The 60,948-nt window shown below is 41.6% G+C and overlaps 2 protein-coding genes across 4 annotated transcripts; one reads left to right on the forward strand and one right to left on the reverse strand.

The window, feature by feature from the left end:
- Positions 1–23,602: 23,602 nt before the first annotated feature.
- On the reverse strand, positions 23,603–51,340 carry RBMX2 (RNA binding motif protein X-linked 2). Of its 3 annotated transcripts, none has more exons than XR_011144179.1 (11): positions 51,272–51,340; positions 50,959–51,074; positions 49,784–49,835; positions 44,384–44,513; positions 42,485–42,662; positions 41,839–42,029; positions 34,602–34,719; positions 32,139–32,248; positions 30,667–30,757; positions 29,137–29,329; positions 23,603–24,316 (listed from the first exon to the last, which is right to left on the reverse strand). XR_011144179.1 is itself a non-coding variant. In XM_068962105.1 (6 exons), the coding sequence occupies exons 1-6, from the start codon at positions 51,334–51,336 to the stop codon at positions 41,494–41,496; spliced, it is 1,077 nt and encodes a 358-aa protein (XP_068818206.1). In that variant the 5' UTR covers positions 51,337–51,340; the 3' UTR covers positions 40,987–41,493. The 3 variants fall into 3 exon arrangements, 1 of the variants encoding a protein (XP_068818206.1); XR_011144178.1 differs by having other exon boundaries at positions 41,809–42,029; XM_068962105.1 differs by lacking the exons at positions 23,603–24,316; positions 29,137–29,329; positions 30,667–30,757; positions 32,139–32,248; positions 34,602–34,719 and having other exon boundaries at positions 40,987–42,029.
- An 8,367-nt stretch (positions 51,341–59,707) lies between these two features.
- On the forward strand, positions 59,708–60,712 carry GPR119 (G protein-coupled receptor 119). The gene has a single exon (XM_068961971.1). It carries the CDS (start codon positions 59,708–59,710, stop codon positions 60,710–60,712), a length of 1,005 nt encoding a protein of 334 aa, XP_068818072.1.
- Positions 60,713–60,948: the final 236 nt, after the last annotated feature.

Genomic DNA, 60,948 nt, shown 5'->3' on the forward strand with positions numbered 1-60,948 from the left:
GGTGATGACCCAGAGAGATGTTATGGGGAGGGAGGTGGGAGGGGGGTTCATGTTTGGGAACGCATGTACACCCGTGGTGGATTCATGTCAATGTATGGCAAAACCAATACAGTACTGTAAAGAAAAATAAAGTAAAAATAAAAATTAAAAAAAAAAAGAAAAAAAAAAGAAAAGCCAGGTCTATCTTACTCAATCAATCCTAACCACAATACCACACTGCCCCTTATTACAATTAAGAGGCTATTATAATAGTCAAAGCTAGAAATGAGTCCTGAACAAAGTCAGTGGCAGTAAAGATGAAGAGCTGGGCACAGATTTGACTCAAAGAAAGGCAAATGGATGAGATCTGGCTACTGATTGAATATGGGAGAAGAATGAATTGAAGACAAAGCCCATATTTCTAGTACAGGCAACTTAATGGATCGTGGTGCCATTCAATAGATAGGCAATACAGAAAGATGAACAAGTTTGGAAGACAGATATTTAGTTCAGCTTTGACTATACTGAGTTTGAGGTGCCTGAGGGCATCCAAGTGGGACATCTAAGTGGAGCAGTCAAGGGGGGCAGTTATAGATATTGGTCTGGGATGCATAGGAGAAGAAATGAAAGGAACACCTTATGTCAAAACCTATGGGAAATAATAAAAGCTGTTCCCATAGGTTTGATATAAGTGTTCCTTTTAAGGTAAGTTATACTTTCTCCTCTTTATTCCATCTTTGATCTAAGAGTTATCCTTAAGTATGTTTCTTAATTATCAAGAAATTCATATTTTCAGTCACATTTTTAAAGTTAGATTCAGAGAATGTAGCCTGTAAATATTCAACACGTTGAAGTTGTTGACATTTCCTTTGTGGCCAAATATGTGACTGATATTTTGAAAGTGTTCCATAGACATACAAAAAATATATATTCTCTATTTAAAGGCTGTAAGGCTCTAAATGAATTTTAAATTCTATTTATTGATTATATTATTCAACCGTTACATGTCTTTACTGATTTTCTGGTCTACTATTTGCTGAATAACAAATCACCCTAAAACCTGGCAGCTTAAAGAAACATTATCTCACAGTTTCTGTGGTTAGGAATACAGAAACAACTTAGCTGGGTGGTTCTGATTCAGGGGCTCTCATGAGGTTACAGTCAAGATGTCACCCAGGGCTGCTTCAGTCATCTAAAGTCTTGACTGGGACTGAAGAAGTCACTTCCAAGGTGGCTTACTCACATGGCTGTTGGCAGGAGGTCTCAGTTCCTCACCATGTGGGCATCTGCATACATCTCTCAGTATCCTCATGATATGGCATCTGGCTTCTCCCAGAGTGGGTGGTCCAAGAGAGAGGGGCTGAAGCCACACTATATTTTATAGCCTAGTCCCAGCACACTCTCTCTTCCACTCTATTCATTGGAAGCAAGTCTCTAAGTACAACCCACACTCAAGGGGGAAAAGAATTAACCCCCACCACTTGGAGAGAGTATTATCAAAGAATTTGTAGACGTATTTTAAAAACACCACAACAGTATTATCTTCACACTTATTTTTTCAGGTATGTGCACTATTCATTCCAGCTCCTTCCTTTCAAAACTGTACACACTCAAACATACACTCACAAAGAAACTTAAGAAAGTACACAGAATTGAAGTTAACTTTTATGCAGATCATTGGAATTCATTGATTATTCAAAATACATGTTATATTTATTGGGAGAACAATAGCTATTCACCTTGATTTTGAACTGACTTTTAATTGGCAACATTACTTTTTATTATTCAAAGTATTCTGTTTGTCTAAGACTGTTTAGTCATGTATGTGCATGACTGATGGCCTTCCTCAATGGCTCAGAGGTAAAGAATCAGCCTGCAATGCAGGGGACACAGGTTCAATTCTTGAATTGGGAAGATCCCCTGGAGAAGGGCATGGCAACCCACTCCAGTATTCTTGCCTGGAGAATCCCATGGACAGAGGAGCCTGGTGGGCTACAGTCCATAGGGTTGCACAGAGTTGGACACGACCGAAGCGACTTTACACACACACACATGCATAACTGACATACACCATCCCAGTATTCCTATGGACATATTCTGCATGAAGACTTGCTTTAGTATCATTATCCAGAAATAGTTACTAAAATCCACTTATGGAACTTTGCTAGATGGCATACAAAGCATGTTAGTATTTAAGTGGGAAGAGATTAATGACAGGAATACTAATGAACAAACATTGAGCCAACACATATGTTAAAGAATTAATTGAACAAATAAATGTTCTTGAGTGCTTACTGTATGCCAGGCACTGTAAACTAGTACAATACAGCATAGTAAGTCCTATAACAGAGGGATGTATAGGGCACTTCAGGAGCTTGACAGAGAATGCCTGTCTGTCTGGGCGGATATAAAGGAAGGCTCTCTGAAGGAGGTGACACAAGCTGAATGAGTCCTAAAGGATGAGAAGTTTTAAAAAGGGACACGAGTTACAGGGGAAATAGTGAAGGCAGAGGAACTGTGTGTTGTTCAGTACTTCTGGAGCAGAGAATATAATATAATGGTGACCATAGATGAGGCTGATGAGGTAGGCAGTCACCCCAAATCTTAAGGTATTTGATGCCTGTCTGGTAGTCCTTGGAGGATTTAAAAAGAGTGTTGACAGCAGGGATGAAAGACCTATTAAGGGATTTCCCTGGTGGTCCAGTGGGTAAGACTCCGAGCTCCTAATGCAGGAGGTCAAGGTTCAATCCCTGATTAGGGAATGAGATCCCACATGCTGTAACAAAAATTCCCATATGCCACAACAAAGATGGAAGATCCTGAGGCTGCAACTAAGACCCAGCACAGCCAAAAAATAAATAAAAGTATTTTTTTAAAAGAAGACCTATTAAGATATGTTAATGACAATTTTACAAGTAGCCTGTGAAGGATACCAACAAATAGTAATTTTCTTTTTCTCTCTGAAAATTCATCTGCAGCTCCTGGAGTCTCCTTTATTCACGACTCACCAATTAGGTAAGTATCTAAGAAAGCTAATAAAGGAATGTTATTTTAAATTAATATTTAAATAGTTACACAAGAGTGCTGCTTGAATCCTCTACTCTTGTAGTTTTACTTGTCTCTAGTAAAACTCTCACCTTTTGCAACCTCTCAGGACTAAGCTAAATTGTAAAGTAGGCAAAGTTAATCATTCATGCTCTTCCAGTTCCTTCTCTGATCTCACTTTAGCCCTGGGATCTCCTCATAGGCAATACTTTGACTCCCCTTTCACATAGCACTACTATTTCTAGGATCTGGATCTATTCTTTTCTCCTGTCCCCACTCAAAAATGCATTACTTGTACCATTTGAGGTTATTGGTTTTCAAATGATGCTAAATTAGTTTACCATATAGTATTAATGACGTAATCTGTTACTCCCTAAGGATATTTGCATTTTCATCCAAAGTAAATCAATCTCTCATGATCTAAAATAAAGGCCAGTGGAGAAGTTTTCTTTCGGCCTGGGGCCTTTCAGCTCTCAAACATCGGTGGCCACCCATTCTGCTGTTGTCCTGTTCCCCTCAAACTTGAATAATAGTTCATGCATATAAAATACCTCCTGATGGAACATACATACCTAATATTATCATCTTTTATAAACCCTCAACAAACCAAATTAGGTTCAGGATAATTTTTATAAATCCCAAACTCGGATGAATTGGTTAGGTAAAGGGAAGTAGTGTATGGTGGTAAATGGTGTTGATGTTCATACCAGACTTCTTAGAAAAGGATTTTGAGGTAGGAGTAATTGCAGTCAGTTTGATTTCTGGAGGGCTCATGGGGTACAAGGATGCTGAAGGGAGGAAACTGACTAGCTCAGTATCAAGGTAGTTTCAAGAAATAAAGGTGAGAGAATGTGTGCATTATAGAGTGTTAATTCCTGCCTGCCTCTTCTTCCTGTCCGTACTATCATCCTAGACTACAGAATCACTTGAGTCTTTTCAACAGCAAATGTTCTGGATACCCCTTTATTATAAAAATCAGCTAAGATGAAGAGCTATGCACATGACCCAGAGCTGCTCTCTCATTCCTCACAAATACACAAGTTAAGATACCTTTAGCTGAGCCTAGGACAGTTCCAAGCCAGAACACAAGAAAACACAGCTAGAATACCATCTGGTATGGCTCTGCCCACTGCACCCATGCCACACCTCTTTACCTTACAGGAAAGAACACAGGTTCAAGGCCTTTGGCTTAGTCCTCTTGATCTGATGCAGCTCCTTGCTCCCTGAGACTCAAGTGTGGGTGCATTATGTCTATTCCATCACCTACCTCCTCTCTCTTCTCTTCCTCCACCTCCTTAGTTCTCTGTTTCTTCTAATGCTAGCATAAAAGACATACACAGTAAACTTCAGTTCAGTTCAGTCACTCAGTCGTGTCCGACTCTGCAACCCCATGAACCGCAGAACACCAGGCCTCCTTGTCCACCACCAACTCCGGGACTCCACCCAAACCCACACGTCCATCGAGTTGGTCATGCCATACAACCATCTCATCCTCTGTCGTCCCCTTCTCCTCCTGCCCTCAATCTTTCCCAGCATCAGGGTCTTTCCAAATGAATCAGCTCTTCACATGAGGTGGCCAAAGAATTGGAGTTTCAGCTTCAGCATCATTCCTTCCAATGAACACCCAGGACTCATCTCCTTTAGGATGGACTGGCTGGACCTCCTTTCAGTCCAAGGAACTCTCAAGAGTCTTCTCCAACACCACAGTTCAAAAGCATCAATTCTTCGGCACTCAGCTTTCTTTATAGTACAACTCTCACATCCATACATGACCACTGGAAAAACCATAGCCTTGACTAGATGGACCTTTGTTGACAAAGTAATGTCTCTGCTTTTTAATATGCTGTCTAGGTTGGTCATAACTTTCCTTCCAAGGAGTAAGTGTCTTTTAATTTCATGGCTGCAATCACCATCTGCAGTGATTTTGGAGCCCAGAAAAATAAAGTCAGCCACTGTTTCCACTGTTTCCCCGTCTATTTCCCATGAAGTGATGGGACCGGATGCCATGATCTTCATTTTCTTAATGTTGAGCTTTAAGCCAACTTTTTCACTCTCCTCTTTCACTTTCATCAAGAGGCTTTTTAGTTCCTCTTCACTTTCTGCCATAAGGGTGGTGTCATCTGCATATCTGAGTTTACTGATATTTCTCTCAGCAATCTTGATTCCAGCTTGTGCTTCATCCAGCCCGGCATTTTGCATGATGAACTCTGCATATAAGTTAAATAAGCAGGATGACAATATACAGCCTTGACGTACTCCTTTTCCTATTTGGAACCAGTCTGTTGTTCCGTGTCCAGTTCTAACTGTTGCTTCCTGACCTGCATAAAGGTTTCTCAAGAGGCAGGTCAGGTGAGCTTAATAAAATAGAAGTAGGAACCAAAAAAATCAGGACAAGAGGATGCTAATGTGATAAGATAGTGATGGGGTAAACAGTAGTAATAATTAAACAGGTTTGGTGATAGAATGGACCACACGTATGTATGATCAGGAGGTATCAGGCATCACCCCAAGCTAGGGGCCTGAGGTACCAATAGAGGATCACCAATTAAATTAAAACTTAGATATTCAGAAGGATTAGGCAGACGGACTAAAATGTAGTCTTGTTACATTAATCTTCAAGGGGTGGTTGGCCAGTTATTTTCTGGACTAAAGTAAGGTTGTATGGAGGAAAAGGTTAGGAACAGAAAGGTTAGGTTTATAGTTTTATGACATGGAAATTAAACTGTGAAAAACTGGGCCTTATCTTTGGGGCTTCTAAACTAATTGTCATTAATATCACTGCCCTCTTTAAGAAGTAAAGAGTTGGCAGTACAAACGACCTAAACCTTTGACACTTTAGTAGTATCAACCTATCAGGGAAAACCACTGAAGACTAGAGAAAAGTGGATGTAATATCATGGCACTCCTAGACTTGTGGTGGAACTTTCCCACCTAACAATGAGTTTATTTGCATGTTTCTGCTCAGTTGACTCCAATGAGAAACTGATAATTTGGGGCAAACTGCAGATTTGTATCCAATATTACAACTAGTGTCTAGTGGTCTTATTTAAGGTTTTTATCTATATGGTTAGTTTTTTTTCTTAGGTCTGTGCTGTTTCCTTTTATCTTAAAGTATGCCTTTGGGACAGAAAGTCTGGAGACAGGTAGAAACATACATAGGACTCCACTTGCTGCCTATGGTATGAGGTTAGGGAGAGCAGAAAAAAAAAAAAAAGAATCCAGGTGTGTTAGATTACAGAGGATCTACAAAAAGGAAATTGTGCTGGAGATGCCTAAGAAACTGGGTCTCAGAAAAATTAATGAAGCCAAAGGATAGGAACTATGTCACTGATGGTGAGCATTCGTGTTCTAGGTTCCATACTGCAAAAAGGTATTAATCCTAGGATGCGCTATTGCTGCCTAACCCTAGCTGAGACCTTTTCTTACTAGTGTTAAAGTTGTCATTTCACAGTCTGACTGTATGTCTCAAAATTGGATTGTTAGGCCTTGGTAGAAAAAAAGTAAATTTGATAACATAAGGACAGGGCAAGTAAAAATGAAAATAGAGCACCACGTTTCCTTTAAGAGGGTCAAGAGGTTATGGCAAGGGGTCCATGGAGGCAGTAAAATATGAAAGTAAATCAGACTTAGGCTTTGGGTTTTTTTTTAACTTTTTGTTGTTATCCTATAATCTACATAATTTTGTTGTTCTCTTGCTACAATTTAATAAAATATTTTAGTTCCATGTAGTAGATTAGAATAAATAATCCTGATTAGAACATAGAAGAGAATATTGTGATACCTAGAAAGGGGCTCCATCTAATTTGGCTTTGCATGTCATCTGAAACCCATTATTTTAATGTCATTGTCAGTAATCATACATAGATCTTCTACTGTGGGGTGAGGAGAGAAGATTAGGAATTTTGAGGGGGTGAATAGAAAGTGAATTATCAGAAAGCTCTGATCAAGCAGGGCAAGTGGAAAGAACTTGCCCATCCCCTGTCTTTCCAACCCCATGCTCTTCTCAACTCACTAGGAACAAGCATGGCTAAGGTGGATCAAGAGTGGCAATATCAAGTGTTAGTTTATACAGCACCTATTATTCTACTGTTTATGCCACAATTATTCTGCATAATAATTCTTCTGGGTAATAGACCATGTCCTATGCCCAGGGGCCAATATCTAAATAAGAGGATGAATTGGGGGATTAGATAAAAAAATAAAGCTTATTCTTCTTTGTGAATTGCTGGGGAGAAAACAAAACTCCCAAGCACGAAACAGGTAATCTGATTCAGTGATTAGGAATTTGGAGGAAACTTACATGAATGATTAACCATAAGTAATAAAATCAATCTCTTTTTACTTTTTCAGACAAGACTACCGTCCAAATCGCTGTCAAGAGAAAGTATGTATGATGAAATTCACTATAGAGCAATTAAAGATATTTTCTGATATGTTATTAGAGAAAAATCTGTGAATCAGACTACCAGCAAAATCATCTGTTAATTTTAGTCTGTTTTCCTCTTTACCTTTTTCTCTTCCTTGACTTTCACTCTCTGTTAATCTTGAATTTTGCCAAGGTCCGAAATTATTGTTCAAAGAGTTATTGTCATGGGGGGGTACAAAGTTACTGTTATCGCCATTTTGCCCAGGGTCCTCAGGAGGGTAGATTGGGGGAGCTTTGGGAGGTTTAATCATCACAAAGAAAACATCCAATACCACACACTCACTCCAAAATGGGAAGGCATTACAGGAAATGCCTTTGCAGACCCTTTGCAGATCTGGCTGAAGGGCTGAGCACCTTTCCCCTCAGATAAGTGAACCAAGATCCCTAGATCTATCTCGTAATTCTCCTGGGAGTAAGAAGAATCTTAGGATGGCTACTCCATCAAAAGAAGGGGGTCTCAAGAGAGCTGCAACTTGGACCAGGCGAAGAGCTTAAGGTAAGTCTGATAAGCCCCAATGTGGGGGCTAGACAGAGGAAACATGAGCTAGAAAGGGGTTCAGGGGAGTAGCACATTCACATACTTTTTCACACGTACATGAGAGTTTCAGAGACCGTCCAACAAACACAAAGGCTGAGACATACTGGCACCAGGAAGATACTTCTTGGTTTAATAGTATAGTGAAAATGAGCTAAAAAACAGATTCTACTTATCACATTTCACTTCATTAAAAACTTGACAAATGTCTCAATTTTGTTGGACGTGCTTCTTCTCAGCTACCCTAAGAGTAATAATGTAGATCTACTTACTGTACGTTATCTCTGGTAATAAGAAAATAATATGTATTGAAATGCTCAGCGCACGTGTATTGGAACAGATTTCAATCAATTTAGACCAACAAGGTGAGTAACTTATTTATTAATGTTTAAATATGATCCTTAGAAGTGTCTGATTTAGGTCATGTTTATGTAAAACAAGTGTTTTTCAACCGTATGCTGTCATTTCAAATTATTAATATGTTCTTCAAACTCAGTAGCCATTTTCTGGTCTGCACGGTAGATGAAAAAAATGCATTACAAGAACTAGATAGTAGTAATGTTTGCATAACACTGTGAATGTACTTAATGCTGCTCAACTGTATAATTTAAAATGGTCAATTGTATGTTATGTGCATTTTATCACAATAAAACATACATTCAGAGATTTAGGAAATGGATTCTAATAACACGACTTTTCCTGGAGGTGTCCTTCAAACCTTCTCTATCTGGTCAGGAGAGAATATGCTACATTCAGCAAGGTGTTAACTTTTCTCTGAATGTTGGCCTAACCTTGAACAATCTGAGGCTAATTTCAGAGATAACTGTGAATGAACAACCACATGATAGGGAATCCGGTGCCCAAATGCCAGGATATCAAACAATGCACAGCTAAAATGCCAGGCATCCAGCCTTTGCTGCCACTGGCTTGTAGCCATAGCGTTGAGAAACAGTTCCTGTGGAAGGTACACATGCTTGGTCTGGCTGTCTTAAGGATAATAACAACTTTAAAAAGAATGCTATTTTATTATAGGCAAAAGGATTTTTATGACCCCCAAATATATCTGCAATAAGTAAACGTACACAAACAGTTATAGAGTCTGGCAGGTGCACTTGTCATCTGACCCTGGTCCCCTGTCTAAGCTGTAACAATAAACACAATTAACCGTGAGGAAATGGCTGTTCAAGTCCAGACCCTGGGTTTCTACTTCAGCACTTACTGAAAGAGACCCCAACTTCCCTCAAGTGCTCCATCTTCTGGCTGTTTGAGCCAAGTTTGGGCTCACCCTTTTTTCCTTCTGAAATTAATGTATTTGTTTCTTGAGCTGACCTCTGCCTCCCAATCTAAGACAGTTTGCACTGATAATCTTTTATTGGACCTAGGCCTGTTCATTTCCCTTAAATCATCAGTTCTAATTGTTGCCCATTGATTAAACTTAAACAAGTAGCTGTAGTGATTTGCATATGCAAATCAACACAGTCAGTTGACCGAGAAAGGCAGCAACAGGCCAGCCAGGGAGCCCACAGGCTGACCTCTCCACAGTGAAGCTTTATTTTTCACCCTCAACTCCTAGCTAAACAGATGCCTAAGTAAAAGGAGATTCTGTCCACAAAGGCACATACATGTTTGAACTGCAAATTTGTTTCATGAAATAGTTTGTTAGAGGCAATCTGGTTTTTTTTAAGTATCGCTTGGATCATAAAATAGTCTTACCTCTTGCTAGAGCATTTGTTTTCTATAAGCTTGGCTATTTTTTTCTAACCAAGAACCCATTTACCCTCAGTAATAAACTATCATATTGTTCCAAGGGATTTTTTTTTGTTTTTTTCTGCTTTATTTTTCAATGGGTGTACTATTTTATTAACATTTAAATTTCACCAACAGTGAGCTCAAGTATATGCTAGGCATATGTTCAGATTTTTGAAATAAAGATAAAATTGACAGTTTTAAGGGTGCTACACTGCACAATAAATATTCAACAATTAGACAATCTAGGGGATGATATAAGTATACATTTAGGAGCATAAGTATAGCATCCAAGAGATTTTGAATCAAAGGAAATCTTATTCAAAAAATAGATCACAGCCATAGAGAATAAACCAACTTGAAATTAATCTGGTGTTCTAAATAGAGTTCCTATGTTCTCTTTATACACCATGGCTGGATTCTAACTATGCATTGTTTGATATAAGGAATTAAAAGTTAGTTGCTGTCCCTAAAATGAGTAATTTATACATGATTTCCCTTCTATCCCCACTCACCTCCTTTCCAGGTAACTTCTGAAGAACTGAACAGTATAATTCAAAATGTAATGACCTGGATCGTGGCTGCGGTGACCAGTGTATTATACCCAGCCATCACAAAATATGAAGAAAGATTACAAAATATTACATGCCCAATGCCTGATAACTCCACCCTCTCTTCTGATAGTGAGAGTTGCTGTGGCACATGCTGTGAGACATTTCTATATGAAACAAGTAAGATGGTTCAGGCAGAGCCCTGTACAGAGGCAGCTGACAGGTCAATAGAGCAACCAATGGCACCATCAAAATCATCTTTTGCCCATAAAGAAAGTGTATGGCAAAACCAATACAGTATTATAAAGTAAAAATAATATATATAAATAAATAAATAAATAAATAAAGAACAGATGTAGAAACAACATATCACAGGAAAGAACACTTGGAAAACAAACCTAAAGCCCCCAAACCTAAAAATAATGAGATATCTGAATCCCCCAATCTTAAAACCTGTAAATCCGACAGTCACCTTGTTGTACGGATTGAAACAGGCACTAGGAAATGTAAAGATGCTACCACTGAAACAGATGGCCTAGAATGCCCACTGTCTTCGGATGAAAAAGCCAAAGCTATCAATGAGATGCAGGAGTTAAATAATGTTTTTGTTAACTTTAAACATCATTTAAAAGAGGAAGCTGAGTTGATTTTAAGAAACATTTTTCAGGAAATGGCGTCTGAACTAACCCAGACCATCCCCACCCTTTCCTCTGTTACGACCGAACCTTTGCCTGCCCATACTGACACTGACAAAGGAGACTTGCTCTCCAATGTTGATACTTCCTCAGTAGCTGCTGAAATTATGGAAAATGTGCTTGAGAAGTTACAGTCTGCAGTTAAGAAAACATGTACTCTTTTGGACTCTGTGGGAGAGGGAGAGGGTGCCATTTAGGAGAATTGCATTGAAACATATATAATATAATATATGAAACGAAATTGCCAGTCCAGGTTTGATGCATGATACTGGATGCTTGGGGCTGGTGCACTGGGATAACCCAGAGGGATGGTGTCAGGGGGGAGGAGAGAGGGGGGTTCAGGATGGGGAACATGTGTATACCTGTGGTGGATTCATGTTGATGTATGGCAAAACCAATTCAATACTGTAAAGTAATTAACCTCCAATTAAAATAAATAAATTTATATTTATAAAAAGAAAAAGAAAACACGTACTGAGGAATTTTCACCAGAAAATATATCAGTTCACTTTAAATCACATTTAGTCAGTGGAGAACATTTTATTTCTCCAAAAGAAAAAACTGCAGAAGTCTCACTGCCTTATGCTTTGGAGAACATGAATGATGTTGCAGAGGACATGGTTTGTGTGATTTTAGCAAAGCTGGTGGTCCTTGCATCTTCTAAGTAAAGTGAATTGGCTCATCTTAAAATCACCACTGACCCAGCTTCTCAGCAACACAGAGAAGATCCAACGTATATGTTCCTTCAAAGAGCCACCAAACGGAAATCCAGTGCTAAGACTGATGCTGCCAGTTTGACTGGCAAAGAAGAAATACAAAATTTAGTGTCAACTATTTGTTCCCAGTCCTCTCTGGTTGGTTATATAAAGGAAGCAATCAGCACTGTACTAGGTTATATACAAGTTGGACTTCATAATGAAAGGCTAGTTGCAACTGAAGAAACAGTGATCATCCTACAGCTACTTGATGCTCTCGTGGCTCAGCTACATCAGAAACCGGTGAAAACAGATGTCTGAAAGAGCAGACACTCCAGAACGAGCAGTCCCTCTGGCACTGAAGAAGGGAACAGACTTACCAGGACTGAGTAGCTGGTGCTCCTAGGTGTCGGAGCCTGTTTCCACCTATTAATGTTCCTGGTCCTTTATTCTGAAGACAAAAATGAAGAATTGTAGAAAATGTATTGATTTCATCTATCAAAGACAAAAAAGCAAAATTACAAGAACAGGTTCCTGACTACTGGTTAACCGGGGAAAATGCTGATTTTAAACACAAAAGAAATATGAACTTACCTACAAAGCCTGCTTATTGATGCAAAGTAGCATTTCATGATCAGGGATTAAATACTGACCTTCCAGCTTTTAATAAGGACCCTTTAAAGGACAGGCCAGGTTTGAATAAAGACATTTTGCTTTTCAGTCAAGATGAAACATATCAAATACAAAAAACCTCCAAAGATATAATGAGGAGTATTTTAGCAGAGATGCTCAAAGATCTATCTTCTGGGCCGTCTGATCACTCAGATTATGAAGATGGTAGAGAGCCTTCACTTCTTACCTCAAGAAAACCATAAGATCCATCACATCAAGAATGGATGGACCAGATGTTCTCTGTGTCAGAAATCCATACGGTATCTCAAGATATTGTAGATGCTATATTAAAAATACTTCACATAACTTCTCGTCATACTATCAGACATTCTTCATCAGTACATCAAACTTCTCTAGATAACGCTGACGTACAAAACAAAGTCATTACAAGTGGCTCAACATCAGACTCTGTAGATAACCTTAATGATAAAATCATTAACATAATTTTTAATAAGTTGAACTAATTTATTTGTCCAAAATTATAAACCTGCTTCAAACCAGAAAGCCATGCTGCCCATTCAAAGCCTGCTCCTGACAAGAAATATTTGTTTTGATTTCACCTAGTACTTCACAACTAAAGTGGTAAAAATTGTTTTGGATGCTATCCAGAAAGAACTACGACACAATAAGAAAAATCTAAATGTTAGCAAGAATAGCCCTCCCAAGAACTTTAGAGATACAGGATTTTTTGCTGACACTGAAAATGAATTAGACTCTGTTGTCACAAAGCTAAATAATGACATTATGACAAGTTCATTAGCTACTTGCATTTGTGAGGTGTCAAGTGGAAACACAGATAAAAGTAATATTTTACTCCCTTCAGATAAGCTAAGGTCTAAAATCTCACATGGGACTGATGGCATTGATCAACAAAAACTTTTACCTTCTCATTGCCCTCGCATGCAGGAGGAAGTTCACCGATGTACTAGATTTCAAGTGTTAGATAGAATTGGAGATGCCTTGTATGATATGTTATGCAAGCTCACTGGAGACCACCCACATTCTCCCCTATCTGATGAGCAAAATACAGAGGGGATCAATAAGAATTTGAGAACAACCAGTACACTGCAGTTCAGTATTAAGCTCATTTCTCATACAATTCTAGAAGGTATTGTTTTAAAACTATGTGGTGTTGAGACAGATGGCATTTTCAAAAACTCAGAATTTAAAGCTATCTCAGAGCATATTGACACTGACAGCCTGTCATTTGCTTTGCTTCTTGAGGAAATGAGCAGATGCTATGACATAATCTCCAGCATAGCATCCAGTGTGACCTGGCCAGCTAGCCAAGAGGTAACTAACAAGGGGAAAACTACTGCCCCCAAAATAGGAACCACAAAAGAAAAGCATCTGAATAAACTGAAAACCTTGGCCTCGGACATCTTTGAAATGGTTTTTGCTAAGTTGGAAGAGCTTGCCAATAGAAATTTAGAAAATCTTGGTGCTATAATCTGTGGAAATAAAAAGAACAAGACATACTGTGAAAGTGAAAATACCAACATTTGTGGTAACACACATGGAAAACTATTGCAGGCGACTTTATACAGGCATGCAAAGAAAGTTGTCAAGTACTATTTTGAAAGCTCTTCAAACTGAATTAAACATGAACTTGCCAGATTTGGAAACATGTATAAGTAAGCCACTACAAGAGAAACAAATACTTAAGAGTTTAGTCAATTTCATTTTAGATGCAATTTCTCCAGATATGTTTAATGAACCTGAACCAGAAGAGAGAGGCATTGAAAATTACAGATACAGGCCAATCTATGGAAATTTTCTTCCTGGAGGAGCTGACCCAGATTCATATCTAGAAGATCCTGCAGATACAGAGAAAGAAAGTGCTGGGGAGGAAAGACCAGCAGAAGATGAAACTAAATCAGATTCTCTTAAACAACAGGAACTAGAAAAAACACTAAAAACTTTTGAAGTAGAACTCAAAGAGCCAAAAATGTCCCCAGTTGTGCCCGTTGTAAGAAATATTTTGAATGGAATTTTTCGGAATGATTTAATTGGTCAGTTAAAGGTGTTTACTCTTCCCCAGTCCCATTTATGTGACATTCCTCATGCTGATGATGAACCATTTGCTCAAACATCTGTTCAGTCCCTGGATGAAACAGTGGGCCCTTTAGTGTCTGAAGCAGATGTAACCATTGTTGCCCGATGATGTCGTTAGAACCATATTTCAAAAACTTTATTCTGCTGCCATGACAGATAGAAATGAAAGTGAAAATAGGTATAATACTATCACCTTCCCAGCAGACATCTCTTTTCCTAAACCTACCTGTGGAGGAAAGTCCCCTGTTTATTCTACCATACTGGACAGAAATCCATGCACACTTCAGTCCACTTTCAATATTGGTAAACTGACCAAAATAAATGTCGTTGAAGATATTATACAGTCAATATTAACAAATTTAGAAGCATTTGCTACTTCTAAAGTAAAGGCTCTCTTTTGTCCTCACATCAGTTTCACAGTTCCTGTGGCTTTACCTTCACAGCAGGATAAGATTGCTTTACAACAACCATGGTTATCCACCAAAGATTCACATCCTGAAGACCAATTTTCTTGTTGCTCAATGGATCACAGTAAATCAGGAAAGACCGCCTCGATATGTCAACTGAGTGCCTCTAAATTAAATATGTATGCAACAGAAGTGGCTAGACAAATTTTACAAGGAATCAAACATAAATTAGATCAAGACATAAGAAGTCCATTCTTAACTCAAAGTGTTGTGGCTTTTGAAAGTATTCCAAGTCAGGTTGTTAGCAGTGTTAGATATTGTGTCTACTAAAGGCAAATATGAAAAAAAATGTATTTGACAGAGAGACTGATCCAGTTGCGCCAGAAGATGTTATTGAAAAGCTATTCAATAAAAGTGATTATTGTAAAAAACTTCAATTTCAAATACTAGATACCATTGAAGGTATCTTAATTGATATCTGTGAGGAAACAATAGATGAGAATAATCTCCCACTTGCTGTATCCACTCTTAAATGTAATGTAAGTGGGAGACATTTAGAAACAAACCCTGAAAGGGACCCTAGGTATGCAAATAAGGCTATTCTCACACTTTTAGTTCCTAAGGAGTGTGTTGCTATGATTTCCAACGATATGGTGGATATTGTTCTTCAAAATCTCACTTCTGCTATCATGGTTCACATCAGTGCAGATGATTCCATTTCTCCAAAATTGCTACAGCATTTTCTGATGCATTTTCCAAAGCAGAGCATCAACAATCCCCTAATAAAGACTCAGTGAATGGAAGGGCAGAGTGTCAACAACCTCTTGTTACAGACTCAGTGAATGAAAGGGCAAAGCGTAAGCAACCTCCTGTTATAGATTCAGTGAATGAAAGGACAAGGGAGAGATTTCCTTTTGCAAGAAAAGGAAGAGATATTCAGCTGAAATCAGCTGCTTCTGATGATAATCAGACAACTGTACTTAAGAAACAAGATGCCAAGAAATCTACTCCTGATCCATGTGAGGAAAATGCTTACTGTTACTTTATTACTAAAACTATTTTGAATAGATTAAAATCTTTTTCCACAGAAAGAATAGATTTGCTACTTATTCTTGATCCTGAGACTAGAGAAAAACCAGATGTTGGTTCAGAATTTACAAATTGTAAACAAAATGACAGTGTGTTTCTTGAATCAAACCAAATGCCATTAGGTGTGACTGTCCCGAAACTATCAACAGCTGGAACCATTCTCAATCAAGAAGTCACAAATTACACATTAGCTAATTACAGAGAAAACCGTAGACCTGCAATTCATATATCGCAAGCTAGTCTTAAGGAATATGCTGACCTAATCACCAATATCATTTTGACGCTTATAAAAAATGACATAGACCTAGAAATCCAAAAGATGTATACATATCAAAACAATACTTCATTTCAAGAAAACATTGCAAGTGAAACTGTCAACGACATCTTAAAGAGTTTATGTAATAAAATATCTTTGAAGGCAAGTGGCTTTTACTCAAAGCAGGACCCTGATCTTGTTACCCAACTAGCTGTACAAAATGAAATAGTGCCAGGTCAAAGAAAAATGGAAGACAACACCAAACTGTCTCTTTTCAAAATACTCAGCTGAAAACCAAAAAACACCAGAAGTGGAAAACCAGAGAAGGACATTGGAAGAAATATTTAGAAATGGAGAATCTGGACAGGAAGAAACAAATTCTTTGTTAAGTGTAGTTAAGGAAATTTTAAAGAAGGCATATCAAAGGGTATTGGAAAACACAGAACATTGTTCTCCATTTAATGAACTCCCCCACTTTACATCTGATTCTAAAATTAAAACATCAGCACGAAAAAAAGCCTTACAGTCACATATGAGCAGTGTTGCAAATGACATAGTTGAAAGTGTTTACACAAAAATGTTCTCAGTAATTATGACCTCATTATATGAAAACAGTGAGACCAGAGGAGAAATGGAAGCTTCTGGCAGTGATGGATTACTGATGAATCCATCATGCTTTAGAGAACTGAAAAAAGCAGTGTTCCCCCTAAACCTGTGATACCATAAGTTTATCCTTACACAGGCATTGGAAGTGCCAGTTCATTGGAAAATACCTTATTGCAATTTTCTCCATCGCAACTGGGTGAAAACTTGGTTCAAAAGGTTCTCAAAAAGATCACAGATTTTGCTTTGCTGAATCTAGAAGAGAATTCATCCCCTAAAGGTCAATCTGATGAAATTCTGAGGCCATGCAATTCTAAAGCTAGCCCCAAGGGCAGCCCTAGGGCAAGTGTTAAGACAAATTTTAAAACAAAATCAAAAGTTACCTCTGTCTAAATTTGGAACAAAACCACAGCTCGGACCTAGTGGAGCTAAAGCCCAAAGCAAAACCAAGTTAGGTTCTAGAGAGAAGACCCTAAAAGGTAGCTGGTCCAAGACTTCCGTTGGGCTCCCACACCTACTGTCAATAGGGGAGGCCAAAAATCCCTCACTGAGAGCAAAACTCCCCACTGCGGAGCTAAAAGTGTATGCCAGGGATATACTACGTAATATTCTGCAAACAACTGTGAATGAATTTAAAGAGGTGAGGCAAAATAGAGCAGTGGCAAATGTAAACACTTTACTTTCTGATCAAATTGAGAGAGCAAGTGGAATAGTGAGTGCAGTTTTGCAAGGACTACATGCTATGAAGAATTATTTGGCCAATCCAATAAAAGGCTCACATTCAGATGATCTCAAACTTCCATGGGGGTATTTTAGTACATCCTCTGCTACAAATCCAGAAGCCCATTTCTCTTTGGAGAATGTTTCTTCACAACTAGACAAACTCTTTCCCAAAGAAGATATTTTTAAACAAATGTTTGACAAATGGGAAACAGAATCAAGCAACACGGGTAACGAAAAATATAAGCTACTGATGACAGCCGAGGCTGTTTTGAATGAAATTTCAATGAAAGCAAAAGAATTAGAACAATCTGTTTCACTTTTAAGTTTGTCACTTCTTGAGCCATGTGAAAGCAGTCACCATCATTTTAAAAGAGCTGCTTCTAGAGTTGAGGATTCTCAAGCACAAATTAATATATTTGGCTAGGAAATCATTAAAAAGCTATTTGAAAACTTAGAGTTGTGCTTCTTGACTCAGATGTTCACAATGGATAGCAAAGAAACACTACAAAGCAAGAAAGAAACTGCTGCTAGAAGAAAATGTGGTTCCTTATGAACAAACAATCTCAACGATGTCCCAACTTACAACACAAAGTTGAAAGACAAAACACTGGGGATCGCTGGCCACCAGATCACTCAAGAGATCTTGGAAGGGGTTCTGAACACCTTAGAGTCATTTGCAGACCTACAGTTTAAACACGTCTCTACATATGCTTTTTCTGAAATTGTGAGAACACTTATTGAAAACCTTTTTGCTGTGCAACAGAAACCAGCAATGAAAACAATACTTCCCAAGTTACAAACACTGACTACGTTTCCTGATGAATCTAAATCAAGTAGTATGATTTCCCAGGAAAACATACACAATGCCCTTCAACAGCTTTACTTTTTCCATTCAGAATTGCTTACTTATGCTGTTAATACTGTCACTGACATGCTTATTATAATTAAAAACAAACTAGACAAAGAAAAATGCCACAAGGAACCATCTTCAACTAGCATATTTGAAGAAAACATTGTAGCAAGTCAGATCATCAGCACACTGATAGACCAGTGCACATATTTCTATGAGTTGATGATCAAAAGCCATCCAAAGGAAAATCTGCTCCAAGGAGCTAAAAATGCCTGCACTGTTAATTGCTCCCAATTTACAACTAGACCAGAAATGTCCACTTCAAAGTAAAGGGAATTAGCTGCTGGGATGATCCTCCACAAATCTCCAGCTTGTTGTCTTATTCAGAGGAAGATATGAAAATAAAGGACAAGACTTCCTTAGATGTACCTTCATATGTCAGATACATCACAGGAGATTCAACTAAAACCGTAGAGCCAATGGAAGGGCTCGAATCAGAGTTTAAACCATCATCTTCTAGAAGTGAAGCCCAAGCCTTCAGCCATTCTGATCAAGCTGTGAAAGGAGACTACTCTCTCCCAGAAGGCACTGTCTTACCAGTTTCATCTCAGAAATCCAGTGACTCTGCACAGGCAGCACTAGAGCACCCCATGTCTTTCAAAGAAACGGAAGAGGGTGAAAATCAGTGCTTCACTATGGGCCCCTCAAACCAGTTGTTAACCCAGATTTTGTTTTGCACAAAGGATATTCCTTTAAGGCAGCATTTATCTGAAAATCTGGTTTGCAGTGTTACAGAGGGATCTAAGATTGATAACTCAGATTAACTTAAAAGTTCTGTGGCACCATCAAAAGGCTACAGAAATGGGAAAAGTTATTTGTTTAATTGTAATGGTTTCTTCCTTAATCTGTCTTTAACATTGCAAACTGGAAAGTAACATTTGACTAGGGAAGTGAGGAGAATGAAAATTTACTCTTTGAAGCTTCCTTTGGAAAATATGTTCCAAGAATTAGGGTGTTGGAGGGGTGAGGAGTGAACATTCAAAGTCCTTCACAATTTTACCATTATTCATCAGTTTTAAAGATCCAGGTCAGCCAACACTGTGTCTTTTTCATGAAAATTTCTTTATTTAGATTGGTGTATTAGTTCCCTAGTAAGAAGTTCAGAAAAACATGTTATTGTGTCTAAATCTGTTATAAGACTTTCAAAGCAAATGATGAAAACAGTGTACTTAAAATATGCATTTTGCATTTCTTGATGAGTAAAATGTAAAATTTGAAGCAAAAGGAGGAACCTTAGTTAGGGTCTCTTCTTTGAACTGGACTGTTAATCTTGAATGCAAAAAAGAATTATGGAAAAGAGGAAATATTGTTTGTGATTTTCACTTATTTTTTCTTTTAAACATATGACTAATATATAAGTAAAAGGCACTTAAAGATAAGTAATTTTACTAAATTGAAATAGAAACCATGTGAAAGTTGCCTTACTTACTATTCAATACAATAGAACCACAGCAAAAATGACTGAATTGTTTTTTAACATGCATTCTCTCTTTAATTCCAGACTTCTAGTAGGAATTCATTTCAGAGTTTAATAAAGCCCGACATCACCAAAGTAAAGCTTTTAAAAGGTGTCCAAAGCAAAAAAGATCTTATCATTCGGTTAATAACTCATGATATTAGTCAAGAAAATTTAGAAAATGAAGAAAGCTTAGCTTCTGATGAAGATGAAGTTGTTTTCAGTTCAGTTCAGTTGCTCAGTCGTGTCCAACACTTTGCAATCCCATGAATCACAGCATGCCAGGCCTCCCTGTCCATCACCAACTCCTGGAGATCACTCAGACTCAAGTCCATCGAGTCTGTGATGCCATCCAGCCATCTCATCCTCTATCGTCCCCTTCTCCTCCTGCCCCCAATCCCTCCCAGCATCAGAGTCTTTTCCAATGAGTCAACTCTTTGCATGAGGTGGTCAAAGTACTGGAGTTTCAGCTTTAGCATCATTCCTTCCAAAGAAATCCCAGGGCTGATCTCCTTCAGAATGGACTGGTTGGATCTCCTTGCAGTCCAAGGGACTCTCAAGAGTCTTCGCCAGCACCACAGTTCAAAAGCATCAATTCTTTGGCGCTCAGTTTTCTTCACAGTCCAACTCTCACATCCATACATGACCACTGGAAAAACCATAGCCTTGACTAGAGGGACCTTAGTTGGCAAAGTAATGTCTCTGCTTTTGAATATGCTGTCTAGGTTGGTCATAACTTTTCTTCCAAGGAGTAATCATCTTTTAATTTCATGGCTGCAGTCACCATCTACAGTGATTTTGGAGCCCCAAAAAATAAAGTCTGACACTGTTTCCACTGTTTCCCCATCTATTTCCCATGAAGTGATGGGACCAGATGCCATGATCTTCATTTTCTGAATGTTGAGCTTTAAGCCAATTTTTTCGCTCTCCTCTTTCACTTTCATCAAGAGGCTCTTTAGTTCCTCTTCACTTTCTGCCATAAGGGTGGTGTCATCTGCATATCTGAGGTTATTGATATTTCTCCCAGCAATCTTGATTTCATCTTATGCTTCTTCCAGCCCAGCGTTTCTCATGATGTACTCTGCATAGAAGTTAAATAAGCAGGGTGACAATATACAGCCTTGACGTACTCCTTTTCCTATTTGGAACCAGTCTGTTGTTCCACGTCCAGTTCTAATTGTTGCTTCCTGACCTACATATAGGTTTCTCAAGAAGCAGGTCAGGTGGTCTGGTATTCCCATCTCTTTCGGAATTTTCCACAGTTTATTGTGATCCACACAGTCAAAGGCTTTGGCATAGTCAATAAAGCAGAAATAGATGTCTTTCTGGAACTCTCTTGCTTTTTCAGTGTCACAAACTCGCCTTGGGAGAAAAAGACACAACTGAGCGTAAGACAGAAATGTAACTATCAGTGACCAGGTTTCTATAGAAAGGGTAGAAAGTTTCACAAACTTAGTCCAAGTAATACACATTGGGTAGGAAGATAAGGGCATCAACTGGATCCCAAGTAGTCTCTCCCAGCTCTGATGATATTTACAACAAAAGGGAAATGATTAACAGATGAAGCCAGGAGCCTCAATTGAAGAAAAACAAATCATGAAAAGAGTCCTAGGCTATTTAGAAGGACAAGAAAAACAGAAAATAGAAACTGGTTAGGAGAAATATAAGTTAATTATTTAAAATGATAGGTTGTGGGGGTTTTTGGTACACTGACCTGTAAATATTCATTGGAAGTTTTGTGTGTACCAACTACATTCCAGTGGGCAGGACCAGAAGATGGACTTGAAGGGGAGTAAAAACATTCATGCAAATTCAGCCTATCTGGGTTTGAATTCTGGCTTTGTCACTTAGTAGCTATGTGACTTTGAGGAAACTTATTTAACCAACTATCTTCTTAAAAATTACTTATCCAGCTTGTTAGTTGAATATGTTGAATATTCCCCCTGTAAACAGCCCATAAACTCTAGCTCTTAGCCCTGGTTCTGTACCCTTCTAGTGGTGATCTGGGCCTCACTGACTTCTTGGGTCAGCCCTACCCCAAAAATTGTACCTTACTCATATGTAAGGTACATATGTAAGGGATTACACATGATTTAGAATTCCCTAGTAAAACAATCCCATGGATTATCAATTTGCAGGAAACCTGGGTTCAATCCCTGGGTTGGGAAGATCCTCTGGAGAAGGGAAAGGCTACCCACTCCAGTATTTGGCCTGGAGAATTCCATGGACTACAGTCTATGGAGTTGCAAAGAGTCATACATGACTGAGTGACTTTCACTTTCACTTCTTTCCAATTAACTCAGAAGCAGCAATGAACCAGAGAAAACAAAACACAGGGGTATGACTCTGGCCAGTTCAGGAGCTCATCAGGTCAATAGCCTTACACAAACTCTATGTATTGGGATCTGTTTATTTACTGGAAAGCCATGTGAAATCTCATGACCAAACAAAGTGTGCCTGGTCAGAAATGCTGGCTATATAGATAACTAAGGAAATGTTGTGGTATATTTTATTTATTATAAACACTCTTTTGTGTCTTACTTGTATTTTTCCAGGAAACAGAAATGAGACCTAGCACCGAACCAACACATCACTTCATCCATAGAATGATGAGTGCATCTTTATATAATGAAGAAGATCTGCCTTCATTTGCTAGGTACAGTCAGTTAAAGTAATACTAGTTGGCTAAGGAAATAGAAATGGCACCCCACTCCAGTACTCTTGCCTGGAATATCCCATGGATGGAGGAGCCTCGTAGGCTGCAGTCCATGGGGTCGCTAAGAGTAGGGCACGACTGAGCGACTTCACTTTCACTTTTCACTTTCATGCATTGGAGAAGGACATGGCAACCCACTTCAGTGTTCTTGCCTGGAGAATCCCAGGGACGGGGGAGCCTGGTGGGCTGCCGTCTATGGGGTTGCACAGAGTCGGACGCAACTGAAGCGACTTAGCAGCAAGGAAATAGAAATCTGAAATGAAGATTATGTTGATGGGAAGAATGGGCCCCTCAAGTAAACCTGTGAGGAAGCCAGTTTAGCCCTTCAATCTCCCCTCACTCCTTCCCCTAACTCCCCTCTGTGTTTACTTCCTGGGCCCTCCCTTCACATCTTTTCTCCTATTCCTATTTATCTGGTCTCTACTTTCTTCTCCTGGGATCTACTTTCTAGTATAGTAGTCTATAGTATAGTTACTTTGAGTCTTTAATGTGTTAGGTTCTTGAATCTGGGAGACAGGCTCTGAGTCAACAGTCCCCACACTAATGGCTCACCTAAAGGAGTTCCCACTTAGTTCATGTATGTACCTAAATGCTCAGCCGGGTGGCACTGTCAGAAGAATCCCAAGGACATAGAGGGGCAATGTAAATTAGAGCACTCAGAAGAATTCTCCAAAGCATTAGAGTTGGAGTTGGGCTTTAAATGATGGGTAAGATTTAGATAAGACCATCCAGGTTGGAGAAGACTATAAGAGAAAGGCTGGACCATGTGGTATCTATAGGGACAGGGAGGAACAAAGTACACTGAAGTCCTAATAGTTTTTTCTAGAATAGCCAAAACATGTCTAAAATTGCCCTTGTGTTTATAAGAATATTCACAAACTGGGAACAGTAGCACTGTTTTTGTGTTTTAAAACTTTTTATTTTATATTGGGGTATCACCAATGAACAATGTTGTAGTTTCAGGTAGACAGCAAAGGGATTCAGCCATACATACACATGTATCCATTCTCCCCCAAACTCCCTTCCCATCCAGGCTGCCACATAACATTGAGCAGAGTTCCCTGTGCTGTACAGTACATCTTTGTTGGTTATCCGTTTTAAATACAGCAGTGTGTACATGTCCATCCCAAACTCCCTAACCATCCCTTCAGCCCACCCTCCCCGCTGGTAACCATAAGTTCAGAACAGTAGCACTTCGTATCATGGGAGAAATAGGGCATAAGGAAGAAAATCCACCCTGTTCCAACTATATCCTTTTCCACTTGGCACCATGAAATTAAGGTTTCTTTTTGACCCAATGCCATTTTAGGACATCCACTCCTGGCCCACCACTGGCTTTATCTCCACTCACGCTTGTCTTAACATACATAATTAGTATTGCAGGCAAATCTCAACTATTGGTATCACTGCATAAGACAAGTGGGAACATATAAACCAAAGTCAGTGTAGCTGTCATTTTTATTTTGAGAACTCACAGACATACCATGCCAGGTTTACATCTATATAAAGACTTGGACAGATGGTTCTTTAACAGTCATTATTATTCATTAATCATTATTCATTCCTTCATATAAAATACAAAGAAAATGAAATGTCTTGTATCTTTTCTTTAGCTTTGATGACGAGCGTTCCACAGATCCAAGTGCCAAGGTTACAGAAGGTTGGATTGATTTCTTTTCTTCCTTTAAATTAGATTGTATTTAAAAAGAGAGTTTGTTCATCACATTGATGAATACTGAGTTTTCCAGTAGGCTGATCTAAATTGGAGGAATACTGAGTCAGTTAACCAGTTAGTGTGATGAACTAGTTTTCTTTTTCTGAAACACTAGTAAGATTCCATTAATACTTGTGGTGAGAAGTATGTAGTGTGACTATAAGTTTACAGTTACCATGATCCTGTGGGAAATATCCAGGAAATAAAGGTTTATCACATCTATATGTAGACTACAGCCCATGCTACTAGAATTTAATCATCTCTTTTAGAATGTATGCTTGCTTTGTATAACTAGGTTAGCCCTAGTAAAATATATTTAAAAGCTTTTAAAGCTAAAAATTAAACCTACATTTATTTTCTTACATTAAATCCTGGCTAGGGTGGACCCCACTTTAATTCTGTCTCTGTTAAAACTGACTCATTATTTATGAGTTTGGTCCTCTATTCTTTTAAAGCTCAAAGGATCAATGTGGGCTCTAACAATGGAACAGCGCTGAGGTAGGGGTATCATGTTTACTGTAAAGATGGCCTGAAAACTCCAACTACAGAGTTGGAGTTGGCCTTGGTTGTTTCAAGCCTGCACCCACTCAAGAAATTACTCAAGAAATATATCCTCTCCATTTGAGAGTGGGAATAACATTCATTAAAAGATGAATCATAGAATGAAGTTGCCAGAATCCCATAAATAGGTCATCGTCAGAGGATGATACATCACTGGTGTGTTTCCTGTATTATGGAATCATAGGCTGTCAGAGCCAGAAAGTAGCTGCTGCTGCTGCTGCTGCTGCTGCTGCTGCTAAGTCACTTCAGTCGTGTCCGACTCTGTGCAACCCCATAGACGGCAGCCCATCAGGCTCCCCTGTCCCTGGGATTCTCCAGGCAAGAACACTGGAGTGGGTTGCCATTTCCTTCTCCAAAGAAAGTAGCTAGTATAACCTTATTTTACAGCTGAAGAGACTGAGGTTCAGGGTAGGGAAGTGACTTGTCCAAGGTCATACTGTCAGTCAGAATATAGATCCCAAGTCTCCTAAATCTGAATTCAATGTCATTGTTTTCTTCAACTTCACTGCAGTGAGTCATGCTTAGATATAGGTATCCTGTGGTAATATTTAATATTACACCTGTCCAGTTCATGCATTCATTCACATTCAACAGAGTCACTGAGCACTTTCTTCGAGCTGGACGCTGTTCTAAGTTGTGGAGATACAGCTGTGAATGAGAGACAAAGTCTTCACCTCCTTCTAATTGGGAAGGGGATATAAACACAATAGGGCTTCCTCTGGGGTGAAGAGTTGGACAGGACTGAGCGACTGAGTACAGCACATAAACACAATAATTCTAGATAGGAGTAAGTACTTCCCATTTCACCCAGGATAAAAGCCAGGGTCTTTACAATGGCTTACAAGGCCACACATGGTCTGGATTCCACTCACCCCTCCTGGTGACCTGTCTGACCACCTCTCTTTATGATCCCTCTTAATCACTCCACTCCGGCCACATGAACATTTATCTTCTTCAGATCTTTGCTGAAATATTATATTTAAAGTCGAAAATTCCCTGAACACTTTTCTTTAAAACTGAAACCCCAATGCCACCCCAGCACTCCCTGCTTTAATTTTATCCCTAGCATTTGTACCATCTGAAAGCTTTTTTAAAAATTTGTTTATTGACTCTCTCCCTTCCCTAGAATGTTAGTTCCATGAGGGCAGGGATTTTTCTCTGTTCACTGTATCCCCACGTGTCTACAAAAGAAGCACAGAGTAGATACTCAGTACATATTTGTGAAATTCATGAATGAATATGAAAATAAAAAAATAAAGAAGAACCCAATGATATAGAATGACTGGCTAGATTAGTTTGGTCCAAGAAGTCTAGAAACATCAGATCTTAATAATGGGAAGGAAGTGACCACAAGAAGATCTGGAAGCAGAGGGTCCCACACACAGAGTTCAGTAGGTGCAAGGGACCCTAGATGGGATGAGCTTGGCATGTTAGAGGCACCTTCCCCAAGACCTGTGTCCAGAATTTGAGGATCTCACCTCTTTTGGTTTCTTCTGCTTACCTAGTTTCTGCGATTCTCTGATGAAATTATTGAGGTTATTTTTGTGCCAAAATGTGTACATGTCTCAGAAATAACTGTTTTTCAATATTGTGTTTTGGTCACAGAAAGTCTTGAAAGTCCATGTCTGGAGAGTTTGAGCAGTCTTAAGGTAAATATTTTTCACTGGCTCCCCTCAGTGTGAGCCAGTGGAACCCTGACAGAAATGAGGGAGTACCTTAAAGTAAGAGTGTGGTGTGGGCCTCAGGAAGCACTCCCAGCTGGGGCCAACCCCTGGTTGAAGTATTGGCCCCGAGTAAGTGCATAGAGTAAGCCCCTTAGCACCTGAGAACAATGGCACGCAAGGAGTGAGTCCCTGGAACTGGAGGGCCTGGTGGGGCCAGCGAGGGAACAGATGCTTCAAAATGGAAGGGGCGCTGGCTGAGGGAAATGAATGCTGGCTCCATCTGCTTTGCAGGGTACCCTTCCTAGGCAGCTTTCCAAAAATCTGGCCCACCTTAGTGTGATCCCAGGAAATTCCCTCCACCTAAAGCCCTCTTAGGAAGTCTCTGAGGAGACTGAAACTACAGATCCTCCTAGATCCTCCTCTCTGTTTTGTATTACTTTTGCTTCACTTTAACCGTCCCCCAGCATGCGTGTACACACACATAAACCCAAACCATCCCCCTTATCCTGCGTTATTTTCTCCACAGCACTTAGGTCACCATTTAGTCATTTATTCAACATTTATCAAGTGCCTACTATGTGCCAAGGGCTAGAGATTCAGAAGTAAACAAAGCTGTCAAATATTCCTGCCCTCATCCTCTGCAGAGGATTCACTTGAGTATAAGCTTCATGACAGCAAGGGCTTGTCTCTTTCACTCATAACTGTATGCCCAGCACCTAACATAGGTCTGAGATAAGGTAGATGCTCAATAAATGTTTGTCAGATGAACAGCCTTAGCACCATCAGAGTCAAATTTCAACTAAGTCAGGAGTGCCTCAGCTCCTACCCCCATGAAGCTGATGGACAGCCCTGTGTGGGAACCGTTACACAGAGCAGAGGTTCTCAACCCTGGCTGCACCCTGGAATCAACTTTAACAACTGACGCCCAGCGTCCCATCCCCAGAGATTCGGATTCAGTTGGTCTGGGTTGCAGCCTGGGCCCTGGGAGATTTTGATGAACAGGCAGTGTTGAGAACCCCTGAGTTAATGGACTTGTGTCTGGCCATTTAGTAGCATCTGCCCCTTCCCCTCCTTCCTTTAGATAAGGAATTCTTAACCTGACTTCATGCTAAAGTCACCTAGGCAACTTAGAAAAGAGAACAATGCTTGCCCCAGCCTCAGGGATTCCTGTTCATTTGGGGTGGGGTCCAAGCACGCCTATTTGTAATATTTCTCCAGATGGTTGTGTTGTGCAGACAACGTTGAGAACCAGTCCCTTAGATTGTTCTGTCCCAGTTTATCCTTTTATGTAGTCTATCCTCAGTATCCTAATCGACAAACTGCCTCAAATCCAAAACTTTCACCATAATACTCTGCTCTCCATACCGATAGGTGTTGGTGTGGAGAGCTTCTCTCATCTCTCATGCTTCTCTCATCTTGCCTTCATTGATCTGCCCCATCCTTTTTGCCCGCCCTCACCATGGCACATCTAGCCCAGCCACCTCCGCCAGCCTATTGCAGGCCCTTCTGGGACCCTGCTGCTCCTGCATTCCAGGGGGTGAGTAAGGTCCACAGTGCAAAGCCAGCACCTGAGCCACCATCTCCACCCTGCCCCGTCCAGGCTGCTGCAACCTCATACTACCACCTTCTTGCTCCAGACCTCACAATGGTTAAGAATTATTTCAAAGATTGGGGTAGTATAATGGACCTCCCCTTGCCTCCTCTTCTCTTAAGACCTCCACTATCATTATCTTTGCTCCGAGAAGGATCGAAAATGTTTTATTTGTTCCAAGCTCCAGGAGGGCTGACATTGTTTTGTGACCTGGGACACGTGAGCCCTTGAAATTATCCGCCAGCGGCAGCCCTTGTCTGAGTCTGGCGCCAATCCTGGGTGTCCTAATTAGCAAGAATTATGAGAAGTCGTGCCTAGGAATAACCAAGTCCCAGAAGATAATTCTTTGAGACTGAGGGGCCCTGAGATTTCTATGTACGATGCCACAATGGTTGTGCTCCCTTCAGGGTTTCTAGTGTTTCCTGTCCATCAAAGGGCAGAGGCTTAAGCTAGTATTGCACCTTTGTCTTGGCAGTTTCTCACCCTCTATCAACGCAGAAGTGACCTGACCAGCCAATATTCCTCAAACGATGTCACTTCAGGTACAACAAATTTATCATATTAGAATGAAGCTCTCAATTATGTCATTTTCAACATAGGAGTTTTGATCATTCACCCCCCTTGCCCATCACATTGAATGGCTCTTGCCTTGCAGCACACCTACCCACCAGCAATATGAGGATGAAATAATATGACTTAGTATGTATGTGTGTGTGTATGTGAGTCACTCAGTTGTGTCTGACTCTTTGCGACCCCATGGATTGTAGCCCTCCAGGCTCCTTTGTCCATGGGATTCTCCAGGCAAGGATACTGGAGTGGGTTGCCATTTCCTTCTCCCTTAGTATGTATGTAGATTGCAATTTGCAGGTTATTATGCAGTTATCTGATTTAAACCTCACAGCAAAGGGGTGACAGGTACTGAGAGTAACATTTATTAGGGACCGGCCATGTACCAGGCATTCTGTCAAGTGCTTTTCTCACATCCACCCTGTGAAGCATCATTTCCATTATATCGACAAGGTTAACAGTCACTAAAGCTTATCATACCATGCTTCCTTGCAAGTCTTGAAGTTGTCTCTCAGAGAGGAGAAAATGGAGGCAAATGACCTGCCTGAGGTGGCACAGCCAGCAGGTGGCTGAGCCAGGGCTCAAACATCACAGGTCTTGAGGCTCTATCCCATATTCTTTTTCCTGCCAAACAGGGGCCGCATCTCAGAACTAAGCAATGACCAGGAACTGCCTGCAGAGTTTAGTGATAAGTAGAAAAGATCCCATTTAGGTTTCCAAGTAGCATGTCCAGTCAAAGAGTAAAATCACATTCTTCTGTGACTTCAGTTTGATGGGGACACCCCTCCCAACCCCTACATTCTACACATTAGAGGAATTCACTGAAAAGCAGTTCAGATAACCTATTTTTGCTCTGATAAGGGCTTTTGGAGGAAGAAATGCAGAAATGGCTCACCCTGTGCTAAGGTGCTCAAAGTAGTAAAGCTCCCCACAGAGGACAGTTTACATTGAATTTGAAATTACAATGATACCTGCTTAGGAAAACCCACCAAAAAAAGAGGGGGCTTCTGGACCAAGACAGGCTCATTACAGCTTATTTTTTCATGAATAGGATTTTGGGGGAATCAAAATCCGTTCATGGTACGATATGTCATTCCCTAGCCCTTGGCATGTGTCATGGCCATAAACACCCAGGTACATTTCTCTCTTCAGAGTGACCAGTACCAACCAAGTGAAGTCCATGGTGCTGCCCACAAAGCAGATCAAAGCAGCAGCAGGGTGTCTTGAAGGAGACCTGGAAATGGTGACCAGGCATCTACATTTTTAACAAGACCCGCAAACTGCAAAAACAAAGCTTTATTCTTCCCCTCAAGATTTCAGAATGTGGCCTTGCAGTATATGCTTGAATTCTGTAACTAAGTCTTTGTCTTACTTTTTCAGAAAAGGTCTCTCCATTCAAGCCTTTACCTTTGCAAATTTTGGCTTTTTCCTTATTAATTTCTTGGTTCTTATTTTGTTTAAACTATCAGCACATTCCAGTACTGCATTATTGATCTGAAGAGCTAAACTATCCCCCCCCTTTATTTGGGGTTAAATTTGCTATCTGCTACCTTAGTTTTAATCATAGATCCTTGAGGTTCCTAAGGTTATATTGCTAAAGAGAAAAAGTGAGGATTTGCAAGAGGTCTAGAACCATGTCTTTTACTAGAAATAAGGTATGTGCTTTATTGCCCTGTTTCTTTTTATGACATCTTCTCACAATGCATCAGCAACAAAGATAAATGCTCATTTCTGTCCTTACAGATACAACAATCGTTTTGTTAACATAAACTATTAGATGCTTTAAGAGCCCTTTGCACAAGACAAGTGGTATAGAACAGTGAGTCCAAATGGAGACCTTTATTGGCCACACAAGTCCTGTATAGCTCACACAACAAACAGATCACTTGGGGTCAGACAACTGAAAATGCACCCAAACTGAGTGAGAAATGATAGCCTTTTGTAGTGCACAGCTGCTTTTGCCTGGACATTTTGAAATGGACACCAGAACTGTTGAGAGTTGAAAGTTACCTTCTTGTGTGGAATTAGCTCATCAGGCTACCCATGTGACCTCAGACAAGGCATCTGACCTCACTGGGTTTCTCCTGCTTTCTTCCCAAGGCTGTCAGAAGGAGCAAAATACTCTTTGTGAAAGCACTTTTAAAAACAAAAGCTATTATATAACTACTTATTTCTGAATCCCAAATGATCACTTCCTGGGGCCTGACAGCAGTTGGAAAGCCTGGTAACTGATCACATTTCTCCTTTGGTTGTTCACAGACTGAGAAGCCCCATACTTCCTCTAGACAGGGGTCTGAAATGATGAGGAAGATATCAACTTTCTTCAAAGTGTTTTCAAGATCTAACACCAGTGCTCCGAAACCTTCCTCACCCTCACCCCCTCACCAAGACAGAAAATGAGACTGTAATACCCAATAAGCATGTTGACCTTCCTCAAAAAATAAATGGTTGTTAAAGCTGACATTGTGTCCTACACACTGATTCTTGTAACTATTGAAAATAAGAGCAAAGAAAGCATAAAAAGGCAGTTGGAGAAAAGGAGGGTTTTGATAAATGCTTCTGACAAGCATTTTGGGATGAAAAGGGAAGCTTTGTGTCACATATAGATGCATCTAGCAGGCAGTGTGGGGTTGAAGCTCTGCTCTTGAGGGCCCTGCAGCCTTGCTGGGAAGATGAGAACTAACTTCAAAGCAAAAGTGTGATACCAGTAAAACAACGTGTGATCACATCTTTCAGGCACCTTAGGTGTTCAAAGAAGGGAGTCGTCGCTGTGGGCTGGAGTGGTCTTGCTGGAGGAACTGGAATTCAGACAATCCTCAAAGGACTGTTAGGATTAGGGAGGCCTTGACCACACCAGGAAGGCTATCCCCTCAGGTCACACACCTGCGTACACTGCTGCCATGCCTGAACAATTTAGCTCTGGCCCATAGGACATTCTACCATAATGGAAATGGTCTGTATCTGCTCAGTTTGGTACAGGAGGCACCAGCCCCACGTGGCTATTGTCACTAGCAAGACTGAGGAACCCAGTCTTTCCATTTTATTTCAGTTTAAATAGCCACATGTAGCTAGTGGTTCCCTTATCAGACAGCACAAGTCTAATCGGTACAAGACTTCAGGGATAGCAGCCAATTCCAATTAGGTTGAAGGATTCCCTGAAAGTTCATTTCCAAAGTCTATCCTCAAACAAAGACATGTAGAGATCTAACTCCTCAGGGGGCTTTGAAGCCTCCAGGCATCCTCTTGGTCCCTTTAAGAGACATGCACCACCAGTGTGGCCAGAGGAGCTCATGGTTTCCAGTCATATTTGTGCCGCTGCACTTGTCAAAAAATTGATGGAGAAAGGATAAGCCCCATGGAGAACACCAAAGTCAGGGAATCACAAACAGAAAATTGGAACCTGCATCTGCCAGCTGGCCTCAAGTAGTGCTTGGCTAGAAACGGCTTCCATAAGACAGAAACACATGAAGAAGATCACTCACCTGTCATTCTCATACCCCAGCTTTATCCAGGAATTTAGGTCAGTGGAAGGTCTCAGCCTTATACTAATGCCCAAGTATTTCTATGAAAGTCAATTTCCTTCATGCTGTACCTATAGTCCAGAAATGTTAAGTGAAGTTTAGTAAATAGAATGGCAGGCAGTTCTGCCCAAATATCACATATACCTAAATTGCGCTGCCTTCATCTCATTTTCTGCCCTTACATACTGAAGTTCATCGCACGCGGCAGCATAAGTTTTAAAGTTAGCTTTTAAAGATCCACAATAATGACAAGCACTGATCTTACATAAGCCTTTGTCTTCATGTTGATGTGTGGCAGAACCAATACAATATTGTAAAGTAATTAGCCTCCAATTAAAATAAATTTAAATTTAAAAAAATAAAAATATATCAACAACCAAAAAAAGTAATACCAAAAAATAAAAATTTTTTAAAGTAATAGCAATCCAGTTTGGAAATCAAAAGTTATAAAAGCTACAGTGAAAAATTTCCCTCTCCTCTCCCAGCTGTTGGCCTGGTTCACCTCTCCCAAAGCAATCTCTATTACCAATGGGACCAGTATCCTTCTCAGAGATAGGCTTTGGATAACAAGTGTATTTTCATATGACTTTAGCAAGAAGTCTAATATCCTCCCTCAAAAAAGGCAGAAAACAGGAAGACGGAGGCGAGAATGGAAGGAGAGAATGTGTGCAGGCTATCTGACAGCTACTATGTCCTAATATCACTGCATTCGTAGTCTCAAATAAAGTCAGTCATTTTTAAAAATGCTCTTTTGTCTAATGAACTAAATGTCAAAAGGTGAACACCAGAATGGGAGGAAAGGTGCCTACCATAGTTCAAAGTCTGCTGGCCAAAATACATTGAGAATGTATGAGCTGGTAACTACAGTCCTTAAGAGATAGAACCATTTAAATATTTTTTTTTTAAAAATGAAAGCACTAAAAGTAACAATGCAGTGAAATAAAATGCAAATTAGAATAACCCAAATGTATCACAATATACCTTTCAGAGAAGAAAAAAGGAATAAAATGATAAAAATCCAATGTTGCCCAGATGTAGGGAATTACATTTGAACTCTACAGTAGTGACAATCCTACAAATTTGATCTTTCTGAAAAGCAGTCTAACAATAAGATGAGTTATGGTTCCAGCTGTACTTTTGGACCTGGTAACTACATTTAGGTAAATTTGGTCCAAGGGAATAATATAAAGTGAAAAAAATGTAAAAGACTATATAAAAATGTACATAACATTACTATTAATTATGAAGAAAAATTAAAACAATCCTAGTGGGACACTGGTGTGGTGTATTATCAGGAAAGAATGCTATACAGGCACTGAAAAATGACAAGGATAGTGAAAATATACACACAAAGAAATGCAGATATGAAATAAGTAAAACCAGCACAAAAATAAAATGTGAGCACAAAATAAGGCCCTGTTCGGGCCTCCCCACACAAGGGTGCTGGGAGGGGAGGCGTCAGTGCCCCTCCACTCTCCTCTCGTGGTGTGGACGTGTTCCAAGGGGCCCAACCGGACCTGCCAAGCAAGCAGGACGTGAACCAGAAGGGCCAGAAGGCAGCCACAGACCCAAGGAGACCCCAGGATTTCCTACAACCACCAGGGAAGGCTAGAGGAAAAAAAAAGATGTCACACTGATAACAATTACACAGTATACTTTATGATTCGGCAATCATATACTAATAAAAATTCAAAGAACTTAAGAGATCTAAATAACCATGAAGGACTTTTTTTCTTTTTTGCTGCTGTTAGCTGCTTGCTAACAAATGCCTTTCTCTTGAGGAAACATCATCACAACCATCTCCAACATCAATTCTTATGCCAATTCTAAACCTAGCCTAAGATGGATAATACCAAATGCCTCAGTTTCTTATGAGGCGTAGAAAAACAAAGCATTAGTTCAGATTGTTTCGAACAACTTCTGTAAAGATAGGAGGTCCTCTTCAATCAACCCCAATGTACTCTTCTAAATTCGAAGCTGGCAAAAGGTAACCAAATTTTTGACTGATGTTCATTATAGAAAATATATTGGTATTAGATTACATATACAATAGCTATATAGCTAGGTGACAAGCATATATTTTAGAGTAACCTGTCATATGGTTTTGCCCCTTTTTAGGACCCAGCACCTAATTTCAGTATTTTTAACAATTCATCTAGGGACCGATGTGTCTCTGATGACACGCTATTGGTCATACTTAGTTTGCATGCATGCTAAGTTGCTTCATTTGTGTCCAACTCTTTATAACCCAATGGACTGTAGCCTGCTAGGCTCCTCTGTCCATGGAATTATCTAGGCAAGAATATAGGAGTGGGTTTCCATGCCCTCATCCAGGGGATATTCCTGATACAGGGATCAAACTTGCACCTCATACACTGCAGGCGGACTCTTTACCATTGAGCCACCAGGGAAGCCCATACTTACAGAATAACAAATGCTTATCACAGATAAAATTATTATTTCCAACTGGAAAAAATGATCTGTTCTTATCATTCATTTTATGATGGAGTTCCCAGTAACACTTGCAGAAATCAGAGGCCACCTATTTAGTAAAGGAAAGATACTAGGTTAAATCCTTTCAGTGCAAATAGTCACACCCAAACATGTCTTCTAAGCTTACCTTTTCAGATGAAAGCTATCAGCAAATGTTTAACTTTATTGTTTGGTCTCAACAGCATAGTGCACAGCACTTTATACCTCACTAGACTATCATTTAGACAATGACCAGGCTATTCCTTTCAAAAAGCTTCAAAACATGTTTACAGAACATCTGTACTAGATAAGGATCACTTCCAATTTAGGGTTCACTGAGTCCATATACTGCCAAGATAGATACTTATGAGGTACACATTCCAGTAGGTTAGAGGAAGGAAAGAGACAGACTAGGGTGTTAATTAGGCCACATGAAAGAAATACTGATATGCCAAGAAGTAGAAATTGTTCTTAATGAGCACTTTATTTACTGGCTGTTCAGCTTTGAGGTCACTGCAACTGAACCCATGAAAAGAACCAGTAAACATTCGTTGTTGCCAAAGATCAACTAAAACCAATAGCTAGCTGGTTGTTCTCAGCTGGGCATAGTGCAGGGTGTATTTGCACCTCTCAGATCTCTGACTCTAGGGAGCATAAGTGACTGACTGCCACAGCTATTGAGCTCTGAATCGCAATGCTGCTGCACTTTCCATCATCGCTGCATTTTCACCAAGGCCAAATTTCTCATGGGCTACTCTCAGCCAATGGCAGAGTGCAGCAGAGATGCTAAGATTGGTTATTCCTGCAAGACACAGGACTTCCCCTACAGGTGACTGGGCAGGGATGCTGTCAGGGAAGAAGCGCATCCTCACAAAGGATGGCAGGTCGACCTGAACCCACGTTACAGATGCAAAGTAGACAGACTTCATGGGGCACAAGATAATAATACTTGATCAGCAAACAGAATGGCTATCAGTGGAGTTCTGCCAGTCCCCCAAGGGGCAATTCAGTGGGCTCAGAGACATGCTACCTGTGTGGCGGGTTGCATCACTGCTGAGGAACCCAGGGTCAAGGGCCCAGGACATTCTGAGCAATGAACAAACCAGTGCTCCTTCCCCTGGGAAGCGAGTGGTTAAATAGTAGTCATACTATGGTCACTTTGCCTTACAGAAATGGTTCAGCATCAAGAAGCAGGTAAATTGTGCTTTCAAGAGCCTCGCCAAGAATGTGCAGATGCTCAGGGCCCATGGTGGACTGCCTGTCCTGAAAGATGCATTTGCTTCGCAAAATGTCCTTAGAATTGCACCACCTGGTTAAGAATTTTCCTCTCCACCCTTCCTTCCTTCCCTCTCCCCACCGGGGTTAGAGACCTGCATCGAGTCCCACAGCTCTCCCCTGACTCCCTCTGCATTCTCCCTCATAGGCCTTTACCCTAATAAATCTCTTATGTGTTTAATCCCATCTTGGCCCCTGCTTCTCAGAGAACCCGAATTATCACAGATGGTGCCAGCAGTGGTCCAAGAGAACAGGCTGTGTAAGATGGGGCCTGGGACTGCTTCAGTCACTGCCTGGTGGGCAGAATGGACACTGTCCTGAGGGGATGTGGGGCACGGACAGTCCCAGGCCTTGAGGACCCAACTGCTACAGATTTCTCTGGAGATGATATGGGAAACCTGAGAAAACAGGCTGCCAGATATGGTGATTCAGACTTTTGAAAATGGAGGAATAAGGAAGGCCTACAAAGACAGTGGAAATGGCGGGATACTGTTAAGTGTACCGATGCCCTGCAGCAGGGTAATGAGAAATGGATGACCGTTAGTAAGTAAAGAGTATGTGTGAGAGCCAGAGGGCCTCCAGGAGCTTCCAAAGAGGCCCTCAGTTCCTGCAGTGGAGGAGTGGATGCAGCAGAGCAACAAAGAAGCCGTAAGAGTTGCAGAACTCCAGGGAGATTACTCAATATTTAACATATGGCAGGTCGGCTTTGCTGCAGTCAGGGCCACATGACTTCATATGGTTGGAAAATCCTTGGGACCCTGAAACGTGGGGTAGGAAGATCTGGTTAGACTCGCCTGAAGGTGGTGGCTCTGGAGACACCCCCACCCAGCTCTCAGTATGCAAAGGGGGCCATTGTTTCCAAACAAGGGCTTGCACACCCTGTGCTGGAAGATGCTAGAGGATGCTCCCCTCACCAGACACGCAGTGCCCCCCGACCCAGGAGCTGTGTCCAGCCTCTTTCCTGGTTACCAAACTGCTATCCAGGATTAAATTCCAGCATTACCTGGCTAGGGAAGTGCTAGGCCTACCAAAAAGCTGCAAGAATTAACTGGCAGGTACTGACAGGAGCCATGGGAACACTGGGTTTGGTTTTCAAGGGTGCTGTATCAAGAATCAGAAAAGCAAGAATTCAGACTTAGAGCTCAGCATATAGGATTGAGAGGGCTTCCCAAATGGCTCAGTGGTAAAAGAATCTGGCTGCAATACAGGAGACACAGGAGATGCACGTTCAATCCCTGGGTGGGGAAGATCCCCTGGAGGAGGCCACAGCAACCCACTCCAGTATTCTTGCCTGGAGAAGCCCACTGTCAGAGGAGCCTGGTGGGCCACAGTCTATAGGGCTGCAGACTCAGACACGACTGTAGCGACTGAGCACACACACACACATACATACAGAATTTAACCCCCAGACAAGAACTGCAGGGGCTGAGCAGCTTCTACTGAGGTGGCTCACAGAGGACTGGAGAAAGTGCTGGTCACCACTAAGCAAAGCAGAAACACCTGAGCTGCCCTGGCAAAGGACCAAGGAAGGAATGAAGAGGCCAAGGGGAGTAGGTATCCTGGAGAGGAGATTACATGAGGTAAGAAACCTCACCAGAGGGTAGTATTCCATAGCAGGGTCCAGAGGATATCCCACTCACCGAGGCAGACACTGGTGAGAGGGGCACCAGTGTCATTAGGTTCAGAGGTGGCCTCCTCTGCAGGCCAGGGATGGCAGTAAGAGATCATCACAGAGCTGGGGGCCCACAGTAATAAAAACCTAGGAAGCACCGAAGAATTGATGCTTTTAAACTGTGGTGGTGGAGAAGACTCTTGAGAGTCCCCTGGACTGCAAGGAGATCAAACCAGTCAATCCTAAAGGAAATCAATTCTGAATAGTATTGGAAGGACTGATGCTGAAGCTGAGCCTCCAATACTGTGGCCACCTGATGCAAAGAGCTGACTCATTAGAAAAGCCCCTTGATGCTGGGAAAGACTGACGGCAGGAGGAGAAGGGGGCAACAGAGGATGAGATGGTTGGATGGCATCACTGACTCGATGGACATGAGTTTGAGCAAGCTCCAGTTGGTGATAGACAGGGAAGCTTGGTGTGCTTCAGTCCACGGGGTTGCAAAGAGTCGGACATGACTGAGTAACTGAATTGAACTGAACTGAGCAGTCCTTATCCACCAGAAGCCAGGAAGACACAAATACTAGTGAACCTCAAGGTCAGAAAGGCAGCCTGGCGGGCTTCACTCACATGGACTCATGGAAATGGCGCAAATGGACCATGGTGTCGCTAGAAGCAATTCAGAGAGCCACCAAGGGTTATCACTCAAGATCTACAAGCTGAAAAAGGCAAAAGTGGAGAAATAAGGGGCCGAGGGAGGTTCTCCCCAATAAAAAGTCCAAATTACTTGCTCAATTTCCAGACATCAGCCCATCCTCAGATCTGGAAGAGGTAGCTGGGTCCCTAGAAGGAAGGACAATGCCATGTAATGCTACTCCCAGCACTAACTAATGAAGGGACCTAAAGCCACTCATTTGGGTGTATGTACACTGGGGCAATGGAGAAGGCGATGGCACCCCACTCCAGTACTCTTGCCTGGAAAATCCCATGGACAGAGGAGCCTGGTAGGCTGCGGAAGAGTCAGACGTGACTAAAGTGACTTAGCAGCAGCAGCAGCACACTGGGGCAAGAATAGCCAGACATTTGAATACTGGATGCAAAATATATATGGCGTGTGTGTGTGTGTGTGTATATACACACATACATATATGTATACCCTGTTTCTCTGAAAAAACCCTAATTGATACATAAATCAAATACATATTCCATGGAGATGCAGTAGGTCAGGGCTGCTGTTAAACACCTGAATGATGCAGACAGTGGTAGGCTCTCTGGTAACTCTGCACCTACGGCCATATGGGGATGCCTGTATGACCAGCTGAAGGAGGAAACAGCTTGAGCCTGGTTTACAGATGGGCCAGCACTCAATATCTAAGTACAAAATGAAGATGGGCGGTATCTACGTAACAGCAGATACGTTCACGGGGGAGAAGGAACATTTTTCCAGTGGATGGAACAACAAGCAGGGCACTTGACTTGGTGTGGAAAAATTGGCCCAAAGTGAGACCGTTTATTGAATACATAAGACTCCTGGAAGTGGCCAATGGCTTGATCATCGAATTGGAACCCTGAAAGAAAAAGGGCTGGAAGATCAGAGATAAGGCGATCTGATGCAAAGGCTGTGGACTGACACATGGGAGCATGCAAAGTGTGAAGATTTCTGCATCATATGTTAACCACCACCAGAAAACATCTGTTATGGAAGAGGCACTGAACCACCAGGCAGACACAACAACTCAGCCAGATGCAGGGGCCTTCGTTAGTTACTACACAACTGGCATGATGGACACGAGCAAAGTGGTCACGATGGCTGATGGAGGTCCAGCAGCAAGGATGCCTGTTTACCAAGGCTCATCTACTGGGACTCCTCTGACAGGTGACTCTTGATCAAGGGCTCACCACTGGTCTTGCTGAAATAGTCTTAGAACTCCACTGCAGTCTTAAGACTTTTCCTATGTAACTTCCTTCTTTCCCTCCCTTTCTTCTCCAAAAGTTAGACACACGTCATAGTCTGACAGCTTTCCCAATCTCCGCCAGCTCCCTCCCCACTCTCCTTCATGGACATCCCAACGACCAATCTAGGTACACATCTCATCTAGGACCCACACAAACACATCAGTTGATTTAACTTAGCACATTCACTATTAAAGCTCTAGTCCTCTGTTTTACAGTGTCAGAAATTCCATTTTAATAATTCAGCAGAGGTATCAAGGTTTTGTGGACTGTTCTTTCAAATTCATAAAGGATTGATTAAATAAATAAGTAGAATAAAATAAATAAATAAAAAGAATCTCAAAATGAGAAAGAACTACCCATCAGACCAGACAGATATACAATGGAGCTGACAAAGTGTTCCCACCTCACCAAGAGCAGCTACTCGAAAAGCAGACTAAGCACAGAAGCAGGTTGGTATACCTGGCTAGCCAAAAGGTGGAAACAACCCACACGTCTAGCCATTCAGGAGTGGCAAACAAAACATGGAATATCCATACAATGGGACATTATCCATAAAAATGAATGAGGTATCTGAAGAAGGGAATGGCTACCCACTCCAATATTCTTGCCTGGAGAATTCCATGGACAGAGGAGCCTGGAAGGCTACAGTCCATGGGATCACAAAGAGTTGGACAAGACTGAGTAACATTTTCACTGATACAATATGGATGCACCTCAAAAATATTATACTAAGTGAAAGGCACCAAACACAAAAGGCCACATGTACAATTCCACTTACGTGAAATGTCCAGAATAGGTAAATCTACAGGAACTGAAAGCAGATTGGTAGTTGCCAGGGACAAGGAGGACGAGGGGATGGGGAGGAGCTGCTTAATGGGTATACAGGGTTTCATTTTGGGGTGATGAAAATATTTTGGAACTAGATAGGTTTGGTGGCTTTATAACACTGTCAATGTACCAAACTGCACTGAATATTCCCTTTAAAATGGTTAATTTCAAGATAAATATCGTATACTAACGCATATATACGGAATCTAGAAAGATGGTACTGATGAATTTGCAAGGCAGACATGGAAAAACATAGAAAACAGACTTATGGACACAGCAAGAGGAGAGGAGAGGGTGAGATGTACGGAGAGTAACATGGAAACTTTCAATAATATATGTAAAATAGATAGCCAATGGGAATTTATCATTATGTCTCAGGGAACTCAAACAGGGGCTCTGTATCAACCTAGAGGGGTGGGATGGGGAGGGAGATGGGAGGCTCAAGAGGGAGGGGACATATGTACACCTATGGCTGATTCATGCTGATGTTTGACAGAAAACAGAATTCTGTAAAGCAATTATCCTTAAATTTAAAAATAACTATTTTTAATGGTTAATTTCATGTGAATTTCTTCTCAATAAAATAAATGTTATAAAGAAAAATATGTAGACATATCAACCAAAACAAAAACAGCAGAATTGAAAAAAAGATGTGTACAGTTTCAAAAAACAGGGGGCAGTCAGGCAAAAATAAGGAAAGAGCAGGCTGATGTTAAGAATTCTTATCATATTCATAGAAACCTGTCTGAACCTGGTTAAGCCACACTTCTCTGCTCAATGGTTATAGTTGCCAACTGGAAAGGTTCTTAGCATGTAGCACAAAGACTGGAATTCTAGAACTGTCTGGTATTTCCCCTTCCTGGCCATTTCATCATAAATTGGGGTCATGAATTCAATGGCCATATTTATGAACCCAGATTTAGGTACATGCTCTGGTAAGTACCAAAAGTACCAAGTATATTCCCAGGGACAATGGATTCTGCTCAAAAATCCAGGACATTTAGCTGTTAAAAACTACAGCTCTCTTGATGATTATTATACTCAAGGGATCAAAAGAATTCATTCTCAGAGACTTTACATGTAAATACAGTAAAAGAATAACTGAATTTCATTGTATATGAAAAATACAGTTCATTTTTAATTCTACCGTGCTGAATAGCTGAAAAGGCTGCGGCATCAGTGATGCTTGTGCTCCCTGGGATTAGAGGATTCCTGGTCTCGGGAGTGCTGGGACCTTTTGTGCCGGTGGGACCTATCTCGGCTCCTACTTCTACTCCTGTGACTACGCCCCTCAGAGCGCCCGTCATGCTGCCCCTCAGAGCGCCCGTCATGCCATCTGGAATGTATGTCTGAGCTTCGACCCCTGTCTCTCTCCCTGTGCCTGTCTTCTCTCTCTTCCCTCCTGCTTGATGACTTGTGTTCGTGCTTGGACTTCTCCTTTCTTGGCTCCCTCTCTCGGCCCTCCGTTCCACCACGGCAGGTCGTCCTGACCTCAGGGGAACTGGGGTGGGACTTCCGCACCTCCCTGGACTCCGACTTCTGACCCTTCTCTGCCTTCTCTGAGTGCTTGCCACTGTGCTTTTTAGAGCCAGGGTCATCCTTTTCCTTTATCGTCTTGCTTCTGGGCAATGAAGAGGAGGCTGGCTGCTCTGCCTGTACTTCCTGGCCAGTCTTCTCTTTGTCTTTCTTTTTTTTCTTTTTTTCCTTTTTGTCTGGAGGAAAAGGGGGGCACAATCAGTAAGAAAAAGAAGATGGAAAAGATGGAGGATATACAAAAGGAAAGCATGCTTGGCAACAGCGTGAAACACTCACGGTCTCTACTTCTAGAAAAGTGCCTCCAAGAATCCAAGCTGGATGTCTGTCACCCTTAATATGTCAGGTTGCTGTATAAGGCAACTCCAGCTCTTAATTCTCTCTCTCAAGACCCTACCTCCAAACAGTCACATTGTTAGGTACCAGAGGGTTAGGACTTCAACATACGCATTTTGGTGGCCAGAATTTAGCCCACAGCCATTAGTCTTCTGCTGATACTTCTTTCCCAGTTAAAGTAAGGTTCCCCACACCTGCCCCCTTCACACTTGAGAACTGACTACCAACTCTCAGTGAAGGCTAAGAAGAGCAAACATTAAGCTTACCCAGAATCTTCTCATAGGCCTTAACCATTTACCTTTTTTGTGTTTTCTGGTGGGTTTGTCATCTTCAGAGCCCTCAGATGAACTTGGTGGAGGAGTATGAGTCCCACAGCCCCTCTCCTGCAGCTCTCTGGTCACCTCATCCATTTCTTCTGAGTCCTCAGGAAGTCGATAGTTAGATACATGGTCCACTCGGATAGTTCTTCCTTTGATCTAAGACAGACAGGCAATGCTAATTCTGTTTCTCAGAAAATCTCCAAAGCAGACCTGCTCCACTGATGTGTCACAGCACACATCCCTACACATTCGCTCAGCCCTGGGGCAGTCAGGTAGAGCCTGGGGCAGCTGGAGATCCTGGGAGCCTCATCAGTTTATCCCAGAGTTCTATATAAATAGCTCCATGTTACAAGTGTGCCATGAAGTGAAAAGAGCCTGGGAAGTACTGCCTCAAAGCATCAGCAGCATGGAAAACTGCAAAAGTTTAGATGCAGAAACATGAATTACCTTCCATCTGTAACATTAATTTACAGTGAAACACGCTGTGAAAAAGCCTGGAAGCTAAAGGCAATTCCTAAAATTCAGCTCAACACTACAGCTGCTTTCTCAACACAACTGGATGAGGCCAAAGCAGAACAATAGCTGGGAGAGGGTAAGGAATCTAGAAAGGACTACTTTCTTTTCTCTTAAGCCCTCACTCCTTGCTCCACCCCGACCATACTGGAACCACTGGCTCATGCTGATACTATCACTGCAAATCACAACTCTCCAGGTGAACAACAAAAAATTAAACCCTCACTTAAAAACATTCGAGCAGACACAGACTTATTCTATAGGCAATGCTATCAGAAATGTGAAATGTCTGGCTTTTACTGTTCCATTCAAGAGCAAGTTTTTACTCTTACCCCTAAGCCTGAGTACTTTCACCTATCCTATTCCACCATAAAAGGTGGAATAAAGTCACCTTTTATGGTGACTTCCTTTCACTGCTGGTGCAATCAGTGACAAATTCTCCAAGTCAAGAGTCACCCCTCCAACCTGTAACAATGCTCATTCAATGGCAGTGCTTTTCCTAAATGAGCACAGGGAGCATGTGGGGCACAGATAGCCCTGACTTGCCCCATCCCCTTTTCATGTCTCACTCTCATGTCATCACTCACCCTGTCTCACTTACAAGGGTGGAGGAGAGAGAAGAGAGGACAGAAACCTTCACAATGAGTTACTTTCATAGACTTTGTCATCAGATTTTAACTAGAGAATTTTCAGGGCCCAGTACTGCTAAGTCAATGGAGACATGTGACAGACATACATGGCTAGGTCCTCAGCCACGAAACCATGATAGAATCCCAAATTCCCTGATACAGGACAGCATGAAACAGCAGTGTTTGCTAGTCTCTTTGCTCTCCAATACAGCTTCCCTAGTCACTCAGAGGTTAAAGCGTCTGCCTCCAATGCGGGAGACCTGGGTTCGATCCCTGGGTCGGGAAGATCCCCTGGAGAAGGAAATGGCAACCCACTCCAGTATTCTTGCCTGGAGAATCCCATGGACGGAGGAGCCTGGTAGGCTACAGTCCACGGGGTCGCAAAGAGTCGGACACAACTGAGCGACTTCACCTTTCACAGCAGAAATGAGAGTGGAGAGTGAGCAAGAAAAGGTGAAAAACAGATGCCTGGTTGGATGCAAGATGAAGGGGAGTGGGGGGTCATGGTACCTATGTTCCTGAGGACATAGCTTGCTAAGAGATGGGGAAAAGAGACACATGTTGACAGGGTCATGAGCCAACAGAATTACTTCCTGGGGTCATTTCCCAGTCAGTATGTCCCCACGACTCTACAACCCAGCTGACCAGTACTGCCCTTGAGCCTGTAGTCATCAGCTGGGAAATGAAACTGAAACCCTACACAATGGAAAAGTTCTGCTCAGTAAGCATACTCACCTTGATCCCATTAAAATTGTCAACAGCCAGAATTGTGCTCCTCTGGTCTTCATAGCAGAGGAAACAGAATCCTTTGGATTTCCCAGTCTTCTTGTCCCGTACCAGATTAATGTTAACAATCTCCCCGTATCTATTTAATTTATAAAAGAGTAAGACACTATTGATTTAAAATGTAAAAACTTTCAGATTGGATGATAAAACAAAATTCAAATAATATAATCTGTACAGGAGACACACTGAGAACAAGACAACAAAGAAAGGTTAAAAATTAAAAGTTAGAAAAAGATATATCAAGAACACCTAATTTAAAAAATGGGTGGTAGTATTAAGATCAAACATGAATTCAAGGCCAACCAAAAAAAACATTTAAATGTGACTAAGAGGGCTCTTTTACACAGAAAAAGGTCCTAATACATAAGTCATGAAATTTTATACATAAATTAACACATCCAAAATTTTAATTAAAAATACAAAGAGCGACTAAGAGTGAAAGTTATTAGAGATTTTAACACACCATTTTGAGTTCATAACACATAAAATTGAGAAAAATAAGTCAGAAGAATTAATATAAAATTACATAACTACAAATAAATGTATACTTAATAATATAACAATTACATTGTTAAAAACATTAACATCAGACTAGTAGATATACAGATATATTCGATTGTACAAAAAGAGTTTCTTCTCAAGAATCCATGAAACACATATTAAAACTGACTGTAGACTAGATCTCAAAGTAAACCTCAATCATCTCCAAAAACAGCACAGACCATGTTCTCCAATCATAATGTGAAACAGCTGGGAACAATAATTTCAAAGCAAAAAATGCCCTAACTAGAACTTGAAACCTATTCTCCAGGCTAACTACTGGATGAAAGAGAAGTGAAACAAAATAAAGAAATCATGGTAGACTATTTAGAAAACAACAAAAATGGGAATATATACCAAAACTTAGTGTCTGTGTGTGTTAGCTGCTCAGTCTTGTCCGACTCTTTGCGACCCCATGCACTATAGTCCGCCAGGCTCCTCTGTCCATGGAATTCTCCAGGCAAGAATACTGGAGTGGGTTGCCATTTCCTTCTCCAGGGGATCTTCCTGAACCAGGGATCGAACCGAGGTCTCCTGCATTGCAGGCAGATGCTTTACCGTCCAAGCTACTAGGGAAGCCCACCAAAACTTACAGGATGTGGCTAAAACCACACTCAGGAAAATCTGTGACATTAAAGAATTTTATTGTTAAAAAGAAAGGGGAATTCCCTGGCAGTCACAGTGGTCAGGATCCAGGTTCAAACCCTGGTCAGGGAACTAAGATCCCACAAGCCACGGGGGAGCGGGGGAGAGTAAATCTAAGGAAGGTAGGTGAAAGTTAATAAAGACATAATTTAATGAAAAAGAAAATAGAAAAAATTCTACCTTACTCATTATATAAAAATTAATTCCAGAAAAGTTAAAGCTTCATAAATTGAAAACTACAGTCATAAAAATACAATAGTAACTGATGGAAATGTTATAACATGATCACATACATATACCTCAGCCCAAAATCTAGCATCTTAAAAGAAAACACTAGAAATGATTCAACTATCGTATTCAGCTATTTAACACTATTTAATATTGTAGGTATTGGCCCATGCAATTAGACAGGAGAAAACAGACATAAAAAAAGAGTAAATATATGTGTATGTATAACTGATTCATTTTGCTACACAGCAGAAACTAATACAACACTGTAAATCAACTATACTCTCATTTTAAAAATTAATTAAAAAATGAAAAAGTAAAGCTATCTCTGTATGAAGATTATATATGATGATATATATAGAAAACCCAAGAGAAGCAATGATAAGCAAAGATAAAAACAAACAATATAACAAATCTGTAGGATAACAGGATATAAAGACAACAAAAATAAACCACCCTCTTACAAACAATAATCATAAGATATAAGGAAAGACGAGCCCCATTTGTAACAGCAACAACAACAAAATAAAATACTTAGAAATAAATTTAACAACAAGCAATGCACAAGGTCTACGCAAAGAAAACTCTTAAAAACTACTGAAAGACACAAACACAGTTTTCAATAAATATAAAGACACCTCTTTTTCTTGCATAAGATGACTCAACATCATAAAGATATCAAAATCACCTCCCCAGTTAATACTTCTGTATAAGGGTGACACTCCAATTTGCTGGGGGAAAATATGGAGTTTTAAATAAATGCTGTTGGGACAACTAGATAGCCATTTGAAAAAATATGAAATTGGGTCCATATCTCACACTACACATCAGAATAACTCTAAATGGATCAGAGATTTCAATGCATAAAATTGAAACCATACAAGTATTAGAAGAGAACGTGGATGGGTGGGGAGAAATACTTTCTAATTATGACTCAAATCCAGAAGCAATAAAAGACTGATAAATTTGACCACTGCTGCTGCTGCTGCTAAGTTGCTTCAGTCGTGTCTGACTCTGTGTGACCCCATAGACAGCAGCCCACCAGGCTCCGCCACCCCTGGGATTCTCCAGGCAAGAACACTGGAGTGGGTTGCCATTTCCTTCTCCAGTGCATGAAAGTGAAAAGTGAAAGTGAAGTCGCTCAGTCATGTCTGACTCTCAGCAATGCCATGGACTGCAGCCTACCAGGCTCTTCCATCCATGGCATTCTCCAGGCAAGAGTACTGGAGTGGGGTGCCACTGCCTTCTCCAGCAATTAGAGGACAGACTATACAGGGACAGCATGAGGGAGTTTGGGGGATGATGGAATTGTCCTTCATCCTAATTGTGAGGGTGATGACACAAATTTATTCAAGTATTTAACAAAATATCTCATAGGACTGTACATCCCCTAAAAAGTCAATGCTACCATAAGATCATTTAAACATATGAATAAATGAATGCATAAAAATTTAAAAATAATAATTTTGCAAAGAAAAAAAATCACAATAAACAAAGTCAAATGACAAACTAGGAGAAAACGTCTGCAATTTACATCACAGATTAAGGCTAGAAAGCATTTTTTTCCTTTTTGCTATAAAGGACATTATCAGGACAACTGGAAGTCAAATAAAGTTTATAGATTAGATAACAGTGTAACAGTGTTGATTTCCTGAATTTGATCACTATCCTAAAGTTAAATTTCCCGGTATTTTGGGAAATACACACTGAAGAATTTAGGGGTAAATGTGCATCATGTCTGCAATTAACCCCCAAATGGTTCAGAAAAAAAAAAATATGCATACAGGTAGAGAGAAATAATAAAGCAAATGTGATAAAATACTAACATCTGGGGACTCTGAGTAAAGGGGATATAGGTATTCTTCATTCTATTTCATAACTTTCCTGTTTTAACCCAGAAATTATTTCAAGTATTTCAAAATAAAAAGTAAAAGAAAAAAGAATATAGGAGCTGGCTTGACAGAATAACTACAGACCACAACTGGGACAGTTTGAGCATCAAGAAATAATAATAATGGCAATGTAGTATAACACATCAAATTAAAAAAATAAGTCCACAGCAATACAATACATGATAAAGTGTTAAAAACAATAAGTTAATATCCTTAATACATGAAGGGCTCTGGTAAAATCAGTAAGAAAATGAGGAACACACTAATAGGGAAAAAATAGGCAAATGATCTTAATAGACAATTTACAAAGAAAAAGGACCTATAAATCTATGAAGAGATGTTCAACCTCCCTGATGATGAAATAAAGGCAAAGTAAAATAATAATGAGAAGTCATATGGCAATATTTTCTTAAAATAACCATTACTGATTAGGATTCAGGAAAATGCGCATTTCAGTCAGAGTGAAAACTGATACAACCTTTTCAGAGAGTAATTTGACAATGTTTATAAATTAATTTCATGAAAGAAACCATCAGGGAGGCATACAAAGATGTATATATCACAATGCACACTGCAGTATAATTCCTAACAGCAAAATATTGGAAATAATGTCCAACATTGAAAAGAAGACAATAAATACACAAAGATGTTAACATTTTTTTCCTTAAAGTACATTCTTATTTTATTCTTCGTACTTTTTTCTTTTTCCCAAATGTTCTACAACAACTATACATTACTCTGATAATCAGAAAACAAAGTATTTTTTGAAAGCCACTGTTATCAGTGACACAGGCAATCTTCATGGAGAGCAATGTGTGGAGCCAAAACAGAGAACTGAAATAAACACACACACTAGCGATCATCACTCAATGCAAATAAGACAAAAACAGCTCCCAGGTGGAAGACTGGACTAGGCAGAGCTACCACAAAGGGGTAGAAGTTATAGGCTGTACCTACTGTGAACTTCCCAATACCCAAGAGTTGGAAAGAGCAGCCTCAGGCCCTGCCAGGGCCCTCTACCATAGCCTTTTTCTTGCCCAGTTTCTTTCCCACGGCCTTCTGTCCTATATATGGCCCAATCAGCCAGGGACCTCTGCCCACTGGATGGTCCAACCATTCCCTGCCATGGCAATGCCTCTGCCAGGGTGTGCTAGCCACTGTCTGTTTGCCCAAGCTCTTTTATCATGGTTCTCTGCCTGAGGACTCCACAGTCCAGGGGTCATGGCTCTCTGCTGCTCTGAGATGCCAAGGCCTTCTGCCACCTATGGACTAACTACTGTGTGTAGCTTTGGGGTTGTACCCAACCCTTCTCCCACCAGCTGCCACAACTAGTGTGAGCTGCCAAGACTCTCCCCTACCTAGTGCTGCTGCTATCATCCCATAGCAGAATGAAGAATATAAGATTCTCCTATTCATTCTTATCCCTCATCCCCATCGCAGAATAAAGAATATAAGATTCTCCTATTCATGCTTATCCCTCAACAGCCTGTGATTCTCAGTCTCCAGTTAAAGAGACTGGCTCTGCTCACTAACCTTACACTCAACTAGAAACAAACAACAACGAAAAAAACTACTGCCTAAACCTTTTGCTTTTTTCCCAGTTCCTCTGTGCTTTGCCCTAATCCTACAGTGCCACACAGGTGTGGGCCCAGAATGGCCCCATGATCATAAGTTACCCCTAGTTTATAAGAGCCCAAGGAGATGGGCCAACAGAGCACCTTCCTAGGAGTTCCAGTCTGTTCCAGTGTAGGCTTCAGTGAAAAGACAATAAAAAAAGACCAGAATCTCCAAGACAGGCTCCTATATCAACCAACTTCTTGGATTTGGCACATTGGAGAGTTCCAGAACCACATCCTGGGACTGATCTAGACAAGAACAGAAGCTTCAGGCATCCCCATGCAGGGAGGCCAGTCAGTCTAGAGTTAAAATAAATGGGCTTTTGTGATGCCATAAAATGCATTATGGAAGCAAACTACTCTGATGACCCAGAAGGTAAGAAATAAAAAAGTGACTTACTAAAAAGAAGAAAAAAAAGGTGACTTACTGTGAGAACACACAAATGATGTCCCCTTCAGTCAGTTCATAAGGAAGTCCCCCTCAAAAAGAAAAACACATTTCAGTTCAGCAAACATTTACCAAGTGTCCACTATGTACCACGCATGCACTAGGCCAGGCACTGGGATGCAAATCAGAATAAGCAACAGGACCTTCCCTCAAAGAATCTAGTCTAATGCAATGACAGATGCACACAGAAAATGCAGCAGTAATACAGAAAAAGGAGTGATTAACTTTGAGTGGAAAAGCTGGGGTCACCTCTAACCAAACTAACCCCCCTCACACCCAAAATCTTCTGGACAAAGCAGATAGTTTCCAGCACAAAACTTGGCTTCCAAACACATATCTTGAACTCATGTGCTCTCTATCTGCAAATTCTCAGCTAAGGTCCAAAATCAGTTTAAATATGCAAATATTAACCCCACCTCACAAAGACTAAGGATTATAAAGTTAATTGTTAAGCATTTCATAGGAAATAAATTTCCTTGCAAATGTTTCCTTCCTCATCAACAGAATGGGGATATTACCGTTCTAACTTCACAGAATTTTTATAATAGTTAAATAAATGGAAATAAAATGCTTAACACAATGTCTGGTGCAATAACCTCTTTGAATAAATTGTCAAATTACCGCATATGACACAAAGTGAATATAGGGATGGTGATACAGCCACGGATAGAAGGCAGGAGATAATTAGATGAGGAAAATAAACTCTGAGGGAAGGAGAATGAGGAGGGGAGGGAGTTGGCAGTAATATGAGATAGGGGCCAAGACCATGAGTTCTAGAGTGCCATAGTTCTGGCTGTTCCACTTCCTAAGCTATGTGACCTGAAGTCATTAACTTCTCTGCACCTGTTTCTTTAGTTGTGTAAATGGGGAGGGACAGGGGGATGATAGTAACGGTCTCTGAGAAACCAAGCGGCACGATTCTCAGCACAGTGAATGGCCGGCAGGCAGTACCTATTATGGGCACTGACTTGGCAGAGAGAGCAAACTAGAAATGGGGAGAAAACAGACAAGGAAAACGTATTTACAGAGAGACAGCTGAAGGGAATAAACGTGGGTGGTGAATTTCGGGAGGAATGAAAGGCGGGAACGCTGAAATGTTAGGAAGCAGGGCAGGAGAGGAGGAGGAGCCCTACGAGAGGAAAACGTGGGCCTCACCCAGGAAGATCCAAGCGCTGTCCTTGTACTCGTTGTGCCAAGACACCGTCTCCGCCACCCCCAGTTGGACCTCACGCTCATTCAGCTCATTAATCAGCTTCACTTTAGTTAAAGGGCTAAACCGGAAGGAAAAGCGGACATGTAAGCGCGCCCCGGCCTTAGGTAAAACAGAACAAAACCGAGAGACTAATTTTTTAGACTCCTCGCCTCTCCCGCCCGTCAGCCCCGCAGATGCTCTACCACCTCAGCCCCGGTGGGCTGCCCCCGGGCACCAATTCCCCCGACCTGTCTCAGAAGACAGTTGAGGCCTTACTTCATCTCCGCGGGTGCGGGCTCAGAACCTAGGAAGCAACTTCCCGGAGAAGCCGCAAGAGGCATGCGCAGTCCCAGCGCCTCGCGCCCATTGGTTGCCGCGGGGCTTGCGCCGCGCCGGAAGAGCGCTGGCGCGCCGGGGGCGTAGCGCCTGAGCACTAGAGCTGGAAGCGGCTTTCCTTGTTCGGCGGAACTCGCTCTTTGAACAGTTTTTCTCTGGTCCGTTCGTACGTTCCTTCGAAAAATTGGACAAGGGTGCGAGCTTGGTCTGTCCCAGGACTCCTCGCTCCTGGACGACACCTGGCATTGATTAGCCTAACTACAAATGTTTGCTGAATTAAGACTGAAAAAGTACCTGATACGGCGACTTAAGTCGTAGCCTTCGCTCTCAGTCAAATTCCGCCTCCATCCTTCACTCCCAGTCAGTAACTCACACGCGCACCCTCAACAAAGCATCCTTGTTCAGGAGTGACGGCAGAAAAGTAAAGAAGATATCTGAGAGGGTGAATCTTTTTTTTTTTTTTTCTCCTAAATCCCAATGCATAGGCAACTGACAGATATACCGTCGTAGGCTGAATTGCATACCCAGATTTGTGTGAAAAGCTGCTACCCCTTTTCCACAGTCTCCTACGGGAGGTAGAAATTCGTATTGTTAAATTAATAGCTAACAGTTGAGCAGACAATACTACATTGTGTGCTAATCAATTTATATGCATTGGCTTTCTGTCCTCATAACAGCCCTGTGATGTCTGTGATACAATTATTCTCTCCATTTTATAGAAGAAACTGAGGTTCAAAGGAGTTAAATATTAATGGTTTGAAAGGTACTCTGTCTACCCATCAGGTCTGGTTGATTTATGAATCCATACTGAGCATCTGTATATGTTCTGTACAGCAAGTCTGTAGACAGAATTGTAAGGTTGGGTTCTTTGCCTTCAAAGAGCTGATAATATCATTGAGCATACAGGATATATCTGCTTTATAAATTTCACTCCAGAAATAATCAGGAACCTATAGAAGAGGTGGTGACATATAATGTGTAAATAAACCATATTGAGGATTTAAATCCATCTTGCACATGTTCACATCAGTATCTGGTCTTAGACCATGCATGGTCTAAAAGTGAAATTCCAGAGCTGTGTAGTTCTCTGTGTAGGCCTAGCTCAGAACCCCTGAATCTAGGCACTTCGTAAAAATACTTTGATGATGACAGTGATGATGACAACTGTACCCTCAATGGTTCACCATGTACCCAATGTCTTGCTAAGAAGCAGAACAGAATCTGCTCATAAATGACAGTGTCTCTTCATTCATTCTGTGTCTCTTCCCTTCCCCCACTCCAACCCAGCTATTTATTAACTTGGTAGAATTACATTGGCAATGAAAACTAAACAGTGACAGATTGCATAGGGGTTTTATCTGCTCCTAGAAACCTTAGGTTGCCTAGTTGTAGGGTTGAAGTAGTCACTGCAAAGTGGTAAACTAGCTTGCAGCATTATCTGGCTGAATTCTTCCAGCAACTATGAAATGAGAGAATTGGAGCAATACCTAGGCCTTGGTCATCAGAGTTCAAAAGGAAGCTGAAGCAAAAGAGGAGAGTAAGACCAACAAAATAATAGACACCTGGGATGGCAAACTCTGGTCCTCCTCTCAGACATTAAATTCAGAGGGTCCTCTGGATTCTCATCCCCTTTCCACTCAGACTTATAGAAATCTCTAGACATCATCTTACCTACCAATTCCTACCAATTGGAAGTACATCCATGGAGATGTCCCAGGCAAACTGGGAAGGTTTTCAGCTCTCCCAGCTTCTACTCCTTTCTTCACCAATAACATTCATTTAGCACCCATTGTATGCAGAGCTCATTTCTAGGTTCCGTGGGTAATGCTAAGGAAATTGACGGCAGTCTCCATGTTCAAGGAAAGGCTCAACAATATGGCTAGTCAAATTCATCTCTCCACTTCTGACCACTACACTACATCTGCAAACACTTTCCCTCCTGACTTCTCTGTTTCAGGGAATGTTATCACCATTTTCCTGGTTGCCCATGTTCAAAAACAGGGATGTCATGCTTGTATTCCCTATTCCTATTTACCCAAAGATATCTATCCAATCACCAATTCCTAATAATTACGCCACTTCAGTGTCTGTCAAACACATCCTGTCTACTCTCAGTGATGTTCTGAGTCATCATCACATGCCTCCTAGCTCTTTCAGTACTCTTATAACTGCCCCAGCGCCTATTCTTCAGTCTTTTCTCCAACTGCTCCCCCTGCCCCATGAAGCCTCAGTTTCAGCCAGGCTCCACTTCTGTCTGTTATCTCAAGGGCCCCTTTCATTATCCAACCTAGATACCTCTTCTGAGAGATCCATATATCTCTGGGCCATTCAACCTCTCTCTGACTGAAACCTGCCCGAGCTCCAAACTCCAATCAAGGCATTTCTCATTCAGGAAACTTTTCCTGACTTTACCAGCCTGCAGTGATGGCCCCCGCTTCTGAACTCTGCAGTTCTTCACAGCTCTTTTATATTCTCCCCCTAGAAAGACTGTGAGGTCCTAGAAGGTAAAGACTGCATCTTTAAGCTCTCAGTGCCTCAAACCTCAAACACATAGCAAGTACACAATACAATTATTGGTTAATGAAACTGAAAATACAGCTATGGTTACCTTTAATGGACACAGATGAGGGTAAAGGGAAAGAGGCTTTTATTTTCCCTTTGTCCCTTTCTACACCATTATCATTTTCTTAGCTTTATCCAGGTCTCTTTTCTTTATCACATTTTTATTGCCATGTTACCTTGGCAGAAAGAACATGACCTTAATTTTCTTGCTTTTGTCTTTTATTCACCCATTCAACAAATATTTATTGAGCAACTATTATATGCTAGACACTGGTATAAGTGCTGGAGATATAACAGCAATCAAGGGAAGTGGAATACCTGTCCTTATGGAGTTTACACTCTTATTGAAGAGAAGGAAAATTACATGAAAATACATCCAATCTTGATAAATACTATGAAGGAAAAATAAAGCAGCACTGGTGACAGAGAGCGAGAGAGTGTTGTTATTTTATAAACGGTGTCAGTCAAAGAAGCCCCTTCCCCAGTAAAGTGACATGAAGGCAGAGATCTACAAGAAGATGAGGAGCAACACTTAGAGATATCTGGGAGAAGAGTGTTGTAGGCAGCAGGAACAGTACATGCAAAGGTCCCGAGACAGGAGTGTGTTTTAGAAACAACAAGCATGCCAGACTGGCTGGAGAGAAGCAGGCAGGGGGATGACAGAGTTGTGTTTACTTAACAAAATCTGATTTAGTACCCACCACATACTAGACACTTTTCTAGGTACTTTACACATATTAATTCATTTACTTCTCACAGTAACCCTATGAAGGAGATACTATTGTCCCCATTTTACTGATGAGGAAACTGAGGCAGAGAGAAGTTAAGTCACTTGCCCTAGGTCACATAACTGATAAATGGGAGAACCAGGATAGTGTGGCTCCAAAGTCTGTATCTTTAGCCTCTATGCACAGGATAAATGAGGGTCAGGGGAGCAGATCAGGCATGAAAATATTGGGTTTTACTCAACATTTGGATTTTACTCAATGTGAGGTGAGAAGCCACCAAAGGATATTAGTCTGACTTACATTTTAGCAGGATCACCTTGGCCGCAGACTGGAGGTGGCCAAGGGTGGGGAAGTCAGGGGTGGGGAGGGTGTGTGGAAATGCCTAGGACAGAAGCAGGAAGACAAGTTGTGAAGCTCCACAATAATTCAGGCAAGAGATGATGGTGGTTTGCCTCAGGGTGATAGCAAAGGAGGTGATATTCCACGCTGGTATCTTTTTATGCTAAAAAAAAAAAGAACACGTCTAACACCAACATAAAGTCATATCCTGTGTTTGTTAGTGTTCAGGTGCTGATCTAGATGCTGGGGATACTACAGTAAACAAAACTACATGATTCCAGCTCACAGTGTTGCCAGACAGTTACATATGTGAATAAATATACAAAAGGATGAGTGTTGCAGTGAAGACATGAGTGAAATGCTATTGGAACTAGATAAGGCATCAATTCATTCTGACTGCTTGGGGTCAGAGGAAGCTGGGGTTGGAAAGCAGATTGTTGTGTACTACAGAAAGGCAGGTAATAGTTGAACTGGACCTTGAAGGTAGTCACCTTGTAGATGGAAGATAGGGAATGGGCAAGAGCATCTCAAGCAGAGGAACCAGCAGAAGAACTACCAAAGGCAAAAGATCTGCATTTTCACAAAGTTGTCAGGTCATACCAATGTTCCTGATCTGTTTCACCCTTTGGTGCACAAGAGACTAGAAGACAAGGCTTCCCTCGTGGCTCAAACAGTGAAGAATCTGACTGTAATGCAGGAGACCTGGGTTAGATCCCTGAGTAGGGAATATTCCCTTGAGTAGGAAATGGCAACCCACTCCAGGATTCTTGCCTGGAGAATGCCATGGACAGAGGAGGCTGGCAGGCTACAGTCCATGGAGTCAAAAAGAGTTGGACACAATTAGCTGCTTTTGGAGAAGGCAATGGCACCACGCTCCAGTTCTCTTGCCTGGAAAATCCCATTGGCAGAGGAGCCTGGTGGGCTGCAGTCCATGGGGTCGCTAGGAGTTGGACACGACTGAGCGACTTCACTTTCACTTTTCAGTTTCATGCATTGGAGAAGGAAATGGCAACTCACTCCAGTGTTCTTGCCTGGAGAATCCCAGCGACGGGGGAGCCTGGTGGGCTGCCCTGTATGGGGTCACACAGAGTCAGACACGACTGAAGTGACTTAGCAGCAGCAGCTGCTTTATTTTTCCTCCATGTGCTGTGCTTAGTTGCTCAGTCTTGTCTGACTCTTTGCAACCCCATGGACTGGAGCCCACTAGGCTCCTCTGCCCATGGGGATTCTCCAGGAAAGACTACTGGAGTGAGCTGCCATGCCCTCCTCCAGGAGATATTCCCAACCCAGGGATCGAACTCAGGTCTCCCACATTGTGATCAAACCCAGGTGTCCCACATTTCAGGCAGATTCTTTACCATCTGAGCCACCAGGGAAGCCCTTTTCCTTCATTGTATTTATCAACATTGGATGGATATTCATGTCATTTTCCTTCTCCTCAATAAGAATGTAAACTCAACGAAAGCCTTTCCATGGACTTCCCTGGTGGTCCAGCGGTTACGAATCCTCCTGCTAATGCAGGAGTCATAGGTTCAATCCTTGCTCCAGGAAGATCCCACATGCAGCAGGGCAATTAAGGCCATGTGTCACAACTACTGAAGCCCACATGCCCTAGAGCCTATGTTCCACAACAAGAGAAGCCACTGCAATGAGAAGCCTGCACACCGCAATGAAGAGTAGCCCCCTGCTCATCCCAACTAGAGAAAGCCCTCATGGAGCAACAAAGACCCATTGCAGCCATAAATAAAAGTCTTTTAAAAAGCCTTTTAATATCCATCATAATCTCGTTTTCATCATCCCCACAACACTGAGATGTAGGTATTATCGTCCCCATGTCACACATGAGGAAGCCAAAGCTAAGTCAGAGAAGTGAAGTCATTTGTCCACACAAAAGCACAGGAATTTATGTAGGGGTAGCCCCCAAGTGTCCTGAATTCAGAGCCTGTGCTTTTGCCATTGGACAGTGGTTCCCACCCCTGGCTGCATATTAGAATCACTTGTGGATCTTTTAAAATTCCAGATGCAGAAGTCACATCTCAGACTAAGGACATAAGAATCCCTTGGTGTGTGACCCAAATGTCAGTACTTTGGGAATCAACAAGTGTTTCCACTGCACAGTTAAGGTTAAGAACCATTTCCCCGGAGCATTTCACTAGAGGAGCATAAGCATAAGCGCCACCTGGGAGCTTCTTAGAAATGCAGGTTCTTGGGAACGCCTCAGAACTAATGAATATGAAACTCTGGCAGTGAGCCTCAAGAATCTGGGTGTTAATCAGCCCTCCGGGGGACTCTGATGCACTCTCGAATTTTAGCATGGCCTTGAAACAGCCATCTTGACTCCACACGTAGAGTCAAGGGGCTGGGGAGACAAAAGCATGCCATAGGTCCAGGTATAAAGTTAGACCAAGTGCTAAGCGACTGAAGCCAGCCTCCTAATGGATGTACCAAAGAATAAGAACTGTTCAGGTTAGCAACCAGAATACCACCCCACAGGCTTTCTGATCTTGTAAGAGAGACATCTGCCAAAGGCCCTCTCAGACTGTCAAAACATCCTGGAGTATAATATTTGCTTCCAACTCTGCACCCTGCTCTCCACGCTTTCACTTAAAACACTAACCTTTCCCATTTGTGCTCTGATCCGAATTGAGTAAATAAGCTTCTAATCACTCTTCTCCCCACCCCACTCTTCTTGGTATCCAAGATGAGAGTAGCATGCAAAAGGTTAGTTCTAATGTACCTGAGCAAATGGATATACAATCTAAAATAAGAATGAGCTACACAGCCACTCTCCCTGGCCCCATCTCACCTGCCTCAGCAACACTGCTGTCCTTTGGTCTAACTCTATCTCTGGAAAATGGAAAATTCCACAACCAAATATTAGAGCAGACACTTTCCAGAGTACAGCTCACCTCGCCTTCTCCTGTCCCAGAGATAGCTCAAGTCAATAGGATCAAGAAAAACAAGGCTAGTATGATTCTGCAATCCCATTTCTGGGCATATATCTGGAGAAAACTATAATTCAAAAAGATACATGGACCCCAATGTTCATTGCAGCACTTTTACAATAGCGAAGACATGGAAACAACCTAAATGCCCATCAGCAGATGAATGGATAAAGAAGATGTGGCATATATAGACAATGGAATATTATTCAGCCATAAAAAGGAATGAAACTGTGCCATTTGCAGCAACATAGATGGGCCTAAAGATTATCATACCAAGTGAAGGAAGTCAGAGAGACACACAAACATCATATGATATCCCTTATACATGGAATCTAAAATATGACACACATGAACCTATCTATGAAACAGAAACAGACTCACAGATACAGAAAACATACTTGTGGTTGCTAACGGCGGGCGGGGGGGGGGGGCGGGAGGGATTGGGAGTTTGGGATTAGTAGATGGATAAACAACAAGGTCCTACTGTGTAGCACAGGGAACTATATTCAATATCCTATGATAAACCATAATGGAAAAGAACATGAAAAAGAATGTGTGTGTGTGTATATATATATATATATATATATATATATATATATAAACTGAATCAATTTGCTGTACAGTAGAAATTAACACAACATTGTAAATCAGCTATACTTTAATAAAATAAAATTCTTTAAAAAGAAAGGCAAGGTCACAGGATCAAGAAAGTACAAGGCAGGCACTTTCCTGGCAGTCTGGTGGTTAGGACTCTACACTTCCACTGAAGGGGGCACAGGTTCAATCCCTAGTCAGGTCCCACATGCCTAGTCAGATCCCACGTCCCTAGTCAGGTCCCACATGCCCAGTCAGATCCCACATGCCGCTTGGCACAGCCAAAAAGAAGAAAGTAAAAGGCTGGCAGCCACAACTCTTGACCAGAGACAGGGTCCAACATAAGGCAGAAATGTTCTCAATGAGTATACCCAACAGACAGCAGCTTTCAATAGGGAGCGGGCTCTCTTCTAAACTGAATGACAGCTAGTAACAATTCTCTTTTGCTTCTCTGGCCTTTCTGAATCCTCAACTAATCAAGCTTTGAGGGATGAGAACTAGGGGACCAGCACACCCTATTTGAAAGAATTATAATCTGAGGTGTTAGGAAATGAAAGATAAGAAACTGCCAACATGTGTATAACTCTCCTGAAAGTATGCTGGACCCTAAAATAGCTTGCCTGCCCCACTTCCCACTTCAATGGATTATGGTCATCTTGTTTGATTAAAAGCAGTCATAGTAACTGAGAATTCGTTATCCAGAAAATGCTTAATTCAGCTGAGATTAGTTGTCAAGCTAGTATTTGAGGCTTAGGAAGAAAACAAGTGGACATTTAAGATCACGTTATGGAGGAAAAAATGTGTGATTAGAGTCAATTATATCTTCTGCGAGATAGGAGACCTGATGAATGTCCTGGTCTCTCCAAACAAAGCCCTTGAAACATTAGTGAAGGGAGAGAGCCTGGCGAGACAACAGGAGGCAGGTACTTGGGAGTTGTCTAGTAACTTGGTTGTTGGAGGAGGGACTAGCTCAGGGCCGAGGGATACATCTGCACTGGGGTTGCTGCCTTCAGATCACTGGAGAGGCAAGAGGCTGAGGACTGAAAACCAAAAGAGTGATTCTCCATGACCAGCAGGATCCCAAAGACGGCCAGCCACCAGCCTGGACTGCCAGCTCTGAACACACAGCTCCGTATCACCCAGCCCGTGAGAATTTGAGCTGGAGGGCCAGTATCCCCCGGTAAGTGGAAATCCTGCCACTTCAAGACATGGAATCATCTGTCTCATTTGGAGTGATCCTTGCTGTCCTGGCCTCCCTCATTATTGCTGCTAACGCCCTCGTGGCCATGGCGGTACTGTCGTTGATCCTCAAGAATGATAGCGTCAGTCTCTGTTTCACCTTGAATCTGGCTGTGGCTGATGCCTTGCTCGGCCTGGCCATCTCTGGCCTAGTCACAGACCAGCTCTCCAGCCCGGCTCGGCCCACAGAGAAGACACTGTGCAGCCTTCGGATGGCATTTGTCACTTCTTCTGCAGCCGCCTCTGTCCTCACGGTCATGCTGATTGCCTTTGACAGGTACCTTGCCATCAAGCAGCCCCTCCGCTATTTCCAAATCATGAATGGGTTCATGATCGGGGCCTGCCTTGCTGGGCTGTGGTTGGTGTCTAACCTCATTGGCTTCCTTCCCCTCGGGATCCACGGATTCCAGCAGACCACCTACAAGGGGTCCTGCAGCTTCTTCGCTGTGTTTCACCCACGCTTCGTGCTGACCCTCTCCTGCGTCGGCTTCTTTCCAGCCCTACTGCTCTTTGTCTTTTTCTACTGTGACATACTCAAGATTGCCTCCACGCACAGCCAGCAGATCCGCAACACGGAGCATGCGGGAGCCCTAGTCAGGGCTCACCGGCCCCCACGGACCCCCAGTGACTTCAAAGCTGTGCGCACGGTGGCCATTCTCATTGGCAGCTTCACTCTGTCCTGGTCCCCATTCCTTATCACGAGCATTGTGCAGGTGGCCTGCCAGGAGTGCCACCTCTACCTGGTGCTGGAACAGTACCTGTGGCTGCTCGGTGTGGGCAACTCCCTGCTCAACCCACTCATCTATGCCTATTGGCAGAAGGAGGTGCGGCAACAGTTCTTCCAGATGGCCCTGGCTATGAAGAAGGGGCTCACCACATGCCTTCTTCTCTCGCCCAGGGATGGCGGTCCAGAGAGGCGCAGGGAAAGTGTGCGTTACATCACCACCACGTCCCACTCAGAGCTTGAAGGCTAAGATGGTAAAGGCAGACCAGTTTCAAAGTGCCTCTCCCTCGCTTCGCAGAGCCCCTGCTAGATCAGATGGAGCTATAGGAGAAAAAGAACACTTGCTTCTGGCAACTGACCACCCCCTGTACCCCTGCACCCTCTCACCCTTTATAATCAGCTTCCCCATTTGCAAATCTCCATTCCTCCCTGCCCTTCTTTTGCAATGAGTCTGTTTCTCCTATACAGCTATACTTACTTAAAGCA

The sequence above is a fragment of the Capricornis sumatraensis genome, chromosome X (assembly GCF_032405125.1).
Source record: "Capricornis sumatraensis isolate serow.1 chromosome X, serow.2, whole genome shotgun sequence".
Lineage (NCBI taxonomy): Eukaryota > Metazoa > Chordata > Mammalia > Artiodactyla > Bovidae > Capricornis > Capricornis sumatraensis.

Excerpts from the sequence above, each read along its gene's own strand:
- GPR119 (XM_068961971.1), top strand. The coding sequence starts at position 59,708 with ATGGAATCATCTGTCTCATTTGGAGTGATCCTTGCTGTCCTGGCCTCC.
- RBMX2 (XM_068962105.1), bottom strand. The coding sequence starts at position 51,336 with ATGCCTCTTGCGGCTTCTCCGGGAAGTTGCTTCCTAGGTTCTGAGCCC. Across the intron at positions 42,663-44,383 it reads ACAATTTTAATGGGATCAAG|ATCAAAGGAAGAACTATCCG; the intron begins GTGAGTATGCTT and ends TGTCTGTCTTAG. Across the intron at positions 42,030-42,484 it reads CACCAGAAAACACAAAAAAG|ACAAAAAGGAAAAAAAGAAA; the intron begins GTAAATGGTTAA and ends CTTTTCCTCCAG.